This window comes from Tauraco erythrolophus, chromosome 5 (assembly GCF_009769465.1).
Source record: "Tauraco erythrolophus isolate bTauEry1 chromosome 5, bTauEry1.pri, whole genome shotgun sequence".
NCBI classification, from domain to species: domain Eukaryota; kingdom Metazoa; phylum Chordata; class Aves; order Musophagiformes; family Musophagidae; genus Tauraco; species Tauraco erythrolophus.
The window spans coordinates 32,021,387-32,093,109 of NC_141469.1; the positions used below are offsets into that span (position 1 = coordinate 32,021,387).

The 71,723-nt window shown below is 44.7% G+C and overlaps 2 protein-coding genes across 2 annotated transcripts; both read left to right on the forward strand.

The window, feature by feature from the left end:
• The first annotated feature begins 40,281 nt into the window (after positions 1 to 40,281).
• On the forward strand, positions 40,282 to 42,874 carry LOC147528707 (homeobox protein HMX1). Its single transcript, XM_086612235.1, has 2 exons — positions 40,282 to 40,546; positions 42,300 to 42,874. Exons 1-2 carry the CDS (start codon positions 40,282 to 40,284, stop codon positions 42,872 to 42,874), a joined length of 840 nt encoding a protein of 279 aa, XP_086468361.1.
• An 8,586-nt stretch (positions 42,875 to 51,460) lies between these two features.
• Positions 51,461 to 52,845, forward strand: LOC147528708 (uncharacterized). The gene is made up of 2 exons (XM_086612294.1): positions 51,461 to 51,668; positions 52,262 to 52,845. Exons 1-2 carry the CDS (start codon positions 51,461 to 51,463, stop codon positions 52,843 to 52,845), a joined length of 792 nt encoding a protein of 263 aa, XP_086468420.1.
• The last annotated feature ends 18,878 nt before the right edge of the window (positions 52,846 to 71,723 follow it).

Genomic DNA, 71,723 nt, shown 5'->3' on the forward strand with positions numbered 1-71,723 from the left:
CCTCCTTGAAATAGGAAGGGAAAAAGCAGAATAAGAAATTGACAGTCTGTAGACCTTCCCTGACTTGCCAACCCTTCACCAGGTATTGACTCGCAGGAATCAAAAAGACTGTATCGCTAGTGATCACACTGTTTATTTAGTGTGTTTGGTTGGCTGTTTGCTTCCTTTAAAAGGTTATTGTCCCCCTGACAGCTGTGAGCTTATTTTGAAAACCATGTGGTGTTACAGACACAGACTTAGCAGGAGAAGAGCAGAAGAGTGAGCTTAAAGCGTCTTTCTCTCAGAAAAAGACTGTAAGGCAACAAAGAGCCCGTGTGACTTGATGAAAATCTCCTTCATGATTGTCTCAGGGACCAGAAGAGGCCCTTGAGTAACTTCTGAAAGTCAAAGGGAATGGTGCTCTTCCATCAGTTGGATGGCTTTACATTCTCAAAAGCTTTATAAAGAAGTAAAGCAGAGAAAACTGCATGAATAATTTTCCGTAGAGTCGAACGCCATTTGCTTTCAGACACAACTGTGGGCCTGATTCACTTAATCACTTATCTTTAAGCATATGATTAAGTGAGACGAGGGGGAATGACCCTCCCATCACACCTGCTCATCCCTCTCTGCTTTCTGGCTACCAGCTGACTCTGATCTCCCCCGACTCTGAAGGCAGCAATGCCAGAAGGGAAGATGACAGAAAAGGTATCCCTTCCACCCTGGCTTTGGCTGCATCCTGACAGCAGCCATGGCCTTGCTTTTCTCCTGTCTTTACTTTTTTAGTCCCCGGTGTTCTATGGGTTTGGGGTCACTGGTTTGTGTCCATCGGTGGCACTGCTGGTGCAGACCAGCCTCAGGAGCTAGAACCAGCACACGGGTGGCAGGTTTGGAGTGACCGGTCAGATTATGGGTTGGACTCGTTTCTCCAGCGGTGGCTGATGAGTGAAAGATGCGATGAGAGGCAGAAGCCGATATTTTATTCCCTTCCCTACGCCTTTGTGTTTGCATTTACTTGGCTTATAAGAAGCAGAAGTCTGGTTTCAGTAGCAACATACGGTTTCAGACAGAGTTTTCTTCTTCCTGCCCATAAATAAGAGTTAACGTTGATTTAGTAGGACAACAGCAGTCTGTCAAACCAGACCAAAGAGCAAAAGATTAACATAAATGTCACTTAAAGTTTTAGTGATTTATCGTGCTTCCTTTTGATTTGTACTTCCCGAAAAAGCCCTAATTCACACTGCCTTATTTAATGGGTTAAGTGTTGTCACAGTCAAATTTATAGTTTTATCTTTCCTTTTGCTCCAAAAAACCAACTTAGAAGTGCCAGTTAAATACAGTTGTTGTAAAGTGTTTATAAATACCTTGTTGTACACTGACAGAATTTATAGTTACACTGTAACTGCTATCCAGATATCCAAATGAACACATATAGAGCAAGGCAGGTCAAAGACATTTATAATTAATTTAATAAAAGAGAAAAATAAGAGTTAATTTCCCCTCATGTAGTCTGCCTGGTCATTTACCTGGTCATTTACATTAGTGATTACAAAAATAAATTACTATATTAAAATAATTTAGAAATAACCATAATTCACCTTAGTTTTCTGAACTTCTGTAACTGTGAGTCAAATTGGAAATTCAACCAGGCTTGCGGCTTTCCTCTCTTCTGCATTGCAGCTGCGATATATGGAGTTTCTGACAGTTTTTTCCGAAGCAACGGCATCACGACATACAGGCAGTCTCTGCTGATTTGCTTCTTGTTTTCAGGAAGCCTCTGCTCCACAGCTCTACAAAAGAAGCAATAAAATCCATTTGGTCCTTGGGACTGTTGTTTCACATTGCCAGACCGAACTCTCAACAAGGCATTCATCTATCTGTGGAATATGATCTTCATAACAAAACACACATTAATTCTTTTTGTTTGAAGCCAAAAAGAGGGTCTCTTATCATCAGTGTTGTCTGTGAGCATATTGATTCATTAATTCTTATCTCTTGTCAATGTAGTTACAGTGGTAGAAGTAAGATTAAATTTGGTCTCCGAAAATATTCCACTAATGCATCTACAATTGATGTTATAACAATGGCGATAATAAGAAACATACAAACCACACAATGTTTTTATACTATAAATACCACACAAATGCTTATTTAAAAGTGAATTTCAGAAGCAGAAATATGAATTTTGAAGCACAAATCTCTTCTAACTGTAGCTAGTTCAGAAATGTTTGGTAAGATTCCTTCTCATGAGGATTTTAAAAGATCTGAAAAATGGTTTTGACCCAAATTAAAATATATACTTTTTTTTAAAACAGAAATCTTCTCAGAACAGCCTACGTTGAACAAAACATCTTGTTTCAATGATTTAGAGTAATATCGTTGTTTACTTTTACTATCTAAAAGCTAATATTAGCTGAAACTATATGAAAACTGAAACTAAATATGAAAATAAAAATTCTATCACATGAAAAACCCACCCTTTTTCTATTTTAGGTATAGGAATACTGGAAATTCTCCTGCATAAAAATTTGATTCTGTTGAGTTCATATTTTTGACTGATTATATATTTCATTAAGTAACGTGGTCAGCTTTTGACTGGTCAATAATCAGATTTAGACGTGCTAAAAAATAAAGCTCTTGGTTTTGGGGACATAAGACTTTTACTAAGATGTTTTCAGATATACTTGAATTCTGAATTACTGGATGAATTCTTTGAGTCTGTGCTCTGCAGTGGATAGCATTACAATAATGGCCCTTCTGGCTTTAAAATTGATTGACCTCATCACTTCATATAAAATCATTTGGTACCTTCTATGCTGAATTGCAGATAGAAGACTCCAGCTCCAAATCAAATACTTGAACAAATACCTGAAAGTGCTCAGGAGGTTTTTATTTATTCTCAGTGAGAGCACTGGGCAATCAGGATTTCTAAGAAACTCCAGGAAGTTGATGAAAGAAAATAAGTGCATTGGAAAGAATCTGATACTGCAGATTATCAGTGGCTTACCCATAAGGATAATACGTCCCAGGGTAGCTTGGCTTCCAGGAACACGTTTAGTGCACTGATGTGTCTGGCTTACACACACTGAAGTCAACACATCTTAAACTTCCTGTGTAACTTTTCATCATGTTCCTGCAGATTCGCTTTGTTGTTTTTCCCTGGACATGTGCATTCTCTCTGTTACTCTTTCCAAAAGCTTCTGATTTTTTGAGCATTTCAAGGCTGGAGTTCTTCTCTTCAGTGTGCTAGTGAAGGCAAACACAACTGGGATTACAGAGATTTTATATACAGTAGTGCCTGAATCTGGGCAGTAGAGAGAATAAATACATAGTGTTCCTCAACAAAAGAAGAAAGAGCATTTCTCTTCCTCGGTTTTCTCACCATCTGTAGATTTTTCAAGGTTACGTAAGTTAGTGTTTTGGGGGAGGTAGCATTGCCCTCCTGAATATTTTTTCTCAAATCGTGGCGTTTCGACCAACCTAAGTGGTTTCTCATTCACCTTGGCTGGTCCAACAGTCACAAACAGTCTCTTCCACAAAAGCAGATCCTCTTTTTCCATTTTCTTGCCTGAAATATTCTTTCCCTGTGTGTCCTTCCTCTTGGTGTTCAGTTTTGTTTTTTTTTCTTGGTGTAGCTGTATAGGGATCTCTAACCTCAAAATCCCAATCCTTAGTGACAAATTTGCCTTTTGCTAGTGAGGAACACCACAGTCCCTAAATGCTTCACCTTGTGTGAGTGTATCAAGGTCCAACAATCTTCTGCTGTTCCTGGTCAGGGACTTGTAGGGTACAGGTCTGCCATCACATGCTGGGTCTCAGTTACACAGGAATGCTATGTATAGCATAGCATTCCAGTTCATAGTAAAGCAAATTCAGAAATTCACTGGATCAGAGTTCACAAATCAGACATAGATTGCCTAAATTGTCTTGTCACCTTTCTTCCTTGAGGAATAGTGGATAGGAATATCTCTCCTGGATCTTAATCATTGAGAAAATTAAAGGAAAAAATAAAAGGAATTTTCCAGAACAAGTATGAAAGTTCTTTATGAACGTGATTTTGTACCAGATGATCCTTGAGGTCCCTTCCAAACTAGTATTCTATGATTCTATTATTTTTCCTGTAAATAATTGTCATTGTATCAGAGTCCCTTAAAGCAAATTCTTCCCTTTGTCCTTCTTGAAGCATGGGGAAGTCTTCTCCAGGACTTGTAATATCCAAAGTAAGACATGGCTCACCACCGTGGTGATAGCGGAGGGTAGATTTACTATTTCTTCCCGAGATAATTTCTCCTTGTAGTTCTAACAAAACAGGGCAGAAGTCCAGTCACACTCACTTCAGTGTGCCTCTTGAGGTTTTTCTTCCATTTACAGTCTAAGATCCATACAAGTGTTTTCTAACTGGAAATCAGGCAAAAGGAGAGGGGCATATTATAAGGAAATTCTGCTAGAAAAGAGCCGTAGAAGTGCCAAGTATTCCTGACCCCACACAGTGGCAGTGGTAGAAATTATTTTCACTGACTTCCTCTGCTATTCACTAGACCAAAGTTTCTCTGGTAGAAACATGCACATAATTCATGAAAAAGTTATTTGTCTTTGCTCTGGTTTATAGCCATGCTCATGCTCTTTTCTTTTTCAAGGATATCAGAGATGACAGATGCAAACCAAAATGACAACCACTGCGCAACTCTGCTGGTTTCAACAGTCTCAAATTCAGGCGAGTTCAGCCACTGCAGTCGTAGAGGTAACAAACACATGGACAACTGCTGTAAGGGGCACAATGCAGTAAAAAGTATAAATTAATCTTTTCTGTTGCTGTCGTTTCAGTCTGAGAGATGAGGTAGAGGCTGGTAGCAAACCACAGTCAGATTTTCTAAAAAGACAGGCTGGTAATACTCCAGTATAAATCCTACCCTAATGCATGAGATACGCATTATCCCTTTTGACCAAGGAGCATTGAATAAAAATTGGAATGTGTTTTGTATCTGTACATAGGATGCTGAAATCAATAAAACAATCCTGTATCTGGAGTTGTTTTTTACAGTTTAAAGATTTCTGAAAAGCAAGAATCAGTAGGAAACAGGGGAAGGGAAAAAGAGCATGAAAAAAAATAACAAACAAAAAAATGTCTGTCAATTGAAAATGAAGCCAGACAAACTCAAATTGCAAAGAAAACAGGTTTTAACCATCGTGGTGATTCAGCAGAGGAATGTCCTACCAAAGGCAGCCATGTGAAGTCCATCTTTTATGTCCTTGATTGAAGACAGACTGCCTTTCTACAAGAGGCATGTCTGCCCCATAGAAATTGTGCCTCAGCCACGCACGAGCTAACCAGTTCAGCAGGACAGAAAGCAAATGAGAGAAGTTTGCAGAGATATAATAGACTGAGCAGAGTCCCTGACCTAAACCTCCTGTACTTCTCCACTTAAAAGCTAATAGAAACTACCATCTCCACCTGGGAAAAAAAAATAAAAAATCACGGTTGTCCTTGGCTGTTAGTCACTGTTGGCAAAGGGGGTAGATTTCCCTGAACAGAAATTCCAGCCCCTGCTGGCTTCATCCAAGAGTTTTCCTGCTCTGGCAGAATAACATCTATCTTACTTTGAATGAGTTTTTGCCACTCGTGCTAATACATCTTGGCTAAGACAGGTAGAGAATAGTCTTTGGTAGTCTTTGGATCTTAAGGCAGGAAGAAAAAATCAAAGAAAAAGAAATAGTTCTTTTGATTCATGGAAACCAAGGAGGAAAGTTGCTCTTGTAAAACTGCAACAACTGTGTATTTTTCAAGAGCATTTGGCAGGTTAGCTGGTGCTGAATAGTGATGACAAAATGTTCAACAAACCAAAAATATTCCATCTGTTCAGTAAAAACTGGGATTCTGTGAAGCAAGACAAATAACAGGAAATACAGAATTCTTCCCCTCCTCAAAACATTTCAACACTAGCATCCCAACCCACCCGCTTAACTAATATTAAAAATCATTAAACCCAGTCTTTGAAACCAATTGCATCTAGCCCAAGCCTCATCCAAGCAGAGGTGAGCAGGGAGGGCAGGACATCAGAAGGGCTGTTCCCAGGAGATGTGGCTAAAAGCACAGCTGACTCTCCTCCGCCAGCCCTTCATCCCCGCTGGGATCTCAGCACAGCAGGCAACGCTGCTGCAGGGCATCTTCTGTCTCTGGAGGCCAGAGGAGTTTTACTTGTGAAGAAACTCAAGCTGTTTGGGGAGGACTGACTGTGTGGGCTTTTCCTTCCACCGCTCCTCTCCCCACCCCCCCATGCTCGCTCAGGTGGGAGGTTCAGCAGAGGAACGGTGTGTGACGGGAGAGAAAATGGGCTGTTTACTCAACAATAGCACTTCATGGCTGATTTTGACAGCAACACTTGCAAAGGCTGTGAAAAAGTCCCTCTGGTGAATTAATGTGGGGCTCCTTTGAAGAAAAGTTGGGTAAAATGGACTTTTTTGAGATGTCTGTCACCTCTAGACCCATCAGAGCTGGGGACAAGCATTAGCTGTCTTTGGGCAGATCATGCAGGAATGCTTAGCCTTTGAGCCGGTCGTGCTGCTAGGTTATTTTACCAAGCAAATGTTTCACAAGCCTGGTTTGAGTAAAATCAGTAATTTTCTTTGGAGTACATTGTCTTTGGAGCACGTTGTGTCCCCCCGAGGAGAAGGGCGGAGGACTGCAGTCCCTGTTCCGTGATGTTTCTGTCTCTTTTTTTTTTCCCAGGTAGATCTTACTCCTCTTGTTTGCTCGTCTTTCAAGCCCTTCGGCTGCTCCCAGGGCAGACACAAATATCTTTCAGCTTTATCCTTACTCTGCCTCTCCCTGTACATGTACTTGGGCAAGCATTTAGGCTGTTTCAAAGTAAGGCTGATGAGGATTATCTTCACTGAGCGATGCAGAAGAGCACTGCTTCATATCACCACATTTGCATAATTCATTATAAATATACATAAATTTTCCATTGTGCGATTATTATCACTGTAAATCTAATTAGAAAATGATTGTATAGAAACAGAACAAAAGAAAACAATCTTCCCTGGTTTGATTTCACATCTCCGCTTGTGGTTCTGCTTTGCTGGTGGTAGTTTTAAGCACACGCATGCAAGCGCACAGCCGGTGAGCTACATATCGCGGTGCCCTTCTAAAACCTCCCTTGCCGCTAGCCTCCATCCCATCTCATACTACTTCTCAGCAAAGACAGTTCCAATTTATACCCGTTTCCAACCATTTCAAACTGACACTTTTAATTCATCTCACTGGAGTTACCAAGGGCTTTGCAGAGAGATAAAGAAAAAAGGAAGAAAAAGAACGGATACTGCCGTCTCCAGAATATCAGGCTCCTGTGACCACTTCGAGCTGTCTAACCCCAGCAGGTATTAATGGCATTTCTTCTATTTACAGGTAAATTGATTTCTTTTCTCCCAGAAAAGGGAAAGGAAATACAAGTCAGTAGATTCATCTTCTGCAGTATTTGAGAATATATTTGATTGCAGTAACCAGGTCCCAAAGCATTTACAGTGACAGCAGAGGAGACCGGATCGAGGAAGACGGTCGCAGTGGCTGCTGGTGTCCGAGTTTGATGAGGATGAGGATGAGCTGCCTCCTGACACGAAGTACTACATGGCTGCACGTAGCTACAGCAAAGTTGGTAGCTCACTTAAAAAGCCAGATTCAAGCACCAAGGCTTTGAAAAATGTACGGAAATGTTAAAATCAAGTGACTTTAAGGTATTGATTTTCAGGATAAAATGGTAACTGGCCCAAACAATTGATCCCATCTTTCTGGCAGACAGTTTTTCCTCAGGGAGGGACATCAAACCTCTCCTGAGTCATTTCCACCCAGCTTTGGGCCCATGAAACTCTGTGCCCAGGTAGGACATCAGTCTTCCAGGTGCTGCATCATCCCTCAGCAGAGTGTGATGATGTCAGTTTCTATGTCACCTCAGCCAGAGGTCTGAAGGTAGCAAGAGCTGGTTCTAAATCACTACAGGGGTGGGGTTTTTCTTCATTTTGGACTCAGAAAGAAATGTTAAAATAGGAAATTGTGGGAAAAAACTGCTCAGCTCCTCTCTGAACTGAAATTAAACAGAGGTTTCGCAAATGACAAGTCACAGGAACTTAATTCTACGATGCTGCCAATTATTTGTTCACATTATGAACTACTTGGAAAAATATCCTGAGATGTTACATGACAACAAAACTAGAATTTTAGCTGGTATAAATTTACACTTAAGGCGACTTTTTTCCTTACAAAACACAATATATTTTTAAGGAGAGATTACAGTTTAAGAAGGGTACTTTTCCTGAATATCTGCACAGAGGTGTCTCTTTTGGGATAAGATCTTGTTTATAAATGGAGCAGGCATTCTTAGCAGGCAGGAACAAAGAAAAGAGTTTTTATTAGCAGCAGGAACCACATGAACAGCTTTGACCTCAATTTAGGATTTAGCTTATCATTTCACACAGAGGCTTGCATCAAGAATTTGACACTGGTGCCCTTTTCTAATTTGTAAAGCAAACTAAAAGGAAAATAATGGAGTACGGATAAGTGCTGTTCATGAACCACTGAGCAGGCTCTATTCCATTCTGCCCAAATTACCCCACAATCAGTCAGAAATCTCACGACAGACTAGGTTGTCTTTTTGTTGTTTTTATTCCTTTAGGGAAAAAAAAAAAAAAGGCAAATTAAACCGCCAGGCCTGTCTGTCCCTATCCTGCTGGCGATGAGGAATATGATGGAATCGGCATTCCTTGCGCTCATCGCTGCGTCGGCGGAGGGAAGCGCTGCCGGGGCGCGGGGGGAATATTCGCCTGTGAACGTTAGAGCCGCGGTCGTGTGATCGCAGAGTAACCTAAGGTTAGGTCTTAAGCGTGGTAAAGCTCTGGCAGCTTTGCTCCAATTGGCTCCATGACATTCCCTGCTCAGCCGTGATCCTAATGGCTTGAGACTGGCTGAATTCTTCTAACCCCAGCAATTAGTTCTTTCATTTTCTAGAACTCCACTCACTTGAAGTGTTATTTTTTGCACACAGAGAGCGCGTTGGAGCTGGGGCTTAACCAACCCGAATGCGCTCACTATGTGAATCGTCTTTCCGACTGTCGTGGTTTTAGGCCGATCCAGCAACTAAAACTCACACTGTCGCTCCTTCTCCAGTAAAGTGGCTTCTGCACTCCGGCACACTGAAAAGTCCTTGGCCAACTACAAACATCAGCTTGCTATCAACATTCTTCTCAGAGCGAGCCTCTGAGTAAAACCAAAACACGGAGCTCTTCTAGCTGCTAAAAAGAAGAGCTAACTCTGTCCCAGCTAAAACCAGGAAAAGCCACAATGCACAGCAACCGCCGTGCTGACTCAGACGGATTTTTGTCCCTGACAGCAACAAAAAAAGATCCACAAATTTCGTTAGATTCTCCTGAACAAAAGACCAAGAGCCGTGTAGGAGTAAAACCATATAAATGATCTTACCGAATACGTGATGTCGACAACTCAGTGAGGGAGAATTTTGGTCTTTTTCTTCTCTAGCTGAAAGATGGAACCAGGCAAGCCCGAACTGTACTAGTTGTGTTTGCCCTGCAATGATGACACCACCCGTTTACACACCAATATCCCAGTCCTGTGTGCCAGAGCAGCCTCGCAAATTAAATTCCTTTGTAGTCACATTTACATGAACACCCCTTCCCCAGCCCTGTATTCTCCTGGCAGCAACTGCTGAAATAAGGATGACTTTTCTAAACAAAGACATGAATATATGTTGCTCAAAGTAATATAGATGATATAGATTAGATATAGATATAGATATAGATATAGATATAGATATAGATATAGATATAGATATAGATATAGAACATGGGAACTGCTGAGTGGCTTTTCCTCCCACTGCTGAGAAGCACGTATTTCCTCCATACATTTCATAACACCAGGCTTACAGCCCCAACCCATTGAGTTATGGAAGGGTTTGGTATGTGCGATTTTACAGAGCGCAGCAGGACTAAGGGCTCCTCAGGAGCTCTGCTTTCAGCCTGTGTTACCCTGGCTGGAGGGAAGAGTAAAGGGTGCACAATATGTCTCTTTGAATGAATTTGTGGATATAAGGAAAACACATGCAGATACATGAACTGCCATCTGTTTGCATGGTTCTGTATCATCTGGGAGGAGAAGCACAACAAGAGAGGTTTAGGCTCTGACTGTCGTTGAGGAAAGCTGGATATAGGACAGGAGGAGAGAGTGAAGACAAATTAAAAACCCAAAGCAGGGCAGGGCGCAGGCTTAGAGGGGAGAGAAATATAAACGTAAATGAGTGAATGAGGAGAAGACATACACTATCGCTGTCTCCTAGCTGTGTCTGCCTTCCAGTTTGGTGTCCATCTCTGTTGGTCTACGTGGTGCTCAACACCCTCGTGAGTCCCGGGCTTCCCTGTCATGCTGCCTTGGCAGGACACATCTGGAAAAGTGTGTGCAACATGATGTTTGTGCTCCGGATGTGCCAGCCTTGTGCCACCAAGCATCCTTGTGCACCACCAGCTTCAGCTGTGAAGCTCAGCTCCCTCTGAGCTCAAGCACGACTTGACTGTTGATTTTTCAAGAGATTTGTCCTCTCTTTAATCTTTTCATGATATGTAGCATTTTGGAAGTGATGTTGTCTGTGGCAGCCCATCATAAGGACAACTTCTGAAGGGCACTTTGGAGCACTGGGAGAATACGGTTGTGTTGCCCACAGACCTGACCGAGCTGAGATGGAATCACTGGCAACCAGAACATCTTAAAGTGCTTTTTGAAGCCAAAGCAGTGCACATCAAATTAAAGAACATGTGGTTGAATCTAGTCCTTGTCCTTGACTCAACGTTAGTATTAGGAAGGCTTGCTCTGGGAACTCCTCCCAAGCAGTAGGTCAGTGTGACAGGAGGACAGGGAATCCTTTGCAGGGAATCCTTAGCTTTTGGACAACAACCAGAAACAGAGAAGATGGGATTGGAGGGCAACTGAAACTAGCTCGGTTCAAAAAGCCTTCTTGCTAATTTAGTGTACAAGCAGCACACAGGTGGAGACATAAAATCAATCTGGTATTCCAGGCTAAAGCCTGCCAGATCAGATCCCAGCCCTGAGCATGGCTGAGGAAGCCTGTGCAATGCGAATCAGGGATGACAAGGAGAAGCTGAGTCCTTTGCCAGCCGGGCAAGTGTCATGATGGCTAGCACACACATGGCATGGTGCTGCAGGGCCATGACAAGAGGCTGTGGCTGAAGTGATGCTTTAGCCCTATGTCTCCCATCCCCAGTGGTAGTTGCAATACCATTTGCATTTCCAGGCCCTTTCACAGCCCTTCTCCGGGGTTGGTTTAAACACACTTGGCAAAGGTAACTCATTCTGTGGCTAGAAGAGGGGAAACGATCAGAAAATGCTCCCAGCCATTTTAGCACGTCTGCGAAATGACCCTCTTGATCTGATTCTTCTTGACTCACCACTCGTGCCACCCTTTCTGCCAACAAGCTCTGGTACGCAGGACTGAGACTCTGCAGAAAAAAAGAATAAAACCCATGGCTCAGCAAGTTTGTCGTGAAATTGTAAAATCGAGTGATAAATTAGTTTGTTGCAAGCAATAAATTGCCCTTTGCTGAAGTTAGAAGGACTATCTGTGCCCACGCTTTCACCTCCATCTGCCAGCGTGGCTGACCGGAAGGGTGATATACCTGTTGTGGTAGCACTTTCCCATCATTAACTCCCCAGACTCGATCTTTGTTCTGTAGCAGGCAGGAATTAATTTTACAATTGGGCAAGATGGTGTAAACAACAGAGATGGGTTTCTAGTGTCTTAATTTGAAGTGATGATGGATGCCCAAATTTCCCAAAAGAAAGCATGTTGGGAAAAATGCAGCAACATGCTGGCAGAATGGAGGATTTATAGCCAGTTATCTCTGTTAAACAGGTTAAATATCTTCCTCGTGTTCTCCTATGCAATTCCATTGTTGGATTTCTAGTGCAGTTGCAAATAACAATTGTTGTTTAAGGCTTTGTGCCTGTTATAAGCAAAAAAAAAAAAAATGCTAAGAAAATGTTTGTTGAGACAGTTCAGGACCATGTGAGACAAGGAGTGATTCTTCCTAGAGGGCACTTTTTGTTCCACTTTGACCTTGATAAGCTACAGAAATACCTGAGTAGTATCTTTTCTGGCTCAGCACATTTTTTAAAAAACCCTCAGTGGTGCTTTCTTTTAAAAATCTGCATTAGCTAAAAAAACCTTACTAGATGGCCTAGTTTCCTGTGGAATTATAAAAAAACAAAATACGCCTTGGGCAGAATGACCTTATTCATTGCATTCTTATTCCCTGCTGCTCTTCCTCGTGCTTCTTACTGCCGTGATGTGTTGGATTGTGTTTTGCATCAGTCAGTGGATAAAGTAAAGAACTGGATGTGGAAGCAGAAGCCATGTGGGAGATAAGACCCTTCTAAGACATAAGCTCCCGTCAGTGGGTGCATGGGCTTTCCCACCCATCCAACTTCATCTCTTCGACTTTCTCACCAACTTGAGCAGAAGCAGCAGCGTGTGTCCTGGCAGCTGCAGTCTCCTGGAAGATGGAGGTTCTGCCTCGGCCTTCTCCTTCCTAGGTGACTGTTTCTAATCATTAGGCAAATATATGAAGGGTGGACATTACCATCATCAGCTGTAAAAGAAAATGTGTAGGTGACTACTCGTTAGAGATGGGAAAGGTGAGAAAACAGGAGCTGCCTCCCTCCATCTAAGGACTCTTCTGAAGAGGAGCATCCAGCTGACACAACCCCCTCTCTCACATGCCGAGGGGTTTCGTCCATGGGGACTCAAATGTTGGTGGAAAAATAGATGGACAGTTGAGCTACAGAGCTTTTGCAAGGTGCCTGCCTTTCACTCCCTCCGACTGGAGCTGCTTCATTTTGCATAGGTGATTAAATATTCATTGGGCCAGAGAGAGAAAAGCAAGAGATTGATTCTATTGCCCAGTTGTTCAGGTGCTCACCTGGGATGCGAGAGATGCAGGGTCAAGTCCTTGCTCTGAAAATGATTTAATAATTTATACAAAGTGGAACAGCTCCAGCAAGAAGGACGCACGTGCCGGCAAGCCTGATGTCCCTCTCCTGCACTGCACAAAGCCTCTACCCTTTTGACTAAGGGAGTGACCTGATGCAGCTTTTCTCCTTGCCAAGTACATGTTTGCTGTTTACATCATGATTTGTTAACTTCTCGTTCCTGCTCCCCAAGCCGGGGCTGACTTCGGCACCGTGCTCCTCGACAGGATTCACAGTGAGGCTCCTGGCCGAGGGGGACACGGTCCCTTTGTCCATCAGTGACTCATTTCTCACAAGGGTTGAGGATTAGTCTTTTACTAAGCCACGTACCCACCTCGCTCCCTGGCACCTCGACTCTGCCGTCTACATGGCAGAGGAAGCCTCAGCACCTGCGGTGAGGTCCAGGCTCTGAGACGTGACAGGGAACCCAAATTTCCAGGGCTGGCAGGGACTGCTGTGAACAGAGGGGCAGCAAAAACGAGGAACTTCCCTCATAAAAAGCTGTAAAATTCTCTGATCCTCCTGGTTTCTCCCTAAGTGCTTGTATGGCGATTATTTATTTTACTCACCTAATGTCAGTGTTGCTCCTGTTATTTTCTTCTGCCCGCTGACACCATTATCTAAAACTAATTGAGATGGAGAACTAATGTTTTCCTTTGCAAGGGCTGGTGGGAACGATCTTAATTTCAGCAGCCTCTCACAACCTTTGAAAGTGTCTGGCTTGAAACAGTGATTAAATAACCAGGTCTGCTTTACAGAAAGGATATTTAAGCACTCGGCTACTGACACGGGGCACCTTCAGCTGACCAGGCTGTTTCCATCGCTGTTCTGCAGTAAACATCATCAGGTAGCACAACGTGAAAAAAACAAAGATATCAGTGTGGTGTTTAATGGCACTGCGAGCTCATCCGTTTCCTCATTTTACACAGAGTTTGTTCCGCTGCTGTCGATTTTTTCAGTGTTCACAAACAAAGGAAAAGTTCATCATAAGGACAAGCACTGAGCACAATAAAATGCAGTAGAAATATGACTATTCTTTACAAGAATTATTTTTTTTAAAGACAAAGCCAAACAAAACAAGATTTAAAAAACAGCTATTACAAAAGAAAATATGTAGTGCTTGTAGCTGCTATCAAAATCTGGTTCTGCTGATTTTGACTAATGGCTTACGCACTCAGCAGAGATGGCATTGTTTACTTTCTTACCCAAGTTTACATTTATTATTACTGCTAAGTTTTGTGTTAGCACACGCTGTTTTAAATTAAATGAATATCCCAATACTGGTTTGAAGTTGCTAATGGCAACATATGTACTGCATTAGCCTGCATACTATTTAAAGAAAAAGTCTTAATTGTACTACCATCGCCTGAGGATATTTTTGTGGTAAGCAATTGAGATTTATTTTCCTGTTCATGTAGAAAATCACTTCATGAAAACACTGGAATATAATAACGTTTGTCCAATTCTTCATGCATTTTTGCTTTGATCATTTGGATTAAGTGAAAAGAGAACTATGGTTTAAAATCTGAGCATCTTGATAATTGTTTAATGGTCACTTCTGACTGAATAGTTCCTTCCCTATTCATAAAATAAAGAATGTAACAAGATTTAGATGACCCAGTACCATTTACTTTTAAACTTCACTAGTGACTTTATTTGAATTTTGGTTACACAAAAGGTGTAAAAGAGGCAACAGAAACCCAAAAATTGACTGAACGATTTAGCATCAGGGAAAAAAACGAACAACCCTGTAAGTGCATCTAATATTTGGGAAATACTGGAGGCGAGAGCCCTCGCTTTGAGCAGGGGGGTGAATCGCGGGCTGCCCCGCAGCATGTCACATCTGTGCCCCCAGCCCAGCTGCCCGCACCCCGTCCCCTCTTTGTGGGGGTCAGAACTCCCAGCTGCTGCACGAAGCTGTGGGACCAGTGGGACGCAGAAAAGGGTCCTTGTTCCTGGCCAGGGCTGAGCCCATCCCTGAGCATGCAACGGCCGAGGAGGAAGAGGCTGGGAGCCACTCCGCCGGTCCCACACTTCGACATTGTTCCAGAGTGATTTGTTCTTCATGACAGGGTCAAGCTGCTGTGAAAAGGTTAAACAAACGGACTTTGTAAGCTCCTTTTAGGGGAAAGCTGGTCAGAAGGCCCCTTTAATCACCAATCCCCTTTAGCCCTGGGAAAAGGCACCGGCCAGACTCACTTGTGTGGCTGCAGGGAGCTGGGGTGAGCTTGGGGTGGAGGCTCCCTGCCCTCCCGCAGCCGCCTTCAACTCAAAAAAAAAGGAATCCTACAAGGGAAGGTGTTTGGCTGGAAGTGCTGGCGAGCCTCCCCCTGTGCCGAGGTGCCGTCGCCGAGGAGAAGGAGGAGGAGGAGGAGGACATTCCTCTGGGGCCGGTGTGTAGCCCAGCGTCCCTAATGCTGTCTGCACCCATCCTGTCAGGAGGGTAATGAGGGGAAAGTTCCCAGACGAAAATGAAAAGCACCTCGCTCTTCAGCGGAGGCTCAGAGGAGGTTTCTTGTGGCAGTCTTCACCTTCCCTCCGCCATGGTTGCAAGTCCAGTGCTCTGATGGGAGGGGAACCCTTGGGGGTTAATCCCCACAGACAGGAGGCTTTTAATTCAGCTTCTCCTGCCCCAGTTTGAGGCGTGACCATCTACTGGATACCCAGTGCATGATGCACCTGAACTGCTCCTTCTTGGAGATGCCTTTAGGACAGGGATGCTCCCTCTTGATGCTTTATTCACTATTCACGGGGCAGCTTAGCAAATAGTACTGGCTTCGCTCCCCTCACCATGAGAGTGGCAGCAGTGGAGAGCAGCATCATTCCTCATTCCATAGGTAGTGAGGTGGCAGGAGATGGCAGTGAGGCTCCTTGGCCTAACGTGGTATATGGAGGAGGTGAGAAGATGCACAGTGAGAGCCAAGCTGGGCACCAAGGGTCACAGGCTCTGTCCTCAGAGTTCCCCTGTCCTTCACAGCTGAGCAATTTGTTAACTTGGGCCCTCATCTCCCTCTTGATCATCCCTGTTAAGCATCCTCCTTTCCCACCCTCCATCCCAAGCCCTAGCTCTGAATTGCCCAACATCCACACACAGATACAGGCTTTCATTCCAGGAGCAAGGTTTGTGGAAAGTCCAGGAGTTGTTATGAGCAAATCCTGCTGTCTCCCTGTGCCACTTCCAGCCATGCCAGGACCATGTGTCTGCTTGTTTCCTCCCTTAGATCCTTCATCCCTCACCTTATTCTTCTCAGCTGCTTTCTTCTCACCACGAGCTACTTTGGTAGTGATTTTCCACAGTGACCCCAAACCTGTTTGGTTCCTGCTCTCCAACCTGCCACTGTTTCATCCTCCTCTCCTTACTGCATTTACCTTTCTAATTGTCTTTTCCTCTCTCCATCTCACTGTGCACCCATTTCGCCGCCTTCTGCTTCATGCACACACTCCCTCTTAGCTTTGCAGCCAACTATGAAATAAAAAAGTTCCCATCTCCCTCTTGTTAATTACCACGGCACATCAGAGGTGCCATAATTGCTTGTATGAGCACTCTTTGTCTATTCCAGTGCAAAATAAGACAAATCAATTCAGCCAAACCATAAAGCCGATTTCCCCCAGTTGCCCTGAAAGGGACTGGCAGTTCCAGAGTCCCAGCATCAGGACCAGCTGAGGACCATCACTTCTCAGTTGTTCCAGCTGAATCCTGAAGTGTGCGAACAGGTAAAATGGATGCCAGTGAGAGTCCCCCAACCATGCTGCCAGGCAGCAGGGTATTTTTTTTCCCTCCGAATCAGCTTTTTCTAGTCTTCCTACTTTTCTGAAAATCACAAGGAATCAGCAGGGAGGTTAATAACTGGAGAATAGCTTCAGGGGATTTTTTCAGGAAGAATTTCCTTGACTCCATTCAACTTTTGCCTAAAACATCTTTTGCCTCTACGTTATCCATCACATTGTCCTCATTTATATGTGCAATAAGTGTTATCCATGACCAAAATTTAGAAAGACAGTACAGTGCTTCCTACTTCGAGTTCTTCTCCAAGTAATATTCTTGATGATTGAAATAAAAATGCAGGTCTTCTTCCTATAAGCAGATCAATTTTGTACCCTTTCTGCACTACTGAGGCCATTTCTCAGGCAATAATTTCAGTATCCAAAATTAGATTAAGATTATTCAAATAAAACAATGAAGGAGAGAGCAAAAAGGTTAGCACTTCAATTTGGTAACACAGATGTGAGCTTAACAGCCTACCCACCTTCCTGCACCCCTCTGATCTCTGACTGTCATACAGCTTATGATGAATTAGCCATCATATTTCACGAAGCTGGAACGGATTTGGGAAGAGGCCAATCTTGCAACACTTCTTCAAAACATAAAATGGACGCTGCAGTGACTGCCAGCTAAAGACCTGGTACTGAGCTACTGAAGTCAGCAGCGGCTCTGCCAGCGATTTGGGTGTGAAATAAGAGCCTGAATTCCAGATGAATCAACATATTTCTACCACCATAGTCAGTCTTCAGCTGAATTTAACCTCCATCCTGCATCAGCTGTCAGACAGCTGAAGAGTCGCCTTGCCTGCAGGGATGATAGCTTTGTGGCAACGAAGCACTGAATGAGGATTCAAGAAATCATCCAGGCCACTCTTTCACCATCCCACCCCCCACAACCCCCTCCCCTCGCATGGAAGTTAAGCAAATCACTTTAGGTAATCTCTAATGGATGTTTCTTCTAACCTGCATTTCTGTATCACGAGTCCTGGAATTTCTATCAAGCCCTTTGTTTGGATACCACCAAGACAAACTGTGTTTCTAGTATTTATCCTGGTTTTCTTTGCTGCAAATTTAAGTGATTTCTCATTCTTCTTCAGTCAGACACAAGTGATCACCAGCAACGTCGTAGCAATATTTTACACATAGAAAGCTGTTGTCCCCCTAGTCTTTTTGTTTTCTAGTTTAAACAAAGCCACATCCTTCATCCCTCATGTTTCCCAGATTTCCTTTGTCTTGTAGACTCTTTCCTGTTCATCAGGATGAGGGGAGCCAAGCTTCCTAACTCTGCAAGCAGTATGCCAAAATGCCACTAGGCTGGGACCTGCAAGGCATGTACCTTGGAAAGACGAGCAGGGAGGAAACCAGTGCTCTGGAAACAAGCTGCAGTGCAAAAGGATGGTGTTCCTGGGCAAAGTGTTTCTTATGAAAATCTGGAATTCCTCCAAAAATCTGAAAATCTGGGGCAGCTATTCCCCAGAGTGATTCAGTGAGTGTGATCACGCCACAGCTCAAGACACCTTGTTCTCTCTGTATTGGGAATTTGGATTATTCAGCAGCCTCTAGGCAAGTAAAAAAGGATGGGATGTGGCCTAAGTAGGAGAGATGCACTTAGACTGTTCCAGAGCAAGACTGTGACCATCCCTGCTTAAAGCATCTGCATATCAAATCTCTAAATCTCTTAAAAGAAAAAGTCTCTTAAAAGAAGAGAAAATATTTCTTGGCCAGAAATAATGTTGCCACACACATCACATAGACATTTTAATCCAGATGAGTGACACAAATGTTTTTGCATTAAGCTTCATTTTCTCTCTCCCGTCAAAAAGATGCAGATGCCACAAACGTGCAGTTCTACTAATGGGGCATGGCATCGGTTCTGTATGTTATCCATAATTACATATAGGATCAAATCTGCATTAACTCAGTCTGATGTTCAAACTTAGACTCTGGAAACATGTGCTTTGTGTTTTTGGGTACCAAAGTCTGGTCACTGAGTTCTGTCTTCTCTAATTTTTTCATGTGTTCTTAACACTGATTGCTTGTAGGTCTGACTTTCCACAAACACGATCAGAAACAGCAAACTCACTCTGATGAACTTTGTAGGTAAGATTTCATGCTGATATTAATGAGTTCCCAAACAACCACAATTGGTTTCAGAAAGTAATAAAATGGGGCTTAAATGTCTTACAGAACTGGAAAAGATCCAAAATGCAAAACCTCAGAGATGTTCAGAGTAGGAACAGATTTGCATCTCCCTCATACCAAAGTCCATTAACAACATATCCCATATTGCCAGGAGACAGCCAGAGGTTACAGCCTACCGAAAAAGTGACCACTGGTTTGTATTTCACAGAGTTGTACAAGCACAGACAATGTTAATCTTTAGCAATAGTGATTTTCTAGATTTGGCACAGAAGAGTCAGGTCAGCATTTCTCTTGCTACAGAAGTTATAGCTGAGTGCTTGTTTTATATGGGACAGGAAATTCTGTCAGCAATGTACTTATACAAATTTTGAGACCCATGATGACTTAAATCCCAACTCAATAACACCTTACAGACTCCAGAAGGCTCTCCAAGAAGGGCAAAAGACAGAGCTCACCTTCAAGGATGGAAGGATGTGGTGTATGTTGTCTTCTGGTTATCCTTCATACACTTTATTTAAATCTGCTTTCAAAAAACATAATCGATGGGACAGAACAAAGTTCAGAAACAGCCGCCAGTATTTTCTGGATAAGAAGAAAACAAAAACCTGGAGGATGATGTGAAAGGCAGTGAGAGCGGAGTAAATCAAGGTAAGCACAAAACATGGGGTAGTAACAAACAGGTGTGGCTGGAGAGGGCTCTGCAGAGCTCCAGTGATGAAGAAAAGAGGCTGAAGGTGTGGGTGTAGAAGGGAGAGGAGAAAAACTACCGCAAACTGTGTGTGTAGAAAGTCAGCTGCCATTCTGCGTCCATGCTCAGACGCTGGTATCACGGCTCACGGGGAGCAGGGCAGATCTCTGTGGGATTTTTCCCAGAGAAAAATACTTTTTAAGCTATTGATTAAAAAAAAAAAAAAAGTATACATTTCCTACATAATGTATCTGAGCCAGGCTCTAGAGCAAGGAATTGACTGAGGATGTGCACACTAGAGAAGCATCAAAACTTATTTTAAAGACCTTTGCCTCTGTAAACTCAAACTTAGAAAATATTAGGGAACACCAGGACTCAGAGGCTTCCCACATGCCACCTGTGTGGCTGAAGATGCATCTTTCATCTTGGATAGTCACCTATTTTTTGTGTATTAATGTAAGACCAGACCTGGTTTGGTTCAGTCCCAGGGAGTGCTAGTCAAAAACAAACAAAAAACCACACACACAAAAAACGACAAACAAACAAACAAAAAAACCCAAACCAAAACAAAACAAAAAAGTAGAAGATCGTTATTTGAACGAAACCAAATACTCTAGAAATGTTATCTTTTTGATTTTTTGTTTTCCAAACAGTCAGTAAAGACAGCAACACCTCTAAAAATAAATTTAAAACAAAACTGCCAACAAAAGACAAAAAAAAATCGCCCTGCTTCGGAATCAAGTCAAAGGAGGGAAGAGACAGATTCCTGAAGTAAAATTATTGGGAAGATCCTCCTTCGGGAGGGCTCTGTGGAGATCCCTTCGCCCTGCATCGCACTCTGCTCTGCCTTCGTCTCCAAAATTCACGGGGTTATCATCATTTTATTCGGAGGCGAAGGGAAGAGGTCGAATAAAGAAGCCCCGTCTGGTGGGAACTCGGTTACTTTTTCACTCAGAAGCCGCACTCCGGGTTCCGCACCCCGGCGGGGACCCGGGACCCCACCGGGAAGGATGTCCCTGGGGCGGGAGTGTCGCGGAGGGGGCGGCCCGGTCAGCCGCGGGGGCGTGGAACGAATTCACCTCACAGCTGGGAAAAAAAGCCGATTTTGGGGGGCAGAAAGCTATTCCCCTGTCTTCCGCTCCCCCGCTCCACGCCGCTGCCTCTCCACTGAAGACGCTGGCTGCGCAGGGCTGCGCGGGTCCTGCTTCGCCAACGCGACTGCCCGGTCGCTGCTTGCCCCGGCTCCGCGCTGGGAGAGTGATGGGGACCTGAAAGGCTTCGGGAAGGGGGCGGTGGTCTCATTACTTCTTCCTAAGGGAGATCATGAAACGTGTGGCTCCAGGGCCGAGAGGGTCTGACAAAACGAAACGAACTTGAAAAATGGGTTTCCCTCCAAAAGTGAAGTAAAATAAAACTAAACTAAACTAAACTAAACTAAACTAAACTAAACTAAACTAAACTAAACTAAAATAAAATAAAATAAAATAAAATAAAATAAAATAAAATAAAATGCTTTCCTCTCTCCCTGACTACTCTCAAGAGTGGAAATGGGCGCCGGGCGCAGCAACCCGGGTCCCCGGTGCCGCTGGAGGGGCGAGGGGGAGCTTCAGACACTTCAGGGCCAGTTGTGGGTCCGGACTTTCGGAGAGGGATCCTCCTGCGCTCCCACCTCCACGGCAGCTCCTCTCAGGCGGAGAAGGACACGAAACCTGGAGACGCAGCAGTGGGGACACCCTGGCTCTGACCGCGGGCTGGCACCGGGCCTGGCCAGGGTATTGCAGGAGCCGCGGGCGAGCGAGCCGGGCCTGACCGACGCGGGGGACACAAACACGGGTGGCATTCCCTTTCCCCAGAAGCGGCCAGGGCGGGTTTGGGGGTGGGCTGAGCAGCAGCCTGCAGACCGGCTGGGGTCGTGGAGGGCTCTGCGCTGCCCCTCTCCCGCCGATCGTCCGCTCCAGTGCCTTCCCGCCCTTCCCCTCCCGGCCGGTACCGCAGCTTCTTCCATCTCCTTAGATTAACCCACAAAGGCGATGTCTCTCCCAGAAGGGAGGGCACAGGAAAGTTTGTGGAGGGGGAACCGAAAGATTTTTGCCGTTGACTGCAAGTCATCAAAAAGCCTCTTCGTTATGAACAGTCCAGTTCCTATCCGGGGCGGAGGACCATCTGCCTGTCCCGCTTTGACGCCAGGATCCATCCCTATACGCACCCGTCTCCCCACCCTCGCACCCGGGCGCCGAGGGGGAGTCACGGCGGTACCGCCCGGCCCTACACCGCCTTCCCGGGGGCGGCTGCCCCGATCTCAGCCCTCCCCGCGGCACGGAGCTCTCCGGGGCCGGGACGCTTTCCCATCTCCACCTCTATCCCTCTGGGGAAAAGCAGCACCCCCCGCCCGCGCCCCGTGCGTCCCGTCCCGGCTCGCCTCTCCCGGCGCGAGCCCGCGGGGGCAGGGAGAGAAACGAGAAGGGGGCAAAGGAGAGATGAGATGAGGAATAACCCCTTTTCCTCGAGAGAAATGCAACGTCTGAAGAGCTACACGTCTGGATTTTTTTTTTTTTTTTTCCGCAGCTAACATGACCCGGGGAGCCCCGTCCAGGACCTCCTGTACCCCTCGGGCGCCGGGACCCCAGGACAGAGCTGTCCCGACTGCAGTGTTTCCTACAGACACCATGCAGAGGTTTGATCATAATTCTGAGGAGAACTCTTCGGTGAAATTATCTTCTTACTGTAAGACTGTATGTACTGAAAGTTGGCAAATCCAGTAGTTTTAGTACTGAAGATTTTTTCTTTCTGAAATACAGACTAAAGAAAACCTCAATGGCACCACGTTGTTGGTCTCTCTAGTGATGCAAAGGCAGGAGGACATGTGCTTTCCCATCCCTGCTGCAAGACACAGTCCTCAAAGTCGAAGAGATCCCATGGATTCGGGGGAATCGTTGGTGGAGGAGGCACCACTGGGTGTGAAGACGCTCCCTAAACTTAAGCATCACCCTTCCCTTTGCAACGAGAGGGCAGGAAAGAGGAGCTGCATCTTTTTTCCATCTGTGACCTGGCAAACAAAGGGCAGAAGCAGTTATTGTGTTTCTTAGAGGGTAAATATCACCATAAAGAGCTTAAAGTCGCTTTACGACCCACCTTCCACAGAGGCCATGGGTGGGCGATACAAGGGTCAAGGCTCTGCCTATCGCCACTTCACCTCCCAAGAGCTCCAGAAAACTGCATAATAACGGAACACAGACCTGCTGTGGTGCAGGTCTCCACTCTTGATTTGTCTATGGTCTACTAAAAAAAAAAAATCGAGGAATAAACAAATAATCCAAATGACATTTTGTTAGGGGAAATAACAGTAGGTGGTTATGATGACATTATAAAATGTACTGAATGTTTCTTGTGATTCTAGCACTCACCAAGCCTAGATTTATGTCTGGTTTACATGAAACAAAGACAACTGCTAGAGCCTAATAACTCATGTATTTCTTTTGACTTAGCTAGATTTGGCTATTGCTAAAAACATGTATTGAAGTCCAGTACATAATGAAATAGAATTGATCTAGAAATCTCTTTGTCTCTCTCAAGGTTAAAAATCAGGGACCCGAAATATGCTTGTTGAACCTATCCATGAAAATAACTTAGGGCTTTTTGTAGGGGAGATAAATAAATAAATAAATAAATAAAAAAAAAAAAAACCTACAAGAAATATCTGAAACAAACAGGTATAATGGTGAAACAATATAAGGAAAAATCGAGAGTTTTTTTGAGGAATGATTTGATCATATACAGGCACAGAAGCTGAGACTGAAGGAGGTTTGCTGTCGCATTTTGAGTTGATAGCCTAATTTTGACAAGCGTCGAGGTGGGGGGCAGGGGGAACAAGAGGAGAAAAACAGCAATTTCAGCCTGAGAAAAAGTGCGTTCCCAAGGTGAGGACCGGCTGGGATCCCGCTAGGTAACTAATGGGTTTTAAAATGTGCCTGAAGATGGTGCTGTTTAGATGGTAGAAACGAGATCTCGAACAGCTGCATAAAGTGCTGTATTCTGAAAAAAAAAAAAAAAAAAAAAAATTGTTCGCCCGTAATTGCGCAACTGTAGATCGCTCGAGCAGCGATTCCAAAACCTGAACGGTGGAGATGCAGTGAGAAAAGGTTTAACAAGTGACTTCATTTTAGAATAATTTCACTCTAATAAAACAATTTCTAGTAAAGTGTAAGTTCAGTTCTGACGACTTTCTCAGCAGATCTTCATTTTGCCCCCGAAGCCTGTCTCAGTCATTCTGCTCCCCCCCTTGACACCAAACCCTGAGCACAGCCTTTACTGACATGCATCTGTGCACCGAGCGCCCTAAGAAAAAGAGAAGTCGAAGGATTGATTTTTATTCAACAGATGGTGAAGGAATTTAAAGTGGAATTTCCTCACTAAGTACAAGCTTTAATGTTATTCAGGTCGATTTTAATGTGAATGCAAAATGCTCTGTTATAGTTTATGACAGTCAATTCTACTCTCTTGGCCAAACTGGGAACCAGATTATCTTCTGATGGTTTTAATAAGGTAATTTTTACAAGGGCACCAGGAACTGGACTAGGACATTCAAAAAGAAATGCACAGGCACTTGTAAAACACTTCCCTGCAATTAGCAGTAAATAATCTGAGGGGAAAGCTAACTTTCTGGCAAAGTACAGTTCTTGCAGAATCTGTGCTTTCTCCTAAATTGCACAATGCTTCTTAACACCATATGCCAATCTGGGAATCTCAAGCATAGTAATTAGCTTTGAGTTTTTGGAACACTTCATAAGGCCCGGATTAATCCCAACTGTATTATCTGGTGTCACTTACTGTGAGTTGGAGACACAGCATACCGAGTCACCAGCCAGTGAATTGTGCAATAATGACCATATGCTGTATGCTATTTGTGTCTTTCCTGCGTATATGTTCCACCTATAACTTGTGCTAGATCCAATTAAGGGGAAAGCCATGTTCACTCCTGATAAAAAGCAAAGCACGCTGCCTTTTGCATAAAGCGGATGTCTCCCAAATGGCAGCCTTGAAGTCAGCCCCCTGCTGAGCCATTGTACTGAAATATGTGTTGCTCTTTAGAACTCGAAGTTTACTTCCTCATGAGAAAAATACTATCCTGGTGCTATCTAATGACCAGCCATAGGACTTTAACAGCTTGTAGGGTCACAGTCTTGAATGGAAGTGCAACTTCAGCACCAGGAGACACGTTAAAGCATGAGTAGGAAGCCCTTCCCACAGCCTGTTGCCATTTCTTGTCCTCCCTCAAGGTAACAGCTTTGGCTTTGCCTCTCTAATCAAACTCCTTAGTCTAGTCTGCTCTCTGTGAAGAAGTCCTCAGAGCTGGGTCAGCAGTCTTGAAGTCTCCACTTCAGAGAAGTCAAGAGCACCTGAGAAGCTTGCGTAGGAGCCTGCCAGTGCAGCTCATTGTCTTATGGTGGTTCCATTACCTTTCTTACTTTTGCCCCAGAACCAAGCTCAAGGTGCCCTTCTAAGCGTCACTAGAGGGAGTGTAGATAGACAGCTAATGTGACTGAATTGCTCTACGATGGTTGTTTGCTTTCTCGATCTGTAGCAGGTGCATGTAGTCCTCACCCCAGGGAGCTTCTGGCCACAGGGCTTACATCCAGCAAACAGAATCAAATCCAGAGAGAACAGTTACCCAGGATTTGATGAATCACTTTTCTTTTCAGTTTTTCCTCTGAACAAAATACAGATGTTATGATGGCATTTGTCTCACCGTCTTTGCAGGCGGGAATCAATTGCCAAAGCAATGTATCTGGTGTTTTTTGAGCCATACAGCGTTAAAAGGTCCTGCTCTGGCACCACCTGTCTCCCAGAGGTCCTGTCTCATAGCTGAAGTCCTATCTTGGATGTCTTTGGAAATATCAAAGGCCACTAAGTAGCCACATTTAAGCAACCTATGTTCTGGACATGCCTACCTCAGCCAGTCACCACGGGCTCTTCTCACATTCGGTGAAGGACATTAGGCATTTTTAGGGCACAGCTCGTCAGCTAAATGTGTTCTGGGGATGAAACAGACTGTGTGCTATGTTCAGATGTTTCTGTGCAGTTTAGGGCATCTAGGCTAGATGTAAATGGCTAAATTATAGAATCATAGAATGGTTAGAGTTGGAAGGGACCTCAAAGATCATCTAGTTCCAACACCCCTGCCATGGGCTGGGAAACCCTCCACTACACCAGGTTGCCCAAAGCCTCATCCAACCTGGCCTTGAACACTTCCAGGCACGGGGCATCTACAACTTCTCTGGGCAACCTGTTCCAGCGCCTCACCACCCTCTGAGTGAAAAATTTCTTCCTTCTAGCTAATCTCAATCTGCCCTCTTTCAATTTAAAGCCATTGCCCCTTGTCCTATTGCTGCATACCCTTGTAAAAAGTCCCTCTCCAGCTTTCCTGTAGGCCTCCTTTAAGTACTAGAAGGCTGCAATAAGATCACCCCGGAGCCTTCTCTTGTCCAGGCTGAACAGCCCCAACTCTCTCAGCCTGTCTTCATAGCAGAGGTGTTCCAGCGATTTCCACTTCAAATAACTCAGGTTCTGTTTTTCTGCTTTATACAGTAATAAAAATGGAAGTGATGCTGGCGGACCCAAAACATCTGTATTTCTCATTCTCCGAAGTCCTCACAGATTCTGGTTGGGAAAGAGAAAATAGCTTCTCCAAAGAAGTCATGAGAATACTTCCCAAGAATGTGATGATGTTTCCAAGGCATTAAAACAAGAAAAAAGAAAAACGTAAGGAGGAACACAAACTCATTCTTTCAGAAGAGCCTCATCAGTGGGTTGTCCATATGCAGCGATTTGCTCTGTGTTGTGGTAGGGTTTTTATTTTAGATCCAATGCTAAGCACCCAGTGAGACCAAGTCCCATATCAGAAAGATGGTGAACTAAATTAAGACAACAGTAAAAAAGGGACACATACGAGGCTCAGTTTTCAGGCAGTGGTGGAACAAGGGAGGCTAAATATTTATTAGCTGAAAGTCAGAGATTGTCTCAAGTAGGGTCAGGACTTGAACACAGGATTCCTCTGACTTTCCTAGCCGAGTGACTTGTCTTCATCTTTGTACGGACATATAGTTTTGTAGGATTTTTTTCAACTAGATGTGAAATTAGAGGCAGGCTTTACAGCAAAATTCTGTAGGTTGTTTTTTTTGATCTTTTTGTCTTTTTCAATTTGTTTTCTTTCTTCTTTTTTTAATAGACAGAAAGACTGTGTGGCTCATGAAAAAATCAACACTTGGAAACACTGTTCTTTGAGTCATTAACTGCTAAACCATTTTTAAACCAGGTCTGCTTCCTATTTTTCCCATTTCCAAATATAAAATATGTCACTGTTTTGTCTTGTGTGTTAAGATGTTAGATCAACATCTGAATAATTAAATGCAGCAGGACAATGAACCGTTTAATTAGCCTTGAGGTTTTCAGAGTATTAGCTATTAAAACTAAATAGGAAAATTGGCTTGCTCTGAACCCTTTTAGTTATAAATTGCAACTTGGCAAAAGTACAGATCTAAGTTTATTATGCATTTGGATTGTGCAATACAGAACTGCTAGGAAAAATCTTAATCCATCTAGACCACAGCAATCATTTTTGTTGAAGATCAGTTATATGCACCATCCTCTCGCAACATCTGCGAACATCCCGGTGGGTTCTGAAGTACCAGGAGCGTTTTGGAGCTGTTTAATACTACGGACCTCACCCGTGTTTCACTTTAACTAAACTTTTAGAGGAGGAAATAAGAAAAACGCAACCCTGGGTGCGAGTTGAAAGCCCTTTGCAGAAGTCTGTGCTCCCTCCTCCATGGCGGGATGGAGGGATTTGTCCTCGAGGTGGCACTGCAATAAGGCCAATTTGGTCTGCAATTACACTAATTCAGCGAGGTACCTTTCTGCCCAGGTATTTCATAGAATCATCGAATCGTCGAATCATCGAATCATCGAATCATAGAATCATAGAATCATAGAACGGTTTGGGTTGGAAGGGACCTTCAAGATCATCTAGTTCCAACCCCCCTGCCATGGGCGGGGACACCTTCCACTACACCAGGTTGCTCAAAGCCTCAACCTAGCCTTGAACACTTCCAGGGATGGAGCATCCTCAGCTTCTCTGGGAAATTTAAGCAATTAAAACACATCAACACATCATCTCTATGGGCAAGGGTTAACAAAGACTTTCTTCTATGTCATCTTATTTTCACTTATGTTTCGCTTACATTAATATTGCATTTTCTTCCATGCGAGTAATACAGGCACACATTTTGAAAGCAGATTAAAACACCGTGGTAGAGCAATCCGGTACAAGAAAAGGAAACTAAAATGGAAAAAAAAAAAAAAAAAAAAAAAAGTATTTTAATCTCTTTCAAAATAAGTGCAGAGGCATCAGTCCCTTTTTTGTTGTTGTTGTTGACTTTATTTACAAAACGAAAAGATGCAAAATGCTGATTCCTACTAGTAAAAGTATTTTCCCATGTATTTCTTCACAGGTGTACTGTTCCTGTACCAAGGAAGTCCAGCTAAATGTGCACCTGGGAGAAACATCAGATAAGACTGCAGAATTGAAATAAATCAAGTCCAAAATAGACACCATACGACCTATGATCAAAGATCACTGTCTTGAAATAGGTCAGATCCAGACACTTACTCAGAAAATTCCCAACTCAGGGAAAGGCACAGGTTTTGGATTACTTTCCTCAGATCTCATCCAGATCCAAACTACTCTGGCTAAATGAAAGCCATATAAACTTACATATCAGTTAATAATTTCCCCAGATTCAGACTAGGTGAAAGACAACTTTAGGATTTTTATACTTCTTTTCTTAAACATGCTGATAATGGTAGAATTTTAAATAGTCTATGTCTACATATCCTGCTTAATTTCTGATTATGTACAGATAATACCTTTAGGATTTCTTAATGTTTGCAAAATCGGTAGTAGTAATCTAATCTGAAATATTAATTTGAATTTAAATTGAATCTAAAGAATCTATAGGTCCTCATTACATGAGAACAAGGCTCCCAAAGCTCTCTAAATAGCACTGAGGATTACTTAGGATGGATAAAATGCAAGTGCCTCTTAAATCCTGATTAGTCCTTCCTATGCCTCATGCAAAATGTAGATTTGGTCCTTATGGAAAGAGGAAGTTCAGATTCTGCAAACTCAGGTTTCTCAAGGACAATTCAGACTTAAATTTGTACCTCATAAGGCTAAGGTAGCTCTTTTTGAGCCAAATTTCAGTGGGTTTTAGATTTTCTTTTTCAATCTGGCCTTAGCAGATATATCAAAAGGAAAACCCATACGTAGGAACACTTGGAATATCAGCACAGGACACAAAGCAACAACTCAACATCAGACAAAAAGATGCCTGCTGTTTCTCACTCAGAATCAAAGTCTCTTTTTAATCCACTGTTGATCCCAGAGGTGTCCACAAGACTTCAATGACCATCACAAAGTCCATTACAAGGAAATATTTAATTGTCACTTCTTTCTGTTTTTTTTTCTGAATTGAATGCGAAGTTAAGATACACATAACCAAACATAATTAATTCAGAAAAATATAATTGTTGTGCTTAACAAAACAATTAAAATTATGCTGGAAATAAACAGTTCTGGATGAATCAATTGTTTTTTATCCCTGTGGACTTAAACAACAACAAATCTAAGCAAATACTATGTTTTTTATCCTCAACTGAACCTGACTTTGACTTCACTGTACCGTGTAATAACTTGGTCACAATCACACAAAACTTGCCATTTTATATAAGGGAATGGCTACTGTGCACCTTTGTATGGCATAGTTTTGAGGCTTTGCACATACATTTTTAAGGATAAGCAAAAGATGGAGTGATGAGTCAGATCCTTAGTCTGCTTCTGCTGTTTTTCACACTAAAAGGCACAAATGGAGGAAAGTGAAAAGGATTATTCCAGTTAGAAGCACTAGAAGCAGCCAGAAAATGATCAAATAAAGGCAGGCTCCATTTCAACCAGTATCAAACAGATAGAAATTAGGTGTTTGGTTTAATGTCATTGTCCTCTACAGTGACCTTTGGCAGCACTTGCAGTGGCCTCCATCCCTGCCAAGCAGGGGTGCCCGGAGAGGGGAGGTGGATCACCCTCTGCAGGTGCCCCCCTCTCCCCTCCACACAGAAAAAATGAAGATAAATCTATCAGACTTGACATCTGACTTCTGGCTGGCTCCTGCCCAAGCGGGGATCACAGTGAGAAGAAGCAAACACGTGCTTGCTGCTGTGGACAGCCACCTCGTTTAATGCAGGCGTCCTCCATCCCCATTGAACCCTGTGGAGATGTGGCAGTGTTCGGGCTTTTGGTCTAACCAAAAAGTACTGATAGGATCTCGCTCGGTCTGAATGTCCTGATTGTCGAACTTTCAGGAGACGTATGAAAGCAAAGGCTACACTCAGCGTCTTAAAGAGCAATTGCAAGCAGATGGTGGACATGTTTCTCTTTTGCTAAATGTAAGAGGACAGCTTCTTAGGCCTGACCAAGCCTGGATGACCTGTTGGCGCTGCCGAGGGGATTGAAACTGCCTCACTCTAAGCAAGGAGCAAGACAAGGTCAGGCGAGCTCTGCAAAAGGTGGAGACAGAGCACACAGTGTTTCAGCAGCTCGGAGACATACGGCGGAGTGTGTTACCTGCTGACAGCTCTGGAGTGGAGAGATGCAAAAAGACCCCAAGCTCCTGCTGCAGAGGGGTGCCAAAAGCCCTGAGTTCTGGCATCATTCCAGCTACTTCCCCCCTGTTCTTTTCCCTGCTGACCTGTGCAGGCAGTGAGACAGTGGATGCGAATGAGGGAAAGCCGCCTTAGCTCATCTGGTTTAGCTCTTTGACGAGGTAGACGTATTCCCTCCATTTTCTGCATGGGGACAGTCAGCTCTGTGACGAAGCACCATTTCAGATCACCTGGAGTAAGCATCTGAAAGGTTCCTCTCATGCACCTCAAGAGCACAGTTGGTGTGAAGAAGAGAAGTAGATATTTGAAAGAAAGTGGCTCTGGGATACAAGGGACATAAATGTCAGCCCCCATGACCCCAACTTGCCAAATGTTTTTCTCCTTTACTGCATGGAAGCCCCATTCAAGCACAAGCCTTGTTTGCTTATTTATTAAGTACATATGTTTTATGGAGCCTATGATCTGCAGAAAACATTCCAGCTTTTGGACCCAAGGGCAAAATCCTTCTTTCCAATCTGCACAGCGATCTTTATGCTGGTATTTTGCTCTTCCTAAGGGGTTTCCGTGCAGTGAGGGAAAGAGAAATATCAGAACTCGAATCCACCAGGTGTATCTGAAAGGAAAAGCCTGCTTTGTAGTCCTCCTCATTGCCTTCCTCAGCAAAAGGAGAAATGTAAAAAGGAAAACACGATAGAAATGATGATGGCCCATATTGCTAACATTTAATAAACTGACTGTTTTGAACTAAACCTGGTGACTTTTTGTCCTAAGATGTCAGTTCCATCAGCATTAGCAGGACTTCTCAGCTCAACAAAGGAATGGTCATACTTGTCTCACACTCAACTTAGTGAGAAAGTTTTTTCTGTGAGAAAGAGCAACATTTTGGAAAAGGCTGCCTTTCCACTCTTTAGATGTGTGTGATCTTGGATCACCCCTCTAGTTTCTCTTCCTTTTTTTTTTCACCAAGTGTAGTCATTTCCAATAAGGTTCATGAAAGGTTTCTGCTTTTGAAGGTCCCAAATGGCTTAAATCACTCCTAGCACAAATGCACTCTCTATTGTGGAAACTGAAACCTGCCACACCATAAGGTGATCTGTATATTAGAACCAGATATCCCTTCACATATGCATTTCCAAGCAACCATGTGGTATGTTTTGAGTTAGCCTACTTTTAGAGTGGCTCATCAGATAGAGACTTAGCTATAAATACTGCTAAAGGGCTGGTGTCTGCCAGGCTTTTGCAAGGATGCTGGCTGGGGAAAGGAGGATGTGTAGGCAAGAGGTACTCTGCTTTGCAAAACACACGGCACCTACTCCAACTAGCGTAACTACACATCATGATGTCATGGCACCTTTTCTTCCTGCTGTCTGAGGAAACTGCTGTCCCTTGCCAGATGAATGACAGGGCTTTGGGTGCTTCAGGTTGGATCCATACTGGCCCCATTCTCTTAGTCCTAACTGTAAATGACACGCAGTGGCTTGGGTCTGCAGACTACACGCTCTTCCACTCCGAAGCAGGATGATCTGATATCTACCAGGAGCAGTTCATAGACTTTATTATCCTATAAATGCCCTGACATGGTCTGGGAGGGGGGTGATAGGCCAAAATCTGCCAGGGGATAAATTTGCGGTGAAGATTATGAGCAAGTACTTGCCTAAGCCTGTGCAATGGTCCTTTTTAGCTTGCCTGCAAGCTAACACTCAACCAGTAAAGCCAAGTCATATGAAGCATTTGAGCAGGACAAGGGAAGACCAAGCCACCTGTGACTCGGAGCGGAGAGGCCATGCTGTTACAGTGTGCTCGCTAAGGAGAGCAGTCCCATCTCCAACCAAGTACCCTCCCTTTATAAAATTCAGTTAACTGCCTCTTCTCTGCTGAGCTGCCCTTCCCCTGACTGCACCATGGTATGCATTGTTGTGAAGCAGCAAGAAAGCCTCTCCAAGACCAGACAGCTGGAGGGAGACATGTGAAATGATTCATCTGACTTTTCTCATATGACAGTTACCCTCTGAATGTGTGGACAGTATTGGCTAGATATGCTCTGTCTTTAAGAGGAGCATAGGATGAAAAGGTTAGACACAAAGGTCTCCATTTAGTTTGATTATTCTCCATCCCCAGTAGATGTGGGAAGATAATTTTGCATGAGAGAAGGAGGTAAAAGGGGCACAGATACCTCTTCCCAATTAGTCAGTAGAACATACCCCCGTGATGCACAGCAAAGGTACAACTTCAGCTCTCCTTGTCCATCTCTCCAGTAAAAAATCCTTCATTTAAATCAAAGCTTTAGCTTCCTCTGGGTAAGACATGGATTTACAAAGTGTGATATGGAAACTTTCCTGCAGCAAGTCTACTTATCGCTCCAATTTCAGATAACTGCAGCGTAGATTTTATTATTCATCGCCAGAGGCCTGTGTAAATTTCTGGGTTGACTTCTCGTGTCCTCACAAGGGCAGAATGTGGGCCGCGGTGTTCAGGTTTCATGAGGAATTACTGTGGGAACTGGCTCACGCTGTCCTAACACAACTTGAGGAGTTTGTGAAGTCAAAGGGGAATCTTATGAGAAGGAGCTGATATGGTTGGGTTTCCTGCTGAGCCCCGCTGAGATCCCAGGGAAGATAGCACATCTCAGTGCCGCTTGCCGAGAGAAAGCAAACAGAGCTTTACCACTGAGTTCACTCAGTGTTTGACCCAGCCTTCCTACTGCTTCAGGGTTTTCTAGGACTAATCAGACTTGATAACAAAATAATTCAGAACAAGAAAGTGAATGCATTTGGGGTTTCTATGGATTTACATTAGGATCTGAGTTCATTACAATATTAATTTTGACTAGGCGCAGTCCTTTCTAAAGGCATTTCAACACCACTTTCATGCTATGCAAAAATGTAATTTTTGTGTACCATAATAAACATACTCATATGCATGTAACTGTATATATCTCCAGATATGTATCTCCACATATGCTGGAGCATTGCAAAACCATTTATAATACATTACAGAACCACTTGAAAATTACATTCATCCCCAGATTTTAAAGACTTACATAAACTCTAACTACTTATTGATTTCTATAAAGATTATTGCTAAACTGACTCAAAAATTCATGGTTTTACTTTTGTATATATATGATTGGTGATAAAGTATTTTTTTGAGAAAAATCTATATGACTCACTTGAATATGATTTGCAAAAGTATAATTTTCACATGATGATGAAAAATAATTTCCTTGATCTAATGACAGTTTTAAAGCTTGATATGTTGTCCTCTTTTATGACAAATTAACTACAAGTCAGTGGAACGGAGATGCTTACTGTTCTCTATGTATGCTGAGCTCACTTCCTTCTTATTAATATAACTCACAAATACAAGTGATTTTTTTAATATAATAAAGCTCCATGTAATTTTCACAAGTTTTCTTAAACCTTTCCCTTAGAATACACACACTTTGAATTATTTTACTACACGAATGGAAAAGTTAGTATAACTTTTACCCCAATGTCAATGTTATTTGGGGGCTGACTTTGATACACGCTTCAATTTTCTTTTTACACTACTGTAAAATACAAAGAATGTTTTGTACTGTAAGTTCTTAATACTTTCTTTGATTGAATTTGGCTCTGTCCTGGAATTAATCTAAAACTCCTGAGTCAACCAGATTTAAGAAGGTATGAGTTTTTACTAAATTCACTAAGCTCTAACTGTTTTTGAAGTTGGATCTAAGAATTCGATGTATCCACACATGAGGAAGTTCATTACAGTTCTTGACGATGGTTTAATGCTCCACTAAAATAAATCAATATTGGATAAGGAAAGACGAACAGCATTTTAATGAAATTTTACTTCAAAATCCTCAACTTCAAGTTCTGGTAAAAAATATTCAGATTCAAACTGTAGGTACGTACATAGAGATAAAGTCTACCTTATAAATTAAAAAACAGATTGATTTTCTTATCTTGCATAACACAAAAATCAAATGTTAAATGTTTTTTCAAAATCTAAACAGTTATATTCTGTTGTGACAGCTTAGTATTTTTTTCCCTAGATCTTTGGTTTAGACAAAATCAAGAGATGTGTGCAATGTTTAGTTTCCAAAGACCTTCATTTTCTGAGGGAAAATAACTCCAAAAGTCTTATGGATAATAGGTTAATGTTCGATAGCTCTGAGAAGTCACTTCTTTTTACTGTTTTTCTGTATTTTGCGACTTGATTGTTAACAGAACAAAATATCCATGGTTAGGTCTGGTAAGGATCTCTTTCCATAATGCTCTTTTGTCTGTATAACAATAATAAAAGCTTTATTGGCACCTATTTCACATGACCTCCATAATTCTCCTGTGGCTGACCCTAAGCAGTACCAATAAAACCATGCATTCTCTTACTGTACATACAAAAAAAAAAAAAAAAGGTATGTTAAAATTGTAAATTGTATAAAGAAATCAATGCCAAAGACCTTTCTGGAAAAGTCACTTTAAAACAGGACTATATTGTAATTGTTGGCTCATTTCAGTAGGGACTGCCTTTTTTTAAGATATCATATAATTTGCTGATGATTCATTTTCTCTCTCTCTCTCTCCCCATCTCTAGTCACACAATTAATAAATACATCTGACAGGGCTCTGGAATTTTAAAGCATGAGAATAGATATTCCCCAAAATCTTTCTTGAGGTGTTTTTTTCGTTAATATACTCACGTATCCGAGGATATTCCCCGGTTTGGTAATTTATCATGAGTTAAAATACCCTTCACTTCGGAAGGAAACAGCACTTAAGCGATGCGATTCATGCTCCCAATTGTACGGCATCTATAACGAGCAATAAATAGGCATCACGGCCAGTCAGAAGATGTTATGGGCTGGAAGTTTCCATCCAAAGCACTTAGTGACTATCTGTGAATAATGAATACGTCCCTGGGAATCAGCATGGGTTGTGCAGCGTCCTTGGAAGGGGAAAACTTCTCTGCCAGTATCACTGATGTTGAAGAATTCAGTACAGTTGGGGCTATAGAGATAATTTTGAAGAAAAAAAAAAAAAAAAAAAGCGCCAAATCATAATTATCAGTTTCTCTGTTTCCCTATCTTCGGGGATCCCTTAAAATTCACTGCAAATTCAGAAAGGAATTCCACCAAGCGTTGCTGCACTTAAGTGCTACTTAACCCACAGTTGACGGGTTTTAAGGTTTTCTACCTGCAGGAAAAAAGGGGTTCCCACTGTCACCTTGTCCTTGTTCTTTGCGAGTTCCCCGCTGGAAAGGCCACCCACAATGGAACATCCCCGTGAGTTGCGAACAGGACCCTCAACCAGGCGGGACGAGGGTGGGGCACTGTCCGGGACACCCCTCGGAAACACCCCCTCCGCTTGTCCCAGCAAGGCCTGGCGGGACGTGACTCCCCTTCCCCGGATCCTGCTCCGCATCCGCAACTTTTTGAGGGTGGCGGAGCCGGAGTAGAGACCTGGCGAACTCAGCGCAGAGAGGAGAGGTGCCCCGGCGGGAGAGGTTTGGGTGGCTGCCCCGGGAGCTGAGCCGACCCTCCTCCCCCAGCACCCCCCGGGAGGAGGAAGATGTTACACAGAGGTTTAAAGGCGATGCAGCCATCTTCTGGTTGATCTTTTATTTTACGGCTTTTTTAAAGTAGGTATCCAAACCATCCTACCGCCATCTCTTCGTCTCTAAAGGAGCGTTGGACTCCAAAACCGCTGCATTTGCCTCGTATCTTTTGCGTTTTGGAGGCTCCCGACAGTTTTCTGAAGGTGCAAATACTATCTTTATTTGTTTTATTTTTATAGTTAAATCCAACCTGGCTGAAGAACGTGTTGTGGGTTTGTTTGTTTTTTTTTTTGTGTAAGTATATACATGCGTGTATCTCTCAATATATCAACCAGAGGCAGATGTTGGCCAAAAATTTTCTTACCCGCAGCGCTGCCGTCTGATCTGTTAGGAGGGTGACAGGAGCTGAGGGATCTGGTCAGCATGGAGAAGGGAGAGGCGATTCCCCTTTCCAGAAAGACACCGCTGCCCGCAGCGCCGGGGGTTAAACGCCTGCTGCAAAGATCCGTTCTCCAAACGTACCGCGGGCCCTTAAAAGCAGAGAGGAGCAGAGGTTAGGTAGCCAGTCTTTCATTTCACTTCTATTTTACGACACATCAAGGCAGTGCTGGTGGGGGGAGAGCAAGGGGAGACATCAAATACCGACGGGGTAATTGCATTCACATTGCAGGCAGGCCCGGCATCATCGCGGCTCACTGGAGGCACTTGTCACGCTCACATGCAAGTTTTCTGCCCCAAAAAGTACTCTTCAGTCTGCTGGTTCCCTCCGGAGACCGGCCCCAAATCCCCGCTCCTCCCTGACCCCAGCCTGGCAGCCGGTCGTGCTTCGCACCCACGTCAAGCAAACCCTGCCAAAGGCTGAGGAGCCGTCGGAGCTGGAGACGGGGGGATCCCACGGGCATCCCACGCCAGTGATCGGTGGGGTCTGGGAGCCAGGACGGGACCTCTCGGCGGGAGAGACCCCGCCGGCAGCGGCGCCGGGGCCGCACTTTCCAGAGCGGTTCCGGATCTGAAGGTCTCCAAAGCCTCGGAGAAAAACATGTACCTGGGAGAGAAACAGAGTCGGAGATGGAAGAAATAAGAGGCCCTCCAGTTATAGTCTAAACTTGATGGCAAAGCTAACTCTGCCGAAAACCCGGCGAAATCCCTTCTGACTCGCCTGAGACTCGCTGCCCTGTGAAAGCCTCTCCGCTCAGCTGCCTGCAAAAAAGTAAAAGTTTACCGTGCCGCAAAGAGATGGCTGTGGGAGCGAAGGTGGTGGGGAAGGACAGGTCTTGCCGCAGCCGCCCTGAGCCCCGCCGGAGCCGGCCCGGCCCTCGGTTAGCCTGGGGTGATGGCAATGCCCTCGGCACAAGGGTCCCCGCCCCGCCCCGCGTTACCCCCGGACGAGTGACACCGAAAGAAGTTAGGACAGGGGCCCAGGATGTCTTTCTGACATTAAATTACGAAAATACCGTCACTGGCTGCTTTTTCTGCTCCCTGCATGGAGCTCTGCTGGGTGGCTGCGGGGAGACATTCAGTAAACACGCGCCCTTTTTCTCCTCCTCCTCATAATTAGCACGAAGAGTTATTAAGCTCAAAGTGTTAGTAGTCATGTCACTATAGCAATGTAAAAGGTATATAAACGTAAGTACAAGCTTGAAGAAAATATCTCATACAGACGGACGTGTATATACGAGTGCTGTATTTGCACGTATAGAATAATACTCGTTCTGATTTTGTGTTTCAGGAGTGTGTCGGAGCACACATGACTTTTCACAAACACAGTTCAGATTTGTCGCGCACCGAACAGTTACACGCAAAGAAATACGGAGGGAGAAAAAAAAAAAAAAAGAAAGAAAAAGAAAAAAAAGGCAAGAGCGAATTCACTCTTATTGATGTTTATTATACTATTCCTAAGTGGAAAGCAAATAATAACACTTAGGTTGCATGACCACACTGTAGGAAGGCTTTATGAAACACGTGTATCTTTTGCACATTGTGCGTGAAACGTATAGAAGTAACCAGGGTCCACATTTTTTTCTTTATTCCAGAAAGCACACATGTATTTTCTGAGACTGCCAGTCAAACAGAGCTGACGGTTTATGGATGCTTGAGACATATCGGCCAAACTCACATTTACTTTCCAGCAACAGGCACCAAGATGCTCAGAGCACAAAAGCAATGTTCGTCACATCCCTCTTGTGCAACAAGTGATCAACGCACTTTTGCCCTGTTTACAATTCCCCAGACTGCTCTCTGTCTCTTCCCAGGTAGGACAGAAAGCCGAACGTGTCCCTGTATATTCCTCCTTTTCTAAAGCCCATTGCAGAGCTCTGGCTGTGTGGATTTTTTTTTTTTTTTTCCTAGAGTCTTTGGAAGTGGAATTATTACTTTTTTTTTTTTACTTTTTTTTTTTTTTTTTCTTTCCTGAAATAGGCCCTGACCTCAAAGGTCTCCACTGCCTCTCCAGAAAAGGGAGCGGCATCGCTCCGTGCCTGGAAGGCCGGCTCCGCACCCGGCTGCGCCCCGGCCCTGCGGGACACTCCCGTCGGGTAGCAACCGGTGCCTCCCTTCGAAAGCGAGAGGAGGAGGCGGGGCTTGGGAAAGGGGTGCTTATCCAGGAGTACCGTGAAGGGGAACAAGTCGGGATATCCCGACAGAGGAGGCAGAGCAGAGCGGGAGGAGAGAGTTGACCTGCAGGTGAACATCGCAAGGGCATCTGCGTACTCACCCAAACCTTCACGGGTCTCCGACGTGCGCTCTGGATCGTCCCTCTTCAAACCTGGCCCGCCTGGTCCCAAGGGAAAAGGCAGAGGATAACCCTCCTGGCCCGGCACCCTTCGCCGAGGGGGAGTTTTGTGGGGTTGCTGGGGGTCCCTATCCGTCGGAGGGCCGATCCAGAAGGCTCAGGAAGAGAGGGCAGGCAGAGGCCGGCTTTACGGCTTTCCATGAAGTGGAATTACGATAGGAATAATAATAAAAAAAAGTCGGCCTGCGGAGAGGTAAGGGCAGGAGACATAGGCTGGGTGCCGGAGCGGGCAGCGCACCGCCGCTGCCTCCCAGCCCGGGGCAGCGGGCGATGGGGCTTCGTGGACGGCCTCGTCTTCGATGAGCGGGAGGTGTCTGTCTTTCTAAACAAGCTATACAGACATAATATACATATATGTACACAAATATGCACATATATACAAATATGCACATATACGTATAAATATATATACATATATTTTAAAATATGCCTATATATGTATATGTATATGTATATATATGTGTATATATATGTGTGTGTATATATATATATATATATAAAAATATATATAAAGGAAAAGGTTAAATGTCACTGACCGGGCCTCGGGAGACCCTGTAGACCAGGGTCCCCCACCTTCCCGTACCGGGCACCCTTCCCTCCAGCGGCGGGACAGTCCGCGGCCGCGGACACTGCCAGCTCACGGCGGCAGAAGTCCCTCCTCTCCACCCCCCCCGGGTCCAAGTGCCCCAACCCCGAGTGCTCCGGGCGGGGGCCAACCTCACCGCTCCGCCGGCACCCCGCGGCGGTGGGTGCCGGACCCGCGGGGCCGGTGCGGGCTCTCCGGGCGGCGGAGGGCGCATCTCCTCCGTTCATCGCCGCCACCGCAGACATGAAAGCACTCGGCGGGGGGTGGGAGGGGAGTTGATTATTATTAATGATATTAATATAACTGCGATGTCAGTGGAGCGGATTGGCTGCCTGGGCTGCCCGCTGCGCCCGCTGCATCCAATGGGAGGGCCGGGACGTGGAGCGGCCAAGCCCCCCCCGGCTGCGGTCCGTGTGCCGTGGCCGGCGCTGCCGCTCCCCCCGCGCCGGCATTTGCTCCCTAATTGACCTAAATAAGGAGCTCGTGAGTGGCAGCCCCGGGGCGGCGCACGCACACGCACACACCCCCCCGCACAGCGCACACACGCACACACACACACACACGCACGCACACACACACACGCACGCACACGCACACGCCCGCCCAGGCACCGGCAGCGCCCGGCCCCGCCGCGCTCCGCGCCCTGCGCTTCCCCTGCGGAAATCCCATTTGCCGCCGCGCTCCTCCAATCGCAGGATTCCCCCTCTCGTGTCCGGCGTTTAACTCGCATGACATTTTTATTTCGTTATTATCGTTTTCGCGCAGAATCTGGCGCCTCCGATGGGTTGTCGGGTGGCTTTTTTTTTTTTTTTTTTTTCCTTTCCCGTTCCCTTCCCCTCCTCCCCCCTCCCCTCCTAGCTTGCAGGAAATGATGGCAAACCGCGATCTGAAATGATTACTCCGGAAAAAAAGCCTTTTATACCAGGAGAGCATCCACGGGGCTAGGCAGAGGCAGGCGGCGGCCCGCGGGGCAGCGGGGAGCCGAGGATCCAGCCGCCGGCGCAGCCGGGACCCCCCTCCCGCAGCTCTCTCCGACGATGCCGGACGAAGCCACGGAAAACGCCGGCTCCACCTCCGCCCGCGTCTCGTCCTTCTTCATCGAGGACCTGCTGGGCACCGAGGGCACGGCGGGCGGCGGGGCGCGGCGGGCGGCGGCGGGCGGCGGTGGCGGCCGCGGGGGTCCGCGCTGCGGGCCGCGCTCCCCGCTGCGCCTCGGCGCCCCGGGCTGCCCCCTCCGCGACGCCGCCGTCGGCTGGTACCGCCGAGCGCACGCCGCTTTCCTGGGCTGCGCCAGCCCCGACAGTAAGTCGCCTTTCCCTACCCTTAATGGCCGGGTCCGACTGGGGCCGGGGGCTGGGGGGGTGTCTCTGCTCCTCCCGGGGGTCCGGTCCTGCCGCTGCCGCAGCCCCTGTCCTGGGGGCGGGCGCGGACGGGGGTGCGCGGAGAGCCCCCCGCAGCCCTCGCCCTGCCTCCCGTTTTCGGCGGCCCGGGGCAAATCTCCGGAAATGCTCACGGTGTATCAGGCACCTGGAGCCTCCGCCCCGCCTGCCGCTCGCCCCAAAATGTAAACAGTTGGGGTGTTTCTCTTGCTCGAGGATTCTTTTCTTTCCCTTTTTATTTTCCCCCTATTCTTTTTTATTATTTATTTTTTATTTTTTATTTCTTTTCTTTAAGAGAGGGGTCTGGCTGTTTTGACGCCCCAGAAAGCTGGAAAGCTGGGAGCACCGTCCCTAGCAGCGCAGTGGAGAGTTTGGAAAGCCAGGGAAGCAGCTGGGCTCGGTCCGCTGCACCCCGGCCGCCCCTTCCCGCAGAGCCGGCCCCGCCGCCCTCCCCTCCCTCCGCCCGCAGCCCGGCTCCGCGCGGCGCAGCGCGGCAGGGGCAGGCAGCGGCCTGTCCGTGCCGGGATCCCGCAGGAAAGGGCGCTGGAGGGAAAGCCTGTGTTCAGGGGCAGAAATTCACATCTGAAAAAGTTTATGGGCAGCGATCAGTGGTTATTTTTATCCTGATAGAAAAAAATCTTGTCCCTCGGCTCATCCCTCTGATTCTATACGAGCCTGTAGAGTTCGCACGATTGCTCAATAAGGAAGAGAGGCGTGATCTGTAATCCAGTTTCTTTTTACAGTGACGGGTTTATTAATATTATTAATTTCTCTCAAAAATACATCTGGAAAGAGAAAACGACTCCCGAAACAACTACCTTGATTTTCTCGCTTTTTATTTTCCTTCTCCTATGTTCTATAAAGAGTAGGAAATATTTTTTTCCCCTTTAAAATTGCTAATGGAAAGCACGATGTTGGAAACTCCACGGAGACATGCTGAGAGGCAATGTCCCGATATTAGAGTAGCTGACTCAGTCCATTTAGTTTATCAACTTCAGAATAACTTGAAGGGAAAATATTTCCTTCTTACTTCCCTTTATATACACACATGCGCCACTATACTTACCCCCTTTACACACACCAATATACTTACATATGTACTTGTAAGTATACATATGTACACATGTGTGTAAATGTGTACACGTGTGTGTATAAATATGAGTACACAGGTATTCACGTGTGTACATCCATATATGAAAAAGTATATATATATTTCTATGCATTTATATGTGTGTGTATACTTGTACGCTTGTAGGTGGAGTAAACATTTATCTAAAAGTATATGTATGTTACATACACATATAAGTGTGCATATAGGTGTGTACACTCAGATGTGTAAACACCCATATATGAGTATGTACATAGATGAGTATACGTAGATATACATGAAGCGTAATGTGTACGCTTACATGTAAGTATGAGTGCGCGTGTGTGTCTATACCCACAAATATTTGGGAGCTTTTCACGAGAGACAGGGCAGCGGCAGGAACCTTCGCCCGGGCTCCTTGCCCGTCAGGCGGCCCCGGCACCCCGGCCTCGCTCCCTCCGCAGCCGCGTTAGCTCCCCTGCCGGCAGAGCGGGGCGAGGGGCAGGCGGGCGGCGGGGCGATGCCTCTCTCTCGCCTCTGCTCTCCGGAGTAACGGTCCCACTTCCCAGCCCTCTGCCTTTCTCCGCAGCCAGCGACCGGGACTCGCCCGAGCTGCCCGAGGAGCCGGCGGAGCGGGCGGGCGGCGGCGGGCGGGCGGCGGCGCGGGGCCCGGCGGGCGGGCGGCCCGGCCCGGGCGGCCGCGAGGAAGAGGAGGACCGCGGCGAGGAGCCGGGAGAACCGGAGCAACGCGCCGCCGGCCGCAAGAAGAAGACGCGCACGGTGTTCAGCCGCAGCCAGGTCTTCCAGCTGGAGTCCACCTTCGACGTGAAGCGCTACCTGAGCAGCTCGGAGCGGGCCGGGCTGGCCGCCTCGCTGCACCTCACCGAGACCCAGGTGAAGATCTGGTTCCAGAACCGCCGCAACAAGTGGAAGCGGCAGCTGGCGGCCGACCTGGAGGCGGCCAACCTCTCCCACGCCGCCCAAAGGATAGTGCGGGTCCCTATTTTGTACCACGAGAACTCGCCGGCGAGCGCCTTGGGCTTCACCCTGCCCCACATGTCGCCCCCCTTGGTGGGCTTCTCCAGCGGCGTCAGTTATCCCCTGGGCACCTTCCCCGCCGCCTCCCTCCCTTTCCTACGGTCGCAAATGACTGGACTCGTCTGAGCGCCCACCTGTGCCTGGACCGCGGCCCCCTCTCCCCCTCCTCCGGCTTCCAGCTCCACCCCCCCTCCTCCCCGGACTTTTTATTTCCAACTTACACGTTTTTCGATCTTCTGCTTTTTGACTTTTTTTTTTTTAAAAAAAAAAAAAATCGTGCAATAAACTTACTTTTGGAGTTAACTCGGAGCGACGCGCAGCAGCCGGAGGGAACCGAAAGGATTACGCGGACCCCAGCCATGAGCCGGGAGCGGGTCGGCGGGGCTCCCCCCGCCGCGCATCCAAAGAAAATGCAGCCCCGCGGCAGCGGCAAAGTCCTCACCGCCGCCTCGGCCCCGGGGTGAGACAGACCGGCGTTTTCTGGGGGGCAGCAGCCCTCCCAGACCCTTCCCTCCCCGCCCCGCAGAGCTGCCGAGCGTGAGACGAATGTACGGAACCGCCGGGGCCGGAGACTCTTCCCGGCCCCGCTGCTCCCGCCCCACGGACGGCGAAGCCTCGGGGTCTCCGCCGCGGCCAAGGGACCTTTCCCGGGTCCTCAGCTGCCCCGTGCCAGAGCTCCTGCCGGGGAAACCTTTCCTTATCCCGGCTGCTTTCCGTGCAGAGCGGGGAGCCCTGCGGATCCCCGCCTCCAGCAGCTTTTCCAGGGCCCTTTGTTTTAGCCACTTAATTCGTACAGATTTCCCCCCCATCCCCCCGACACACTCCTCCATTGTTACTCTTATTTTCTATACGATCGATACTCAAGCATGTGCCGATGCCCCCTGGTCCTTCTCGACGCAGGCTTTTTGATTTGAAACAACTTGAAGGCAAATTGTTGGAATGAATTCGCCCTGCTAAAGTCCGAGGTGTGAGGATTTGGGTCATTTGTTTTCGTTTTATTTCCCTGACAAACTAAATACTAAAATACACGGTTAAGTATATATATATATACATATATGTATGAAATTCAACATACTGTATTTTATCAGTGGATTTGCCACTTCTTTCAGTCTCCTGAGGAGGCTGAGGAAAATGCACCTCGGCTTGTCCGTCTCTTACGGGATCGGTTTGTGTAATCGATTAATAGTTCGCACTGGCAATTAAAAAGGAAGGAAAGAAAAATAATCAGCTGGGGACAGTCTGGAGAGATGTATGGCTAGTTATGCAAGCTAACCTGTAATGTGATGTTATATGAAGTATTATGCATGCCAAGCTTTTTTTTCCCCCCTTTATTAGCTGTTTTGTTTTCCCCTCCCTACCCACCGCTAAAATGAATATCGGGTCGATCATTGTTTTAGAGGTTTGGATTTCTTTTTCCGAATATTAAGGGGGAAATGACCTTGCGAAACTCAGCCTTGGTGGAAGGTCAAGCTTTAATCGTACGTTTTAGAGCATAATCAGGTGGAATTGAACCGACGGGCTCGGGGCACTCAGTGTCCCCGCAGGGAAAGCCGGGTCCTGGATCTGTTGGGGTATGTGCATGTTGATCTCTCTCCAGCGAAGGAACAGCTCTCTAATTCTTACTATTTCCTATGCTTTACGCTGTATTTGGAGCAATCTCACCGTTTCTTGTTATGAAATCGAGCGGCGAGATGCGGCGGAGCTTCAGCTTTGATAAGAAACCTGAGAAGAAGGGTCAGGGGCGGATTATAGCCTCTCCACTGCTTTTTTTTTTTCTTTTTCTTCTTTTTTTTTTTTTTTTTTTCCCTCGCTTCTGCCTGAAACACGGCTCTGGGCACCAGCCTGCACGGTTAAATTCAGGACGCTGAAAGCCTCAAAACCACTCGAGAATGAAACAAATATAAATATATTCCGAGTTGCTGAGCAAAGCGCCGGGATGCTCGTTTCGACTTGAGCCCCGTCTCTGGAAGCTGTTTGGGGTTTGGTGGGTTTTTTGTTTGGTTTTTTTTTTTTTTTTCCTCTAACTGCTCTGAAAACCTTCGTCTCACTCCGAGAGATTTTCGCCTGCTGTTTTCTTTGCATATCCGTCAAACGACTGAGTTTGGGGAGAAAACTTCTAAAGCCTGGTCCCCGAGCAGTGTAAGGAGGACTGGGAAGCGGCGAGGTTGGGGGTGTCGATCCCCGGACGGGACCCTCCGGCCGCGAGCGGAGAGGCTGGGTTGGACTTCGGCCTTTTCATGCGCAGAGGGTGTGACTTGGGGCGATGTTTCTTCCTCGGGGAGCAAACACTCGATTCGATACCGTTCAGAGCCAGGATACCCCTGGAAGAAAGCGGCCAGATCGCTTCCCCCTCCATATGCAGCTCCCCGGGTCTCCTAGAGTTACGTACTGGAGTAAAATCCTGACTCACTACAGTCATATCAGAGTAGATTGTAATCCAACGCGAAACTTAACACGCCTGCCACTCTACACATGCCTTTTCTTTGGAGTAACCTATGAGATTATTATACTTCTGATTCTACTAAATATTCTTTTCTTGAAGTTAAGGAACTGGCAGGGCTAAATGAGCAATCGGATTTTTAAAATGTGTTTTGACATTAGTTTGTTTGGTTTTTAAAGACGTGCTGATTATATCAATAAACAGATTTTTTTTCATACACTGTATTTGTAACTTATGATCATAGTAAAATATTAAAAAGGTGCAAGACGTGAATTCCTCTAAGAAAAAGTGCTTACTTATGCCTTATTCTGTACATGCTGAAAGTGCTTTATAGTGGCTTATTAAAAGTATGTGCTGAAAGTAGGAACATATACACCTCAGGTTTCTTTACCTCGTAGCTTTTTTTAATGACGCTTTTGGTTGTGCCTGATGGCAAGAAATTTCTGCAGGATGCAGAGAAACAGCCAGCAGAAGACGGAGTCCTTGATGAACGTTTGACGATTTCAAAGCAGGCAAAAAAAAAAAAAAAAAAAAAAAGCAAACTCCAAGCCCACCCCTCAAATCGGGACAGCAGATTCCTCGCAGTTTCCTTCCCTGTGAATATTTTTCATTAAACAAATCAAAGAGGTAAGAGACACGCTTTGTGCCTCTTCTGCTAGAAGAAAAATGTTGGCGGACTGTAAAGCTCAAAGTAGTTTCGCAAAGTCTGTTTGCGACATACAGAGACATACGTTGCTGCTTTACAGATCAAAGCAACCTCAGAATAGCTTTAAAATAAATCCAGTTATACTACAGCTGTAATATTATTATGCAGCATAAATCCTTGTCTGTTGACATTTATTTAATGAATGTTGCTACAACAGCTTAGCTAGATGGCACTCCAGAGGCGAGGCAAAGGAAAACCTTGCCAGACTACTCACAAAGATAACTTGTGTTTTTTGGGCGCTAATAAAAATAATTAGGGATTTTTTTTTTTCCTAAGCAAACAAAACGAAAATCAAAACACTATCCTGAATAATAGTCCTGAAATAAATTCCTGGTATAGCTGCCGTAAGACGTTATTATTAATTACACTTTAAATGAAAATGATCGATAGGCTGAAAAGCACCTTGTTAAATGGCTACTTTGCAAACGGTACATTGCTCACCGGCTTAAGATGGCCTATAACTTTTCTCGCAGGCATGGGTCTAAAATATTCATGCAAATCAATACTTGATAAATCTCATAGGTGCGCGCCGGCTCCACTGTTGAACGATATATTTGGATCGATTTTTTTTTTTCTTTTGTATTGCATTATCTTGGAACAGTCTGTCTCTGCCCCCTGTGAACAAGGCAGCCGGGCGGGGAGCGGGCCCCGCTCTCACCATCGATCGCAGACTCGCTCCAGACTGCAGCCCACTCGCGGCATTTAGGGCTCTCAGTCTCAAATTAGATCCAGGCAATTTTCTTACATTTCCCGTCCCCTTCCCGACGAGTGTAACTTTATGGAGGATTTCTTAACGCTTCATTTAACTGTCCTGTATTTCTCAGCCTTCCTTACGGATCCTACGTTTTAATTTCTGTGGTGTGAGATACACGCATGTCCATTAAAAAAAGATATTCATGAAAATCTAGGCTGTGCCGAAAATTTAAAGCTCTTTTCTTTTTCTTTTCTTTTCTTTTCTTTTCTTTTCTTTTCTTTTCTTTTCTTTTCTTTTCTTTTCTTTTCTTTTCTTTTCTTTTCTTTTCTTTTCTTTTCTTTTCTTTTCTTTTCTTTTCTTTTCTTTTCTTTTCTTTTCTTTTCTTTTCTTTTCTTTTCTTTTCTTTTCTTTTCTTTTCTTTCTTTTCTTTTCTTTTCTTTTCTTTTCTTTCTTTTCTTTTCTTTTCTTTTCTTTCTTTTCTTTTCTTTTCTTTTCTTTTCTTTTCTTTTCTTTTCTTTTCTTTTCTTTTCTTTTCTTTCTTTTCTTTTCTTTTCTTTTCTTTTCTTTTCTTTCTTTTCTTTTCTTTTCTTTTCTTTTCTTTTCTTTTCTTTTCTTTTCTTTTCTTTTCTTTTCTTTTCTTTTCTTTTCTTTTCTTTTCTTTTCTTTTCTTTTCTTCTTTCTCCTCTCCTCTCCTCTCCTCTCCTCTCCTCTCCTCTCCTCTCCTCTCCTCTCCTCTCCTCTCCTCTCCTCTCCTCTCCTCTCCTCTCCTCTCCTCTCCTCTCCTCTCCTCTCCTCTCCTCTCCTCTCCTCTCCTCTCCTCTCCTCTCCTCTCCTCTCCTCTCCTCTCCTCTCCTCTCCTCTCCTCTCCTCTCCTCTCCTCTCTCCTTTTTCCTCTCTCCTCTCTTTCCTCTCTTTCCTCTCTCTTCTCTCTCCTCTCTCCTGCAATTCCAGTCTACTGAGCAGCCGAGGTTTACTCGCTTTATTCGGAAATCCAATAATCCGCACGCCTCTCGTATCAAGTGCAGAGGTTGAAGGAAGGCGATTTAGTCGAGGACTTTGATTTGGCCTCAGAGGGAAATAAAAGGTTTCGGGAAAGGGATGCTCTATCCCGGGGTCACAGCGCAGCCAGATCCGCCTATGCCCGGCACCTCGGGGATGAAGGAGTCGGCTCGGCACGCCCGGCTCCCCCGAAAACTGTTTATGTGTGATGCTTGTAGCTGCCTTCCTGTAGGACTCCGGGAAAAGTTGTTTTCCAGCCAGTGAAACCGTTTTCTCTCCCTTCCCTCCCTGCCCGAGACCCCCAGCGCCGGTCGGGGATGTCCCCGCTGCCCGCGGGCGGGCCCCGCCGGGAAGGGGAGAGACCGCCACAGCCATCGGCAACTTACACCCGGCTACTGCTGAACCGCAAACCCGAGTTTATTTTAGGGACCTGCAGCTCTGAGGCAGCCAAAGCCGTTATTTTGATGAACTTTTCAGAGAACTCTTGGACCCACCGGCCCGAGCCGCGTCCCGGAGGAGCAGCGGGACGGCTGAAAGACCGTGGCAAGGTGCCAGTGTGACCGCAATTAGCGCCGTCTAATTTGCAAGGGGACGTGAAATCCAGAGAGGGCCTATTTTACCCTCGAGTACATCGGGGGATAAAACAAGCCCGATTCCTTAAGCCCAGTAAAACCGGACTCTCTGGCGTTTCTGTAGGATCTAATCAGATTTCATTTCCGTCAGATTTAGGTTTAGAGTCGGAGACTTTATGTGCTCTGAGCTAAAATGGAAATAAAGATATGTGTGCTGGGTAATTTCTGGTAAAAAGATTTCCCAGGTAAAATGTTTCCGTTCAGCATGGTGTTACCTCCTAATATAAGGAATTTATTATTCGAAGAAAAAGCTTCGCTCTCCCTGCGCTGCTGCTGTGCAATACCAGCCGCCGTGTCATGACACGTCCCAGACGACAAGATTTCTCCAGGATAAAATACAAATGAAGCGCGGCATTAAAAAGTGCCAGTGTCGGAAGAACTCTACCTATTGTAAGGAAAATTGTTGATTTTAAACGGGGTGTCGGAAGGCCTTTGGAGCCTGGGGAGTGAATTGCACTGATGCGGAGCAGTGCTGCGAAGGAAGAGCCCCGCTGGACCCTCCCTGGGCAGCGAGACCCCCTTTGCTGGCACAGCCCCGGGCAGCTCATCCTCACAGAAAGCGGGATGTCCGGCCACAGCCGCCCCCTCCCCGCGCCGCTTTCAGCCAAGCCTCTGCCCGGGGCTGCGCTCCCCACGTTCCGGGTATCAGTCACTCGGAAAAGCCCCTGACTTTTGGCAAGGTCTGTTGCCCCGCCGCCCCGTCGGACACCGCTCCCCCCCAGCAGCTCGGGGCCAAATATGGACGGGCCGGGGCTCGGAGGAGTCTGCTGGGGGCCTGGAGCGGGCCCGGGGGGCTCCGTCGCCCTCCCCCGCAGCAGCCCTGCTGCAGAGCACTCCCACCGTGGGGAAGCACTTTGCAGGAGGTTGTCTGGGTGTTGCAGGATACGTTTCTACCTGTTGGTACGCGGAGCCAAGTCTTTACTCCCCCCTGAAGATAAGGGATAATCTAACAGAGGGCATCGGGAGCCCGGTACTGATGTGGCTTGTAGGGCTCGCTGCAGGGGGGACCCCGGAGCCTCCCCGTCCTCTTGTTGCCAGTGAATTGCTTCCAACTTGCCCCATCGGCTGGGGAGGTCTGGCAGTGTAGCTTGCTCCCTCACCGCACAGAGGTTGTCAGGGTAAAATATCGGTTTTGTAAAGTGGCCAAATGGGACTGGGAAAGGAGGACAGACCTTTCCCTGCGGGATGTTACAGGGCCGGGTCTCCCAGGGCTGGGCTTGGACTGCTGGGGCGGGCGGAGGGGGACGCCGTGAAAAAAATGAGGAGATAAAACTTATGTCTCCTTCTTCAATTTCCTTCTTATTTTCTGCCTTCTTCAAGTTTTCTTTTTTCTTCCAAGAAAATGTCTTCTAGGAAAAAACACTGAGTCAATGCATTTGCTTTTAAAGATGGATTTTTGCGGGACTGAAAGGGGAAATGGTTTGCAGCAAGAACAGATGGGGAAGTGAGGCCGAGACGGGAGTGCAGGGGTAAAAGACCGACCCGACCTGGCATCCAAGTCTCCTGTGCTCCAAGTTTTACCAGTTCGCATGGATTTTTAAAATTTATCTTCTCAGCTGCTTCTTAGCATTTTGTACCTCTGTTCCCTGTCCCTTCTCTCGGGGTGTCGCTCTCTCTTAATGGGACATTTCGCTCCACCAGGACCACCGGCTTGTACATGAGATTGCAAGACAATTGCAACGAGTTGGTCATTTGGCCAATAATCGTGTTGATGGAAGACGGATATACACATCTTTCTTTCTTTTTTTTTTTTTTCTGCCTGGTGGAAAGCGTACAGCTCTCCAGCAGACGGCTGCATTAAAATGTGAGTGCATTTATAAAGTGAAACAAATTTTCATGAAAAAAGAGCTGAAACCTGCTCTCTCAAGTACCAGTGCGTTAAAGATTAACACAGTCCAAAGCCTTAAGGTGCTCTGATTTTAGCTCACGGAATCTCTGGCATCACAATATTTAAAAGCCTGTCAGCACTTCTATTGTCAACTCTTTTTTCAAGGGCTTCTCGCTTGCCCTCAGCAGTTTTCGTGGTGGAAACCTCAAGATTCGGATTAAAAGGCCTCTTAAAAGCCGGTTGGAAACATTTCTCAGGCTTTACACAGAGGTGCAGGAGAGGATTCCCTGCGATCCACTGCTGATGGCTGCTCTAACGTAGCTGGACGTGTTGAGTAGCCCAAGCGGTTTGTAAAATGGTGCAGTGCTGGCAGATGGGGAGTGAGTGAAAGTTCTCCAGGTAATACAGAAATACAACAGTCCTTCCCTGAGTACCCCAGCATCTCCCATAGCACAGGTGAGGGCTTCTCCATCCTCCAACAGGCACACCTTGGCCGTACTCATACACACACCTCAGCGAGCACTTTCTCTCCATTCCTGTACCAAGTGCAGGGTCTTATACAACTTTTATCTCTTGAAAACTACAGAAGAGCTCTGCACATCCGATGGTGGGGGGTGGGATTTCGGAGTGGCTTGACACCACGGAGCTCCTCGGGAGGAGAGGGGTTCCCTTTCTCCCCAGGAGAACTCTGCGTACTCGGCCTGAGGGTCTGCAGGTGGAAGGTATGAATTACCCCTCCCCAGAGTCCCCCGACCCCCTACAACAGCATCAATAATCTGCAGCAAATGCCCTCTGCAGACTGTCTGGGGTCCTGCCAGGTGCTATACAAACACAGGGAAGGGTTTCACTGATTCCCATCTTCCCCTTTCCCTCCTGCCCTCTCACTGTCATCACTGACTTTCCTTGTCGCACTCCACCCCATTCCCCTGCTCACATTTCCCATCCTCTCCCTTGATCCTCTCCTTCACTCCAGACATCTCCCTCCTGTCATTCCACCTCCTCTTCCTCGTTCCCTTGGGCTCTCTTGGGCCTGGCTCTGCCAGTGAAGGGCCTGGGCAGGAGGACAGCCAGCCCAAGGGCAGCCCCTTGGGGCACACCTCACCGACAGCGAGGAAAGGGGCACCTTGGCCTTCACCTCCCACCCCTTCCTCTCCGCTTCTCTCCATCTCCTGCTCCTTTTCCTCCTTCGCTCCCTCTCTTCCCTGCCGTCTCCCCTCCCTCCCTCCCTCCGTCCCCCGCACATCGCTCCCCCCCTCCTCAGTCCTTTGGCTCCCTCTAGCTCCATTCCCTCCCTCCACCGCCCCGACCCCTCCTCCCTCCCCCCCGATCAATCCTTCCCTCCTCCCCGGCTGCCGCTGCCGCCCTCCCGCCGCAGCCAGTCCTGCGGCGCGGCTCGGCTCGGCTCGGCGCGCCATGGTGCAGCTCGGGGGCGGCCGCCGAGCCCCACCGCCGGCCCCGGCCGCGCCGCCGGCCTTCAGCATCGACAGCATCCTGCGGCCCGGCCCCCGCCGCCCGGCCCGGGAGCAGGACGGAGCCCGCTGCGCGCTGCCTGAGGAGGAGGAGGAGGAGGAAGAAGAGGGGCCTGCAGAGCAAGACCCTAGTAAAGGCTCCATCAGCTCGGGTACAGAGCCGGCAGCCCGCCTCTGGCTGTCTCGCACGTCGGGTCGCAGCCCGGCCCCCACCCAGGCGACGACCCCGGCCCGGTCCGCAGCCCGGCATCCGGCGGGGGTCTGCCTCGGGCGTCCCCAGCACCGCCGCGCCGCGCCGGGCCCGCGCACACGCACACGCAGCCACACGCACTTATACCCACGCACACGCAGCCGCGGCGCCCACTCAGCTGGAGGAGGAACCGAGGTTCTGCGGGCGAGCGGAGGGAAACACCACGGGCACACGCAGACACACACGCACCAACCTGCTTCCAGGGGCTCTCCCAGGGTGTTTTACCCGCCTCCCGCCCTCCTTGGCTGTTTGTCCTGTATCCAGGAGCCCCTGGCTTCTCTGTCGCACAGCCGGTAGAGACATTGCCTTAGATCCTCACTGGAAGCGCCTCGCCCTTCTCCCCTCCGGGGCGGGGGGGCCGTAGCCAGCTCTCAGCAACCCCCTCCCCATCCTGTCCCCCACCCCTCGGCCCCACTCCCGAGCGCTCAGCCGGGCCGTGCGTGCATGCGGGGCGCGGGCGGTGGCGGGGCGCTGATGCTGTGTTTGCTGTTGCAGGCAGCGATCCCCGCCGGCTCCGGCCGGAGGGGACGAGCCGCGGCCTCCGCCCGGCGGCCGAGGGCGGCGATGCGGGCTCCCCGCTCCGCGCCGAGGGGCTGCGCGGCCCTCGGCAGCCGCCGCCGCGGGAGGCCGGGGGCTGCGGCGGGGAGAGCGGCAGGTCGCCGGCGGCGGGCGGCAGGAAGAAGACGCGGACCATCTTCTCCAAGAGCCAGGTCTTCCAGCTGGAGTCCACCTTCGACGTGAAGCGCTACCTGAGCAGCGCCGAGCGGGCCGGGCTGGCCGCCGCGCTGCACCTCACCGAGACCCAGGTGAAGATCTGGTTCCAGAACCGCCGCAACAAGCTCAAGAGACAGATGTCTGTGGAGCCCGAAGGCCCGGGCCAGGGGCCGGCGGAGCCCCCCGGGGAGCCGCCGCCCGCCCCCGCGGCTCTCTCCTTCCCGACCCTTTACAAGGACAGCACTCTGCTCAACCGCTGCCTGCTGCCGCTGCCCTTCCCCCTGCTCTACCCGGGCAGCGCCATCCCCTACCTCTGCCTCCCCGGGCCGGGCAAACACTTCAGTCTGGTGGAAGGGGACGTATAGCCTCTCCCCACGGCCCCCGACCTTCCTCTTGCCGAGGGCCGCCCCGATGTTATTTATGCCTCCGCCGTGTCGGTGGGGTGTCTGCCTTCTCCGCGGCCGACGGCAGCCGTTCCCTGGCCCACGGAGGGGCCGTCCGGGCTCCCCCCACCCGTGTCCGTGGGCCGCCGACACGTTGTTAAAGTTTCAAAAGGCGCTGCCAGCCCGCCCTGGCTCTTGCAGCGTTTTTTCTCTGGTCACCAGGATGGAGGAGATAACACAGAGCCACCAAAGAAACCGGGATGCGTTCTGTCTCCCTCCCTCCCAAATTATTCCGTGCCCGCATTTCAGGGGAGCCGATGCTCTGCCCCAGCCCACGGCGACTGTGTCCCCCTGCCCCAGCGCCGTGGCCGTCGCTGTACCGTGAACCGAGTCACTTTTAACGCAGCTTGTGAAAAGCGAAGGCGCTCCTCTATCTCAAACTCTCCGCCTCTAATAGCCCTCAGATTAACTTCTCCCCATCTTTGACGTTATCAAAATGTAGACACCTTTCCTCAGATCTGGTTCTTGAACTGTGACTTCCCTGATTTTTTTTTTTTCCGTCCCAAAAATTCAAAGCTCTCTCCCTCACACTTTTTATGCTAACTAGTTCTCAAACTGTGGCTCGTCTGATGTTTTTGCAGAACGAGACAAGCTGTCTCTCATACTTCTTGTGCTAACCTTGCCCCCTGAAATCTCGTGAGACAATTTAATCCTAGAGTAAAGAGTTTTTTTTTTTTTTTTTTTCATAGATTTCCAAACGCATTTGTCGTCCTTTGGGTTCCAAATTCACACGCTTTATATTCAAAGGTTGCAAATAAACCTTTTCAGAAAGCTGAAATGCATGCCTTTTCAATAGTTACTACCAAACAGTGTCAAACGAAAGATATTTCCTAGAGTTCATCCATGGTTTTTATTTTAAAAATAAAGGGTAAAAATACAACCTTGCCTTTACGAAATTCACCCGTGCGTGCGAAAAGGGGCAACTTGTCGAGTTTCCCAGTGGGAAAAAAAAAAAAAAAGCAATAGGTGTTTCGGCTGGATAAGAACGTTTTTTCTTTCCTTTCCCACTCTTGTTCCGTTTGTCTTTCCGAGGGTAATTAATACAGATGTGTAACGAACCTCTGCACAGATGCGCGGACCGGGCCGGCAAGGGGACCACGGGGCAAGCGGCAGCCCCGCGACTCAAAGCCGCTGTTGTGATTTACTTCCCAGCCGGGAAAGTGCTGCCGCAGGGACCGTCGCCGGGTGTAAGGCAGCAGCGGAGCCGATGCTCAGGCGGCCTCTGCGGCCGCCGAGCTCTGGAAAGCGGCTTCAGCCGCTGTGGGAAGTTTTTTTTTGCGGTTGCGATGGTCTGGGAGCGTCGTTTGACCTCTCCTCTCGCTTTTTAGGCGCACTCAAATTAGCGTCAGGTAGCAGGAGGAGCCTCACTGGGTGCCTTTGCTCTGGAAAAAACCAAAAAAATTATCGAGGGAATTGCAAGGATAGTATAATAAAGTAGACACGCTGAAGGGGACCTGTCGGGTGCACTTCACAGCTCAGGTTCCCCCAAACTGCAGCTCCCAGGAAGGTGCAGGCGCCGAATTCACGGTTTGGGTCACAGGACCGACCCCTCTTTTTTAATGTGACTTTATAATGATAGTTAAAAAAAATAAGGTCTTCTGACTCGGCGAGTTATTCGGTGGTGGTGGCTAAAAACATTTGAAGACACGTGTACGCGATGATGTCCTTACTGCCGAGGATGGTGTGATATGGTTCGCGTGTGCCTATTTTTTTTATAACTGATGATCTATGATCTTTATCGGAACCTCCCTTTAGTTGTTACTGTTTATGTTTCCAATGTCGAGGCACCCTTAGCTGATTTCAGCCACGAGATTAATCAATGCCGATAGAGGCAAATCCGGCTTTTCCAAATCCTTAGCAAAAGTTTGATCGGACGCAGCAGCTATACACTAAAGTCCCTTTCTTTAGTTCTTTAATACGGAACTAAAATTCATTTAAAGAAACTGCGCTTCCACATAAATGCAGCCTCAAATGTCTCTGTAACGAAAGATAATTATAAAAAAATGTCGCTATTCGGCAATTAATCTACCTTTCACCACATTTATCAAACCATTTTCGGTCTTATTCTTCGCTCTGTTTTATCGATTTGCCGTTCGAATTGTTTCTGGAGTTACAGAGGCAACTGAAGGAAAATACAGACTTAAAACCCGAGTTATTTTACAACAAAAACAACAGAAAAAGATCTGAAAAACGAAGTTCCAGAGCACAGTCCGGTTTCACAACGTGCTGCCGACCAACTCCAAAGCTACGATCACGAGGAGTTAAAATTGCCATCGGGGGATGCCTCAGACACCCGGGTAGCTGGAGAAAGTAAATAACTACCCCGAAATACTCATCTCTCCCGTCAAAATATAACTGCTGATACTGAGATCATTGGCCAAAACATTAACCAAACTGTTGCTACTCGGTGTAACACGGCTGGTGACAAGGTGGCTTTCTCTGACCAAAACCAACTTCACGATGTATCAGAATTCCCAGCCGAGCAGTCGATGCTGATCGCACCGACTATTACTGGCATTTCTTTTAGAGCTTAAAACAATTGCATTCGCAATTATAAATCACTTTTTACTACAACAGATCACGACCGTACAGCAGGAGATCAGTGCTGGCTAACCTATTGATGGGATGTTTTAAAGAAAGAAAGAAAACCGCAACAAAACTAAGCAAAAACCCCTCTGTAAGAGCATGCAACCAGTTTGAGAAGGAAAAAAACCCCCTCAAACCAAAAAGTGCTAGAACTAATTAGTTGCTGGGACTGAGATTTAAAAGCATACTGTTAAGGTTTGACATGATGGGAAGAAATAGTTCAGGTGGGTGAGAAGAGTGTGGGAGACATGATTTGCTTCCAGATTGAAGGGATTCTCTAGTAAAAGCTCACATACAGTGCTACAGGGTTTTCTTTCGGTGTTTGTGGTTTTTTTTTGTGTTTTTTTTTTTTTTTTTTTTTTTCACCAGTGCTGGGAGATCCCCTTGTGTTAGACATGGCACATATGTAATGACAGCCTGCCCCAGAATATTTTGTAAACTGAACATAAAATAAAGATATGGCTAAGTCTTGGCCTCTGAACCTGCCAAAAGAAGGATCATAATCAAACACAACCTTTCTCCATGGGAAAATAAATTTGAAAAGCAATTGGATATAAGAAAAAATGCTTTGGATATCTACATCAATGTATTGCTCATGAAACAGTGCAATACAAGGGCTTAAAAAAGCGACTCTGCCTCTCTGTCCTCTATCTCTTCATAAAATCCCCATATGGCTGATCCTAAGTGCAGCAGTTTCAGAAAATTTGATTTTCGTCACACCTATGATGTAAAATTCCTTAGGATTAGCGAGATCAATCACACTGCTGCATATGGCAGCTTTTCTTGTTCTAATTCTCGGCACACACAGAATTAGAAGATCCAATTATTTGTGCTGGAGAGTAAGTCTTCTTACTTGTCTGCTCTGTTGGAAAGTTTTGCAAAATTCCCCTAGGACTGGGTTCTCTCCGGAGTCTCCTGATCCAGAGACCTAACCAGGCACTTGCTACCATTCTGATTTGTTTTGCTCTTCTCTAATCACTGTATATGCAGACAGCTTTATGGACCGGCACAAGGACATTCTTGTCAGCTCTCCTGCTATTTGGACTTCAGCACCTAATCAGGCTGGTGCTCAGCTCCATAGGTGAGGGCAGGTACAGAACAGACTACAGAGAAAAAAGTTACTCTGCAGAGCTATTTGGCCTTGCCTTGCCAAACAGCTGATCTAGAGTACAGAAAACTCTCCTGCTTCTTTTCCCTTGCTCCTGGATTTGCTATTTTTTATTTATTTTTGTTTTGATTAACCTGCAGTGGTATCTTATCTTTCCTTTTCTAAAGAAAGGATTGAATTTACTACACCTTTTGTAAGTTCATAGGCAGAAGTAGTGCTTCATCTGCCCAGAGAAAGGCTTGCAGCATTACCCAAAAAGGTAGTAATCCTTCATGTTCTGCAAGGAAGCCGCCACAGATTTACATTACTGGAATTAAGAGGAGAAAGATAAGTCATATCTTTACCTCCCAGGGGAGACTGATTTGAATCTAGACAAGATTAATCAAATTTAAGTCAGAATTCATCACAGCATCACAGAAAAGACACAACACTGATTATACATAGTCATCATGAACAAGAAAAAATCAATTTGGAGTGAGACACAGTAAAAATGCTTTCTGTGCGTCTTCTCTGCAGCGGAGTCCAGCTGCACTTTTTTCTTGATGGGCCAGTAGTCTCTTCTCTGCCTCCTCACGTGAACATATACAGTGGGCTCGTTTTGCAGGTTAAACTTGGGCTGGGCTTGATTCTGCGTTCCCTTACAAACACATGGTTAGAAGCCAAGGATGTGACCTCTAGACTGTGTCTGACTTGGAGTTGAATTTGTCAGACTGAGTCCTTAAGATCTTTTCCTTTTTAATGTATGTGAAGTAGTGATATTGCATAGTTACGATGTGAAATAGTAACTATATTGAAAAAAAGAAGTATGGATTTACTGGAGAGGCTTGGAAAAGGATGAAACTCATTGCTCCATGCATCTACTTTTCCCTTGAATGCTGATATTGAATAAGCTCTTACAACATGAGACATGATTGCCAGCCAGTCACTTAAAAGTAGAAATCATAAATAAATTGCTTAAAATTAAATCCTGGAAACTGTCTAATTACCAAAACCAAAGGTCACCAAACAGTATAGTATCAGGAATGTTTATCTTGGATCCCGTTCTGTGTTGCAGTACCTGGGAAACGCTCTGCCCCTAAAAGCAAAAAGATTTTTATTTCAGAGAAGAATTTAACTCTACAGAAGATGATGTGTTCTGGAATGGGAAGTGGTGATTGCAGTTTAATCAGTGCACAGAGGGAAGAATCATACCTGCCTCGCCTCTGCTCTCAACAAATCCATTACATTGGTACTGGTCTTCATATAAAATCCATCAGAGACTTCAAAATATTACCAGACATTTTAAGAAAAACGATATGTAAAGGAACGTCCAGTAAGAAATAGAACAACATTCCCAGCTGTATCATCAAAATCAAGTTATTTTACACAAAAAGCAATTGAGAATATACAAGGAGAGAAAGTCTGCAAGATCAGAAAGTCTGCAATAACCTAGAAGGTACAAAGCAGGACGGGAAGACACAGTCATGCCCCAAGGGGGCTCTAGAGAGAACTAAAGCACAGTAGCAAATAACAGATTTTCAAGTCAAATTTTGTGCCGAACTGGGAACCTTTTAGGACCCAGTGGACAATGGAGGCTGCTATTAGAAGGAGGTACGTGGTCAGAGGGTCAGGAGCCATAGCTGGAGTGAGCAACCCAATATACCAGATACAAATTACAAGTCTACCAGGACAATCGGATGTTGTGTCAGACCTGAACTGATGGGTGGGTTTGAGGGCAAAGGCAGGGATTTTGGTTCTCCATAGTCTGCTGCGGTCATATGTATCCTTTGGGGCAGCGATGTCTGAGTTGGTCTGGTTGGAGCAGAAGCCACCCTAGTTTGCTCAAAGCTTTTTCATCAGTTGTTTATGAATCATTATACAGGAAGAAATGACACGTCATTAAGCAATGGATACTTTCCCACAGTTTTGTTTTTTTCATTACTTTCACATTCAGATTTACAGAAGTCAGAAGTATGACCTTTACAAAGGATGCACCTATATGTAAGAACAACTGGGGAAGTTCTTCTTCATGGTCTTCTTCTATCTTGGATTTAAATTATTGAACCAGCATGGCTCTTCGCAGGTAGTGATGGCATCCTAGCAACTGATGAAGACCAGCTCTTGATCGAATCTGGATTAGCATTCATCCTGGCTCTTCTCCCTAAATCTGCCAGATCCAGGCCTCCATTTCTTTCAACAGCCAGCTATAGAGCAGCTACAAGAATGTCTGTTCAGCCTGTAGGTTTTGTCTAGGAATGTTTTGAAGTTTTATGTGTGCCCGACAGTGAGAAAAACAAAGCTATCCAACAACAATCCCTGTATGCAATTATTATGTCTTCCTAAAGTAACACCGACAATGAAATCAGAAAGATTTGGCTACCAGTTAACCATAATGTTCTCTGAGTTCCAGAACTCTAGGACATGTATATCAAGATACTCACTACGAAATATGTACTACCTTAAGTTACTTCTGACAACTTAAACATTCCCTATTTCGCATTTGTGTGAATAAGTGTCAATTTTAGATCTATTTTGCAAATAAATAGCTGGGACCCATGGACAAAGGTCTTTTATTCTTTCCTTAGGGTTGCAATGTCTACTGAATCTTTCACTGTCTGTTATTGAGCTGGAGTCAATCCTTCATGTGAACAGAGAAAGATCTGAGCATCCTCATGTTCTTTCATTCATCCTGGTTATCAGCTGAGCAAATCACTGATGCCTAGGTATTTTCAGACATGTTTGCATGTATTTTAGCACATAATAGGACACTGAAAAATGCTAAATGGTTAAAAAAGTTTTATTTATAGCAGTTTCTTACATTTTGTATGTGTAGGATTGGTTGACAACCACTCTGATGCATACAGCGACACAATTATCTCTCTGCATTTTCGTACAACACAAGTGAACCAGTCTGGAACTGTTGTAGTATATTACTGTGTAATTTTAATGTTTGCTTAGAGAGTCATTAATGTGAAATTATAGATGAAAAAAACTAATTACTCTGTAGGAAATGTTATGTGGTAGGATGTGCATGTGTTTTTAAAAGAGCCTGTAATTTGTGGATTTGTAACTAAATATCTGCATTCAATTTCCTTTATTAGATAATTACTTCACATATGTGTCTGCTTCGCCAGACTCCTAAACCTGACTTTTTAATGGATAAAGAGAAGACCACTAGTTTATATATCCTTGTGTCAACAAGCTTTTAAAAAATATGTGGTAAAAGTTGTCAAGTTGGGATTCGGGCAAAATAGATGAAAAGATAGCAGCTAAATTAAAAAAAGAGTATACTTAGCATCCAGAGTTTATAGATTGCATAGTGAAATCTATTAAATTGTACCTGGAAAATAAAGTTATATTTTCATATTAAGGAGCTCACAGAACTAAAACCCACCAAGCAACAACTGTTTCTTAATGTTTCCATGGTGTTATTTTACTAGATTAATTTTATCCTAGAAGAATATTATCTTTTTCTTGAAAAGAAGATTTCTGATTTAGAAATGCAGAATAGCTTGAAAACAGCAACTCAGTTATTAAGACAAATCCCACTATTATGAAGTCTTCCAATAACAGAAACTCAATCTCTCAGTCATTTGCATGTATAATACTTTTCAGTCTCAAAAGACAGAGAATCTATAAGCATCGCTATCAGGAATAGCAGATGGCTGATACAGTTAGGACATCAGTGCCCTTTGCCACGTCATTGGACTCTGATCTAAATCAATGGGGAAATGTCCCTAGTATGCCTACTTGTCCCTTTATTGTATAATCTTTTGCCCTGGGTCAGATGCTAGGATCAATGGATTCTTATGTTTTCTGTTGAATTCACCGACTTCATATTTTGAAAGGGGCTATTTAGGACGGTGACAGTAATAGCAGGGGACTGCACTCAGAACTGAAAGCGCCTTCCACAGTAAGTCTGGAGGGGGATTACTGTAAGCAAGCACTAAGAAACAGTGTAAGTGAAAGCAATTTGGGGAGAGGCTCTGGGAACTTCTGAAAGGCATGCATTTTTAAACATATGGCTTTTCACTCCGAAGCTGTGTTTTGGCAAAGCGCTATTGTCAGATTTGATTAGATTACTCTAACCCTCACAGATCTGCTTGGAAGCTGAAGATCACATCTAGCAGACCCATGGGGGCATGATACCAAAGTAAGGCAAGTGGCTTGGAAAAGGTCTCTTTTGATCAGGTCTTTCTTGAAAGAGAATCTGTGTGCTCCTCTCAATAAAAATGGTAAGAAAACCATGGCTTAATTTACTAGAGGCAAGACTTGAGATGTGTCATACATCGGGCACTTAGAAATGGTTAAAGACAACGAGAACCTCTAGCGTCCTGTGAAAGGCCATGTGTGCTAGTTTTCCTCTGCTGTTTTTGCATTCTGTTATAAGGCCCAGAGGAATATACTGTTTATATTTTCAGATTGTCTATATACTCAGATTATTCCAAAGTCTTTTTTATCAACATGCGAAAAACTACAATGAAATGTCAGGTTCACAAATCGAATATAACACTCTTTCAATATGAATGAAATGAAGGAGCAGGGACTTATCTTCAGCAGACTTTGTAGGTGAAGCCCTTTTCCAGTGTCAGACAGCATCAACTTTGCAAAAATTAAAATTAACACAATAATATATAGGTCTGTGAAATGAAGTTGAGTCTCATTCCTAAATATAACATATATGCCTCTCGTCTGTGTTTGAAAGTACATATATTCCATTCAATTTTTAATAAAATTAATACTTGCATCTGGCACCACTGTTTTCTAGTGGCAGTGGAACAGATCTATAATTGCAATTATTCTCCTCCTGGGTGATTTAGTTCAACCCTCTTCGTCATGCAGGATATTCCCCTACATTATTTCTACTACTTATCTAATCTATTATTGAATAGTTCTGGTGATGATGTCTCAATTACCTCCATTACCTCTCTCCCCATGCTTAACTGCTCTGTCTGATATGATTCCCTCCCACTCCGCAATGAATAGCTCGGATCGTAGGACATGTAGTTTTAGGTTATATTTCTTGGCTTGGTCACTTTTACATTGTTTGAAACCTTCACTTTGAAGAGCTTTACAGTGTCATCAGGACTTATTGTGTACTCTTTTCCATCCTCAGGCTTATGAACTGGGATCCTGTCCAACTCTTCTCCCGTTCTTGTGGCTTTTCTTTACTGTTTCCTGAAGACATTATTATATGTGTCCTGCTTTGTTTCCTTTCCAAATGCATAGGCCAGAAATGCTGATAGTACAGTGAAGTAGTACCTAATCTGATGATGGAAAACTAAAGTTTTAAAAAGTTTGCTGTATCCCTTTTTCTTCGTATTTCTGTGACACAATACACTGCAACCCAATGACAATTTTCTGTGTTATTTCTCTTCAGGGTCAGAGTTTTAACATGTTATTTAGTTTTACCTATAGAATGAATCCTTTTATCTACCCATCTATCCACCTATCTGTCTGTCTGTCAATATATCTATCTCACTTCCACTTCCACTATGCAATCTAACCACGATATGTCAATAGCACTACATGTTTTGCTCACAGAAGCAGATCTATGGCTCCTACCCTTATTTCCAAGCAAGCAGCACTCTCTCAAGAGCATTTGCAAGTGACTTCACTGCCCTAAATATTGTGTCCAAGGGAAAATAGTAAATAAAAAATATAATTTATTATGTGTTTATCCCAGCAAAATGGAACCCATCTTGGCTGTGACCTTAAGACTGACAAATACAAATACGTCACATATCAGTGATGATGCTGTTGGTGTGGTTAGCAATCATCTGCTGAGTTATCATAAAGTAACTTGAAGTCTACTCCAGCTTTCTCACTGTGTGTGTGCTGGAGAACAGAGTCAAGATAGAGAGAGCCTGGATGTCACTAAATACAGATAAGCAAAACAGAAACACCTTCTATCAGTGAAGATTTCTGTGATTACCTGTGTAATCTCTATTATATCTGTGTGTAACACATGCATGAGCATTCTGCCTGTGCATCTTTGTTATGTGTGAAAAGATGGGAATGACTAGAAAAGTGGCATAATTCCTTAGGACAGAAGGTGGAAGATAGATATGAAAGGAACATACATACCATAAAGGCTGTCTTATCTCTAGAAAAGTGTACTGTGGACTCAGATTTGTGCCTATTTCCTTATATCACTGCTGTGGGAAAAATGGGCTATCAAATGTAAATCTTATATCCTGTTCACCACTCTAGTAGGCTTTCAGAGCTGGTGCTGGTGTCGTCCCACCACTGCTGCTTCTGACCAGCAGATCTAATTGTCCCTGCGGAACCCAAGTGCACTGGAGTGGCTCGATATATTTTGCCTTGCTACGCATTGGGCAGGTAATATTAACCCAGGAATGAAAAAAGCTGAAAAGGGGATAATAAAAGAAGGAATAACTAATCAAACTGTTCAGGGTTATGGGGGTAATCTGTGACAGGGTGAGGATGAGATCTCAGGTCTACAGAAATCTGATATTCCTGCAGGTGAAAGACAATCTCAATGACTATCATAACTAGAATCCCAAAGTTCATGTTTACATTGTATTATTTCCCCTCAGACAGGAATACCGGCAGTAGATCTGGTAAGAAATTTTGGAGCAAAATACTTCTTTAATTGTAAATGGCGATTCATCTGAAATCCATCATAGGAAAGAGAGTATTTGGCTGAAGTACTTGTCTCTTGGGCATTCTGCAAAATCATCAGAATTTTTAGATGCAACTTTTTCAAAATGACAAGTGTTAACTTCGTGATTTGAAATAATGTGTGGGGTTTTTTTTCCCTAAAAGAGGAAAAAGAATTACAGATCAACTGAATAAATTTTCAAATATCTGAAGTAGAAATGAAATATCGACAAACTAGAGAAACTGATTTTTAATTATTTGTGATTTTTTCCCATTTTTTGACAGCTTTTTTTGGAATAGGAACATTTTAAAAATCGCAATATTTGTGGTGCTGTAAAATTATTTCATTAACAGATTAAAAAATCAATGAGATTGGAGATGAAAAAAATTCAGATACTTTTCAGTATTTTTCACTAATTTCACCATTCAAAGCTGTGTTCAGTTCTTGTATTTGAGGCTGGCTTCTTGTCATATTAGAGGTCAACCCAACCCAAAGTCATGCTTTGGGCTTTGAAGACACCTGGATATTCACAAAAGCCAGATGCCTCCAGCCCCATGCTTTTGCACAAGTCAATGCATGTGGAATGTTCAAGCAGTATTGCAAATGACAATATTGTGAAACCAATATTGATTTAAATTATATTTTCAAAGTACTTCATGGATTAATTTCAAAGCAAAAATATTGAAGAGTGTAACATTACATGTGCAAGTGTAACAAATGGAGTCTGATATGACCAACAAGAATTAGCTCTGAATAGCCCAGCTTTGTGCACTTTGATGGACTTCCACGGCCACTCTCCGGAGCATGAAATAAAAGTCTAAAGTGTGGTTACAACTCTGCCAGCAGTGTGCATGTTTCACCATACTTTCTTTGTTGTTCCCTGAAAAGAATAAAAAATCATGCTCTTCCCCCATGACTTATGCAAACCTATTGAAGAAGTAACACACACTCGCATTTTTTATAAATAGTTGAGGTAATGGGAACTCTTAAGAACTTGGAATACCGAAATTGAACTGAGAAGAGGTTGTCATGCTCCTAGGGAGGAGACTAAAGCCTATTTGAAAATATTTTGTAATCTATAAATATCAGATTGAGTACCATCTGAGTTCAATTTGTAGATCTGAGCAGACAACACATTTTTGTTGTAAACCAGATCTGTTTCATAATTAAAGGCTCGATTCTGAAAGCTCTCTGGGTGGAAAGCTCTGGTTAGAGTCATTCTGAGAAAAATCTTCCAGAATCGGGATCTCGCTTGCCTGTAAAGCAAAATAAGATGCACCAACAACAGGAAAAGTTGCTATCAACAGTAAGGCAGTGATTATACTAGGAACCAAAGAAAGAATTGAGCCCTGAGGAAGAAGTAAGAAATTCACATTTTTTCATTTGCTCTGTAAGAATGGAAAGAGAACCCAAAGTAAGAGAAGAAAAGAGTGTAGTTATAGCATTTGGAGAATAAGGATTCAGCGAATGTTACCAGCCTGCAGAATTATCAGTGACCTTTATCTCTCATCAGATCAAAATATGGTTATTAGTAATGGTGAGATTCTGGTTTTAAATGAATGTGATCAAAATGAGTTTATTAAACCACCATCAGAATAGATCTTTGTATGGATAGTGTGGAGCAGGTCAAACTGGCTGAAAATGCATTAAGAGAATTAAAGATGATCTCTTCTCTGTGTCGTGGATGACCACTTATGATCAGGCGAAAGGACATAAAGCTGTGATAACTTTAGTTCAGCCAATGTGTCTGTTCCTGAGTTATGGCAGAAGGATTCACACCAGAATTTGGAGTTGCAGAGGACCCAAACTTCGTTTCTTTAAGCTTCATGAACAAATGACAGCTATGAACTAGATTCCAGGTAACAGATTAAGCTTTAGTGATGGCTTAGAAAATTTGTGAAATTAGTTATAGATAATTTGATGTCTACAATCTGATCTGATTTACTAATGAACCCTTGATTTGATGTCTTCTGTGACTTGTTATGTCCGGCTGTATATTTTCAAGGTTTCTGTTGAAGGAAGGACCAATATAAAAAATTCAGACAAATATTCATACTTTTATGCTTGTCTTACAGACAAACAATTGATATAATCAGGCCCTAGACTCAGAGCTAATTGTTTCTTTAGAATAGAGACCTTAAAGGTAATTTCATTGTCTGTCTCGGTGCCTTCTGGTGAAAGAAGAAGATGTAGTCTGACTTTGTCCTTCAACATGCTCCACCTCTTTGAAGTCTGAACTCAGCAGAAAAAATGTTAGTCTTGAGGCTGTCCTAAGTAACACTGATGGAGAACTGGTCCTTGGTCACTTCTTGACTTAGGTCAGGGAGGGCATGGGATTGATTAATACAGATCCTGTTCTGCACTGGATTTGTCTGTGTCCAAAATTCTAGTTCTGTGAAAAAATGCCTCATAGGATTCCTAGATGAACCCTGCTTATTTATAAATCAACCGAGGAGTACACATATGCATTTCCACAATTTATCCTTATAAAAGTATTCAGTAAGTACTTACAGGGAAGAAAATCCTGCTGAGCTAGTTAATCACTGTTTTGAGAGCAGAGAAAAAAAGAGAGCTAAACTATAATTACAACCTTGGTGATAATTTATGTAGGAATCTTTCTTAATCCAGGCTAATCTTGTTCCATGTTCTTACCTACTATAAAAATCTGAACGATTTTTGACAAGATCCAAAGTTTTGTCAGTTGTTAAGAATTAATTGAAAAAATTACTAGAGCACAGCAGCCATTTCAAAGGGACTGACCCAGAACCAATTAGAATTTTGTAACAATTGACCATTCACCACAAAACAGTTATCATGAGCTTTGGCCTCTGAAGTGTGGTGTTGGGGGTGGGGGAGAATCAGATTAAAGAAACTTTATTTTTTTCCCCCTTTAACTAAAATATCGTTAGTAGCAGCTTTCTCAACACAACTATCAATCAACTTATCTGGGTTTTAAAGGCTATGCTCAGCTTGCAGGAACAGCAGTACAGAGTATAATGGATGATTATCCCTTGGCTTTAGATGATACACAATATAGGTTACTATCTTGAAAAAACAGGTCAGACATAGGAACATTCTTTATCAAATTGCTGTTGACAGCCCAAACAAGAGATTGAAGACTACCACAAAAAGGTTCTTTCATCTAAAGACAACAGAGTTTATAATTGGTCATTCTTTCCTCCTTCATCCTCTCCTTCTCAGCAGAAAAAAGAAAATTCCTAATGCAGTTTCTTGAACATGGTCAGCACGAGGGTAGGCTGGTGTACACTGAGAAATAGATTCAGTGTTCAGTCTTTCCTCCCAATGTTGAAACTACTGAGGGGGGAAGAAAAGCCAATAGCAGTCTTAAATCTTATAAAGGAATGAGAGCACGGTAGAATTTTGTGCTAGATTATCAATATTTAGGGAAAGCAAATACGTAATTGCTTTGAAAGAGGAAAGAAAAATCAAAGGCATAAATATTTACCAGATTATTCTCTAATATATGCAATATTCTGTCTCTTACCTTCAGTCAAAAACTAATATACATAGCAGGTACATAGCTACATAGAAATATGTGTGCTATCACATCAAATACTTCCCTATATACTGCATATATGTGTCCGTATAGGTATAAAACATAAACATATTAGACAGTTTGAAAAGGATGCTAGAGAGAGATATTTAGTGAAGACATCTTCCAGAGGATCACTATGTTTAAAATGAAAAAGAGTACTCTATTAGTCTGATTTTCTGCCTGTTTCAGGCTGCTACATTTCACTCAGTCACCTCTCAGTTAAGTTGTCTTGGGCTGAGTAAAGTATACTTCCAACAGATACTTGCAAACTTAATTTGAAAATACCAGAGCTAGAAAATTTGCCCTCTCCTTTGGTGGTTTCCTCTAGTAGTCAATCCTTCACGAAGAATAGTTAAAAGAAAATATTGAGATCAGAGCAATTAAATCACTGTCCTACAAACACTTATGCTTTTGCTTACCCTGACACATGTGAGTAGCTCCACTGAACTCAGTATAAAAAGAAATCAATAGAACTGCTCATGTGTATCAAGTTAAATATATGAATAACTATTTTTGGATTTGAAGCCTGAAATTGGCTTGGAGAAAGTCTACAATAAGATTTTTAGAGGTTTTATAAATTAACTTCATCCTGAAGAAGATTCATCTAGGAGATTCATAGACGTGAACGGATCCAACTATTATCCTACAAAACACTCAGCTCTGTTCATGTTTCTTTAGCTCTGGCTCAGTGTTCTGACTGGTAAGAGCAGAAAAAAGCCCCAAACTACACAAGATAAAGCTTCATATAGATCCCCTATGCATGCTTCCTGAAAGAAAAAGCAACCATAATTGCTAAATGTCTGCAAGAAAGGTGAAGTCCCTACAAATTGGTTATATGTCTAAATAATCTTAAAATACCTCTCCAGGGACTGAGTAGCATTTGTGGTAGCCATCTAATAAAAACACTTGTGCTAAGATTTAGAGAGAGGAAAAGGCTGTTGTGTGCTTTAGTGAAGTATAAAGGCCTTTCCCCCTGTAGGGAAGCTTCCTTAGGTAGGAAGCATAGGACTCTACAGTCTTGTTATTTTTGAGAGGTGAGCAAAGCCAGGTCCTGGAGCATGGGAAGTTTGCTAATGTAGAGTGTTATTAAGGGTGAGTTAGAGTGTGAGGTCTTTCCGTCTCTCTGTTGGAGAGATGCACTCATGATGCTGGTAGTTGCTACTTTGAAATAGCCAAAGGGAGAAAGTTTGTGCCAAAGAAAGGAGTCTAAAGGTGCTTTGCTTCCTTAGGTTTCTTGCATAAGACTCGGAAAGTTTGTGGGCTGTGTTCTATGCTGTTTTACTGTACATGGCTTTGAGTAAAAACCATTCTAAGAGAGTAAAGAATCCTGTAATTTACTTCCTATGAAATTTAGGATGTTCAAAGGCAGGAGAGGAGATACGCTTTGAAGAATATACTTTGATGACGCTTAGTGGCATAGCACTGCTCAAAACTCCTAATGGGACAGGGAAAAAGGAGACCTGCAGAATAAGGACCTCTTGGCTTCTGTGCTTGTGAAAAGACACTATAAGTGAAAAGAGACTCACTTGAGCTTGGTTTCTAGATGGGTGTAATTCCAGTCACTTCAGTGGATTTATTTTCAACTCATTTAAAGTCATTGTGAAAAGAAACAGACTCAAAGTTTGCTTTGGCACTGCACATCGTGTTGCGTCACTGTCTAGCAAGCTTCCCATTGCACGTTTTTTCAAATGGATGCATCTGCCAGCCCAATACAAACAAAAATAACTTTCATGTGTCTTACGTTAAAGCTGAATGAGAAATGTGATGCCACATCAGTGTTAACCATTCACCAATTAAAGCCCTAATGTCTCAATAAAGACATTAGAGAAAGTGTGTGCATGTTTTTTTTCTTTCCCTCTTAACTCAAAAAGGATTGGATCAAGTCTTAAACAGCTCCATTCAGATAACTTTTAGAAGTCCCTTTATTTTTGCATAGCATCAAAATCCTTTTGTGCCATTTTGTCATATTCATGTGCTTAACATTGTCTATGTTTATACTGTATCTGGGGCTAAACAATTGACTGCTGTTCTATTACCCAATAACCCCTCTTCACTTGAGGAGAGGAATCAGGAAAAGGAAGGAAGACGTGTGAGTTGAGATGAACTGATAACTGAAATAAAATAAAATGGAAAATAATAATGATAATAATAATACTATATACAGACAAGTGCTATATGGTTCAATTGCTCACCACCCTTTCACAAATACCAAGCCTGTTCCCGGCTAGCGATCCCAGAGTAGGAAAATCCTGAAAACGCAATCCTGAAGAGAGAGAGTAGGCCTCGGGAGCAGAACAATGGGTGAGACCCTCCAGGGATGGTGACTGTTGAGAAAGAGAGACCATCCCCAATGAACTTTCCAATTTATAGTGAGCATGATGTTACATGGTATGGAACCGCCATTTGCCAGTTTAGGTGTCAATCACCCTTGGCTACACTCCCCCCCAGGTTCTTCCACATCTGTATTGTTAGCAAAAACTAGTTGAAAAGTCCTTGATCACTATGGATACCTGCATACCATCGCTGGCTACAAACTAAAACATACTGAATTTGGTGCTGCCGTCTTCTTAAAAACGCAGCTTATTATAGAAATTTAGCTTTTCTGAACGGAAAACTGATTCTCTGATTCTGCCCCAGTGAAACCAGGTCGATCAATCCTGGAATCATTCCTGGCCTTATTTTCACACAACTCAGTGGTAGCTAACAAGACAAATCCTGAAAGTCTCAGTTCACATGAGATCTGGAATGTCTGCGATGCTCCCGAGGCTGTGCAGACTCTAAAGATCTCGCTATGACTTAGGTACTCTTTTCCCCCTATCTTTCTTTCTGTCTAATTTGGTTCATCCATTTATTCATTGACTAAATGCTCATTTTTGTGTTGCTCTGCTCTTCCTGTGTCTTAAAGCCATAAGATGCTCTCCACATTGACTCCCAGTTAAGCTTCTTAGAAAAAGTTCATCTGCGTCCCAATGCTGAAAGCAAAGTGCAGTCTATAGGATTCCCTGGTTTTGATCTCAGCCTATTCAGTGCAACCCTGTTAGTCTTGTCTTGAGCTCACCCTCCCTCCGTGTGCACTGGACTGTGCCCTCCGAGGCAGGCCAGTAGTTGCTTCCATAGAAGTGTTTCAACTGGAAAATTGGCTCAAAACTCAACCTACCACAATAAAGTGTGTTTTGTTTCGTTAATTGTCTTCTGTGGCGATGTCAATGAAGTGATAGCTTGGTGGCAGGCATCACTTCGTCTATCTTTCTCTTAATATTTTATTCTTTGTACAATGAAAATAACATTTGCAAATAACTGAAAAAATAACAGCAAAATGGTTGCAGGCCTGCTATTGCTCTCAAAGATGTTTCAAACAACAGCTACTGTTGCTGAGTTTCCCCCCCTTCCAAGCTGCATAGAAGAGATTGCTTTTTTTTTTTTTTTTTTTTTTTTAAAGTACAGCAATATATTTGTATTATAGCGTATCTAAAGGCACTGGCCAGCCCAAGGGATCCATTGTGTGGCTTTGCACTCATAGTATAAAACAGATTTTACTGCTCATCACTGTCATCTAAATAAGTAAGACAAATATGTGTTTTCCTTAATCCGTAGGGGTATGGGGAACAAAACAAATTTCTGCCAAAACTCAGTCGAAACAAGTCCAGTGGATACCAAAATGTGTCTTAATCCCCAGCCCACCCTCATCCTTATGTTTGTCATTTTTAGTTGGCTTTTTGCTTTTCATGGATGCAGGAGAATACTCCTCATTTGGATTCTCCATCCTCCCTCATCTACCTTTTGCTGTGATTTAATATTCACCAGAAAACTGAGAGGCTGTGATGGTCTACGTATCACACATTTCAACTGACGTTCTGGCCTCTCACTATGTCACACTTCGAGTCAAGAAGATAAGAGCATGAAGGGACATGAAACAGTTTATTTATAATAGAAAAGTTGCAGTCTATGTCTCAAATTATTGTGTTCTTATCCACCTGGCAGGTTTTTCTGATGCTAGTTTTTTACTGGGGATAGACAAGTCAAGCTATCACCAGAGCTGTTCAATAAGAGGTTATTTTTTTCTCATGTTTGCCAGCCAAGACTGTTATTTTACCACCTTCATCAACTTCTCTCAATGACAGACCTCCCATCTGTAATCCTGACCATACTAGTAGTGAGTAACACCATAGTAGTGAATTAAATATATATTTCTTACTGTGTTATGCTAAGGAAGTAATAAAATAGACAAGGCTTGTGGGTTGGTTCAACTTGTGGCTGCCATTACTACTTTCCCTTTTACAGTGTTCCCTTTTATTGTGATTAATACTGAGTTTATACAATTTAGCAGTGCATGATAGAAAATTTTTCCCATCTGGCTCTGCTTCTGCAGGTTTGAATTACGGAATGAAGATGTAATGTGCTTTTACCACAATGTCCTCTTGATGTACTTCCAATTGTAACAGAGGGAAACGCACCAATAACTCAAGACAGTTTAGCATCTTTTTCTTTTAAGAGGAATGTCTAGAAAAAGCCTATGATTTCCTCAATATTCATTGTAAGAAATCTGCTCTTCCCATCTAAATAAACAGTATTTGGAAGTTTTTGGTTCATGCGTTGTGTTCAGTCCACATGCACACAATAATTCTCTGCGGGAGCTGTGCTGGTGAGTGGTAATTGCTCAGGTGAATAATGTAATACTGAGACCATGATTGTGCAGGCCAGTGAAGATTTATGAATGCAAATAGAAAACTTGGCTCCCACAAGCACTCATGGTGAGTCTCAGCATTCATTTCCCCAGAGTGTCTCTGCTCATGAAACCTGAAGGTATAGCTCGATTGTGAAATAGCTGGACTAAGTATATATGAGTTTTCTACAGTGCAAGTGAAATCGGTGCAGTGACTGGAGTGCCACAGAAGAGCAACGAAGATCCAGTTTGGGTGGTCAACTGCAAAGGAAACATTCCTACT

What these genes read in the sequence shown, in the direction of transcription:
- LOC147528708 (XM_086612294.1), top strand. Translation starts at nt 51,461, where the DNA reads ATGGTGCAGCTCGGGGGCGGCCGCCGAGCCCCACCGCCGGCCCCGGCC. An exon ending in TAAAGGCTCCATCAGCTCGG is followed by an intron (nt 51,669 to 52,261) that starts GTACAGAGCCGG and finishes TTGCTGTTGCAG; the next exon opens with GCAGCGATCCCCGCCGGCTC.
- LOC147528707 (XM_086612235.1), top strand. Translation starts at nt 40,282, where the DNA reads ATGCCGGACGAAGCCACGGAAAACGCCGGCTCCACCTCCGCCCGCGTC. An exon ending in GGGCTGCGCCAGCCCCGACA is followed by an intron (nt 40,547 to 42,299) that starts GTAAGTCGCCTT and finishes CTTTCTCCGCAG; the next exon opens with CCAGCGACCGGGACTCGCCC.